The sequence below is a fragment of the Polypterus senegalus genome, chromosome 1 (assembly GCF_016835505.1).
Source record: "Polypterus senegalus isolate Bchr_013 chromosome 1, ASM1683550v1, whole genome shotgun sequence".
In the NCBI taxonomy this organism is placed as follows: domain Eukaryota; kingdom Metazoa; phylum Chordata; class Cladistia; order Polypteriformes; family Polypteridae; genus Polypterus; species Polypterus senegalus.
The window spans coordinates 292992646-293064734 of NC_053154.1; positions in this window are offsets into that span (position 1 = coordinate 292992646).

Below are 72089 nucleotides of genomic sequence, written 5' to 3' on the forward strand. Positions count from 1 at the left end.
GTTTGTTCAAGTCGTGTTACCAGACGACAAACAAATTTTTGGATGACGTCATTAGATGGTACTGAGAACATGTCTGTAGTAGCCGTCTTTCATGCAGAAGCTGTATGCAGATACTGGAGAACAGCTGCATGTAATCCTTGTCTTTATTCTAGACTCAAGAACATCTACCAGAGTCTTTGCAAGTTCTGAGCTCTGCTTCTGTAGCTGGACAATGCAGAACTTCAGAACTTCAGAGCCGCTTCTGCACTGATCAGATTTGTTTCACGCCTGCACAGTGCATTAACTACAAGCTTCAACGGTTCCAAACAGGACACCATTTCACTGATAACTGTGAAGTCTGCGTCAGTTAAGTGTAAGTTTTGCCCCAGATCAATCAGTGCCTTCTGTATTGGACCCTGTAATTGCAGAAATCTGCTCAACATATCAACCACACTGTTTCACCTTGTCCTGAAGTCTAGCAGGAGACCGATTTATTTGCTGAATTCACTCTTCACATACGGCTGAAGTATGCTGTCATTCTTCGTTGGTGATCATCTAAAAATCTTGACGAACCTTGTTAACAACATCGTCATATAATTCATCTGACAATTCCCCAAGAACATTGTACAGTAGCTGTCATCAACAACTTCTAGACCTTGTTCACCATCATGACTCTCAAGTATATCATCCTCATTGTCGTCGCTGTTGTCAGTGTTGCAATGAGACGGCTCGGGCTCAGCTGTAGCAGTAGTAGCAGGCGCAGAACGACCAATGCGGCGATACAGCACATCTAGCACTGCCAGCTGGATACAGTGCGCATAACATAATTGATGCTCAATTTCCAGTAGTCTTCCAACCTTTGTCATGACACTGGCACCGTCTGCACAGATGCCTACTACGTCACTGATAAGACTGAGCTCAAATTCTGCCAGTTTACTCTGCAGTAAGTCAATGCACTTCTCTGCCGGCATCGAGCCATGGACTCTGATTAATCCAAGGTTCCAATACTTCGGACCTTGTTCATGGACATTTACATTCATATATCGTTAATTTCTAGTGGAAGTCCATTCATCATAAGTTATACTAAAGCGCTGACCCTGATTCTTCTTGTTAGCCATCTCTTCTGATACCAGCAATCGGATCGTTTGACCGTGATCCATTACCAGACGCTTCACAGTTTCAGCAGAATTCGGCAAATTTCTGAAACCAAGTTCAGACAGTGCTTTGCGTAAATCAGCTGATAAAACGAATATTCGAAACGGAAGTACATCTCGAACCGTCATTCATGCTAATACTGCCTGCAATGTACTTTTGTTCTTGTTCTGCAGATATTTCGTCATTGGCCCCACTGCTATGCGCTTGGACGTTGTTGATGTATCGTCATCGTCATCTGGTTTTCGTTTCATAACAGTTATTTGAACTCTTCTCAGATGCTCATGTAATCCCTTTGTCGAGCCACCAGCTGTTTTCAAAATAGTTTTGCACAGTTTACACTCAGCCGACTGGCCTAGCTTTTCGCGCAAAAAATGCTGCCAAACTCCGTTGTTTTTAAACTTGACAAACTTGGTAATTTCTATGAGGCTTTTCAACTACTGACTGGACCTGAGTTCTGCTCCAGTTGGAAAGTTGACTCCAGCCTGTACAGTCAACAGCACGTGCCACAGACGTCGATGAAGTCTGCCCCGTAACGGCATTCGTGAGCTGCAGAGTGTGGAGCGGACTCCTCCCAGTCCACCATGCTCAGTCAGCCGGGAGACTGACTGCTGCTGGTCTGTTGTTGAATGAATTAATGAGCAATACACTGCACCGTGGGCCAAAAATCCGTGCCACTTAATTATTTTCAACTATAACTCTGTTATTTCTTGATCGATTTTTACACTTTTACACGCTATATATGCGAGCTTGGCCATCCCCATTTTCCCAGGAATCACAGCAGTTTCACAAAAATGTCCGGGAATTGGATTTCCTAGTTAGAAGCATCAATTTTGTCACAATACGTCAAAAGGGTGACACTATAAATTAGCAGTGGTCACAGCATGTTATCCCTCAATGAATACACAATCAGCAAAAGTTCTGTTAGTGCAGTTAGCTTCTTTTTAAAGTATGGACTGCATTGACTTTTATTTTTTTGATTATTGATTAACATCATGTTCTTTTGGTCCTGATTGGAGGAGAAAGCTCCACATGAAGTGAGGTCATCTGTGGATTCTCTCAGGGGTTTTCCATAGACTGTTACTTTTTCTGGATTATATTAATTACATAGATTAGTGTAGTTAGTAAACTTGTGAAATTTACAAATGACACTCAGATTGAAGGAATGGCAGACACTGAGGAGGCAGCAAAAATAATTAAAAAGGTCTGGACAAGTTTCTGAACTAGGTGAACACCTGGAAAATGCAGTTTAATATAGAAAAGTGAAAAGTGCTACACATGGACAACAGTAGCATCAGTTATATATACAAGAGGAGAGACACTGCCATACAAGAAGAAACCTTTGCCTAACCTAACCAAAACTCTGAAAAGAACTTAGTAGTTTATGTTGACACAGTGTATTCATTGTCTGAGCAATGTGCAGGAGTAACTAAAAAGGCAAATACAATGTTAGGTTACATTAAAAACTGTTATATATAAATCAATAGACATTCTGCTTAGACTATATTATGCACAAGTGAAACTGCATCTGGAGCATCATGTACAGTTTTCATCACCACACTACAAAAAGTACATGAAGCTGTAAAGAGCAGAGCAACCAAGTACCAGGACTTAAGGACAAGCATTGGAGACCGTGTGATGATCTAATCCAGGACTTTAAAATCCTCAACGGCCTGTTTGTAAAGCAGATCCAGCAGAATTCTTTCATTTTCAGGGTGATTCACATATATGAGGACATCAGTGAAAACTAAGTGGAAGTGCATTTACGACTGAAGGCAGGAAGCACTTCTTTACACAAAGAGTTGTGAGAATCTGGAACAAACTACTGAGACATGTAGTTGAAGCAAACCCTTGACAACCTTAAAGAAAAATTATGGATATGATATTGTAACAGCTTAGATATTTATTAAACAAACAAGCTCAATGGACTGAATGGTCTTCTCTTGTTTGTCAGATTTCTTATGTTCTATGCTCTATCCTATGTTTTAATTTCTTGGTTTTGACATTTTGCTTTGCATGACTAAACCACCATATTTATTAACCATCTCATGGTTAAGGTTTATTTCTCTCAATAATCCTCATGAACATACTGTGCCTTGATATGAAATCACAATCAATCATTTAAAATAATTTAAAAATGTATTTTATATATCCGTGAGGTACTAAACTTAGCAAGAAACAGACAGGATTGATAAACTACATTCATCCGGAGTTATGTAAGCCAAAACCAGAAACCCTGATGGGTAAACTCCACTTTTATTTTCTCTCCGTCTAGTACTTACCTGCCTCATACCAGTTATAGACAAATAACAAAATAAGATAGGATAAATAATATCAGAGTCAGGCAGGGCATGAAAAGAGAGGTCAGGTGTGGAGATCAGAGAAAAAATTGACATGTCAGAAAACAGAGAGTTTCATGAAATACTGCTTTCGCTCTACCAAAGACACTAGAGCTAGCAGGAGGCAAAGCGAGCATTCTATTGTGGTCGAGTATGTATATGTTTGTTCTTTCCATGAAGATTTAATGATAAACATATACATAAACTCAAAAGATAATATATTGGATATAATATAGTATTCAAATTAGACATTAATGTAAGGCAACTTGGACCCTACAAATTGGCGTATGTGCAAGTGCGTGTGGCCAACAATGGATTGGCAGCTCATTTAGAGTCAGTTCACATTTTCTGCCAACTATTGTTTTGTTAGTGCTTGTAAAACTGAACTGGAGAAAGCAGGTTTGATTATGGGTGGAATTAGAATTTAATAGATTAAAATAAAACAAAACATTCTAAAATCCACTTGACTAAATTCAAGGTCACATGAGACTGATGTCCATGCCCTCAGATATTAGAACATGGCAATTCTGAACCATACACTTCTCTATTACACACTTTACACACAGAGCCAATTGATGATCACAGCTTAACCTAACCCACATGCAAGGCACTTAGAATGTGGAAAGAAAACAGGAGTTCATGACAAAAGACTCAGGCCAAAATGGTGAGAAGATGCAAACTCCACACAGTAAGCAACAGAGTACAAGATTTCAACTTAGGGCAATTACTTCATGAGGCAGTAGCTTAAGCTAAATTACAGATTTAAATAAAAAACATTGTATTTTAAAATAATTTCATCAAAACACTACTAAGGACAAACCAAACTTCTACACTTGGATAACCGATTTCAGAGAGGTTTGGGTGAGGGGCATATGTGTAGTAAAGGGAGCATTTGGCCATGCACAGTGGCATTTCTAGGAGTTGCTGGTATGAGTATCCTGGTTCTCCTTTGGGTTTTCTAGTCCAATGGCCCCCCTTTGCAGGGGGACCTTTTGGAGTTTACAGTTCAATTTGGAGTTTTAAGCTGGGTAGTAGAGGGAGTTCAGGTAGATTGACAATTGCTTGTGGGATTTGGGGAGCAGATGATGATTTCCAGGAGACTCTGCGAGACTTGGGATGTCTCTCATAGTATTAGTTTTGCTCATATGTACCATTTTTAACTTGTTTATTATAACAGTGAGATAAATGTGTTGGTAAAGTCATGCCTTAAAGTGTTAAGCAAACCACTGCATACACAGACAACTTATAAAATCTGCTACAAATGTCTTTTTTCCATCTATTATTTATGTTTTTGATTTGAAATGACCCCAGGAAAGTAAACCAGATTTGTTTCATTACTCTAGGTAGACACTGACCACTGAGTAGCAAATTTCATAAAAGATTTCCTTTCACTTTACTAAAATTGGAGGACAGTATGGTGAGCCTTCAGAAAATATTGGAAGAGAATTTAAACTTCACATGAATGTATTTCTATCTTAAGTGCTTATTTTCCCAGGTTTTGAAATTCATTAGAAATTTCTATTTGTATTTTCTCATTTCATGATATCTTCCATCATTTCCTTCTTAGAAAATGCTTCAATTACTAAAATATAGTAGAGTAGGCGAACTCAATTATAATAAAAGGTTTTAGCTTGCCTCCAGTAACTTTTTATAAGAGAGCTGACAATAGGCTGTTTTATAGTTTGAAGTGTTTGAAATGCATCCTTGATTACAAAATATTTCTGATGTAACTGATATTCTTACCAAGGACAAAGCTTCTTTTCTGAGTGCAGACAAAATTGGGACTCGTCACTGAAAATGACAGCCTTGCAGAAGTGAATCTAGCAATCATCTCAGTAGTGTACTGGAAATGTCACTTAGTGCTGTGTGCTATGAAGAGGATCTTGCTTTGAGAAGCTTTAGTACTATGTCCTATGTTGTAAAGATAATGTATTACTGTTGAGCTTACACCCGAGTAATTCTCTTCAGTGACAGCATGTGTTAGTTTAGTCATTTTAGCAGAGTGTTGATTGTGACTTTGCCCATCCCTGAGAGACAACAGATTTTCCCTTCCTGCCGGTTTTGTACTTGGTTATAATTCAGTCCACAGAAAACAGGGGAATCTTTCCTTTGCTGAAAACCACAATCCATTTTTTTCAGTTTTCTAATATTTCAAATACTCCCAGTCAATCAAAGCCTTTTTTGGCAGCATGATTTCCCACAATCCCAAGATCGCATTTGACCTCACACAGCATCTCCTTTTAAGAAGCAGCACTATGCTGCTTCTGTTTTTGATTTTCTACTTACTGATATTGTCAAGTTTTTTTGTAGACATCCATCTTGCACAAAAAACGTTTATTGACTAAAACTGTTAGGATATGGTGGCATAGCCAATTATTTATGCCTCTTAATTGCTCCCCGTTCAAAACTGGCATGCCTTCCAGAGTCAATTTCCTTGAACTTTAATTGGCAGTTGTGCAGAAATCTTATCAGTTCATTTGCCTTGCAGACTTTTATTCCTTTACCTGCATTGCTTACAAGATTTTCATTTAAATATAATTTACATCTTACAAATAAACTCTGAAAGCAGTAATTTGATGAGAGAGGGGGGCTTGTGATATTTCATTGGCATCATGTCAACATAATTTGAGTCCCAATTTTCATATAATGCGAACCAATTAGCTTTGAGAAAGAGGGAGATAGAAAAGAAAATATCTCACATTGTGCAAAGGCTAACATGTTTACTGTGGTTCATGCAGTGCCTAAAATAAAGCAAAAATAGGCATTACTCTAAAGGTGTTATTCTCAAAGAAGTGACGTTGACAGCGGGCAGCAATTTATTTTATTGAAATCCCCAACGGTATTCTTGTATCATAATGTGACAGACATAATGCACCTACCATAGGTCACTCACCTCCTGGACTTGAACTGGTCAGAAAAATGAGCAAACTACACTGCTAAACTAGAGAGGTGTTCATCCACCCCATGAAGCTACAGTGTGATGAATTGTTCTATCGCTGCGCCACATGGGAAACAAACTTCACTCTTGACTCTATTAGAATACAGTATAGTACAGTCAGTATTGAAATTTATAGTGTATTACAACCATTTAATGGTATAATCGAGTGGCTTAGGCACTCCAAGGCTGCTGGTTGAATTCATCTGTATGACTCACTGTGCATATCCAAGGTACAATTTTACATTTTCATAATTCAGCTTACAGTCACGTGTAGCCTGGAATTCACCCTGGCAACGCTGGGTATAACGTAGAAACCTACCTTGGATGGAACAACTTTTGAGTGGACAACTTCATTCACTCACCCCAAGCTATTTAATAAATTTACATTAAAGTGACATGATTACATTAAAGTAATATGTGCATCATATATACACATTAGGAAATAGATATTTAAGTGTGAACTGCCTAGTTTTCTGAATTTTGTTTTATAGTAAATAAAAATTGGTAATTGTTATATCCATTTATATCTGTTTACAAAATGAATCAACCTTTTAAGGTAAATGTAGTAGCGAATGGCACAAGTACATAGTCAAATGGGAGCAAAGATCAATACAATAATTCCCTAAAGGTTAAGCGAGCAAAATCATGAAAGTTAAATTCCACTGAATGATTGAATGGTCAAATTATAAAAATCTATTTTTAAATAATAATATTCTGTAAATTTTATTTATGAAGAAACCTAACCTTTACTTTTTAATTAAAGTTCTACTGACATTAGGCTCACCCTTAAATAAAATGCTTGCTATGATGTCACTTATTGATGGTGCCATGAGTATGTTTTGTTCCTAATTTTTATCCCCTTTTGCAAATAAAATGATACTTATTTTAGTTTTTGGTATAGCTAAATCCACTCCACGTGTTATTTTTCGATTTGGTTTCATTTTCAAGGAGTTTAAATTTGCATCTTTTTAGAACAATACCTTGGCATGTCGTGGTGTGGTTGCCACCACGGTACTAAAGGATTTAGTATGGTAACTAGCTAACTAAACTAAATGATGTGTGAGTTCAAATTAAAAGAAGTGGGAGTTCAGGGTGACATTTTTAAATGGGTGCAGAATTGGCTCAGACATAGGAAGCAGAGGATGATGGTGCGAGGAACCTCATCAGAACTGGCCAATGTTAAGAGTGGTGTTCCACAGGGGTCAGTGCTGGGGCTGCTGCTGTTTTTAATATATAGAAATGATTTAGATAGGAATATAAATAACAAGCTGGTTAACTTTGCAGATGATACCAAGATAGGTGGATTAGCAGATAATTTGGAATCCATTATATCATTACAGAAGGACTTGGATAGCATACAGAATTGGGCAGATTTGTGGCAGATGAAATTTAATGTCAGTCAATGTAAAGTATTACACATAGGAAGTAAAAATATTAGGTTTGAATTCACAATGGGCGGTCGGAAAATCGAGAGTACACCTTAAGAGAAGGATTTAGGAGTCATAATGGACTCTAAGCTATCAACTTCCCAACAATGTTCAGAAGGCATTAAGAAGACTAACAGAATGTTAGGTTATATAGCAGGATCTGTGGAGTACAAGTCCAAGGAGGTTATGCTCAACCTTTATAATGCACTGGTGAGGCCTCATCTTGAGTACTGTGTGCAGTTTTGGTCTTCAGGCTACAAAAAGGACATAGCAGCAATAGAAAATGTCCAGAGAAGAGCGACTAGGCTGATTCCAGGGCTACAGGGGTTGAATTATGAGGAAAGATTAAAAGTGCTGAGCCTTTACAGTTTAAGCAAAAGAAGATTAAGAAGTGACATGATTGAAGTGTTTAAAATTATGAAAGGAATTAGTACAGTGGATCGAGACTTGTATTTTAAAATGAGTTCATCAAGAACACGGGGACACAGTTGGAAACTTGTTAAGGGTAAATTTCGCACAAACATTAGGAAGTTTTTCTTTACACAAAGAACGATAGACACTTGGAATAAGCTACCAAGTAGTGTGGTAGACAGTAAGATGTTAGGGACTTTCAAAATTCGACTTGATGTTTTCTTGGAGGAAACAAGTGGATAGGACTGGCAAGCTTTTTTGGGCTGAATGGCCTGTTCTCGTCTCGAGTGTTCTAATGTTCTAATGAGAAGGATTTAGGAATCATAGTGGACTCTAAGCTATCGGCTTAGTGTTCAGAAGCCATTAAGAAGGCAAACAGAATATCAGATTATATAGCACGATGTGTGGAGTACAAGTCCAAGGAGGTTCTGCTCAAGCATTATAATGCACTGGTGAGGCATCATCTTGAGTATTGTGTGTAGTTTTGGTCTCCAGGCTACAAGAAGAACATAGCAGCAGTAAAAAAGGTCCAGAGAAGAGCGACTAGGCTGATTCCAAGGCTACAGAGGTTGAGTTATGAGGAAAGATTAAAAGAGCTGAGCCTTTACAGTTTAAGCAAAAGAAGATTAAGAGACATGATGAAGTGTCAAAAATGATAAAGGAAATTAATATAGTGGATCGAGACTGTCATTTTTAAATGAGTTCATCAAAAACATGTGGACACAGTTGTAAACTTGTTAAGGGTAAATTTCACACAAACATTAGGAAGTTTTTATTTACACAAAGAATGATAGACACTTGGAATAAACGTTTAATCACCTCTGCAGCGTGACCATCTAACAGAAATTCACTTTGAAGTTGTCTGAGATGGCTTCACTAAGACACATTTCTCTTCATATTACATATTTAGTATAAGACCTGTGAATCCTTCTTGTTAACAAGTAATGTTACTATCATGTCAATGATACACTGCACAGAGATGAATAACCAATCTCCTGATGTTTAAAAAGTGTTTTGTTACATAAGAATAAATGAGTAAGAGATGCTTTTTGCAGTACCAAAACTAAGTGTTAATGCCTTTCTGGTCCATTTATCATTCCAACTGCTCCACAGAAGGGATGGGTGGACACAAAAAAAAGAAATTTGACAAATGAAAGAACACCATTAAATCCATTTTGTTGTTAGGTCAATTCATAGCTCAGTTGCTCCAATAGTTCATCCAGAAAGTTTTATTATAGTCAAAGAGTGGAAAATGGACAAAAATATTGCAAGGACAGGGAGAGAAAGAGCCAAAGAATTAGACAAAGGAATGGTCAAAATGAACTAGTTAGGGTCTAAACCAAAAAGACTAAAAGAGCAAGCTAATGAAATCAAAGCATACAGCAAAAATCAAAGGTCAAAAAATGGGAAAGCGGAGATGCTGAACTAACTAAGGATCCTTTCCCTAGCCATAGCTGATGAGTGTACTGCCATGGATTGGTTTAAGCTGTCCAAAACGTTTGGATGCCATGTGTTGCACATAATATTTTTTAAAATGGTTGTAATACCATATTTATGTAAAGAACATCATAATCGTGAATTTTCTACATCTTTCTAAATAAATGGAGTGTGCCATTGACATGTTAACACAAGAACATTTCATTTTACTGAATTTGTTTGGAAAAGTGTTTGTCAGTGCTTACATGCTGAATCTTAGTCAGTTTTATTCAAACTTAATGTCAAAAGTCAAAGTCACAGAGTAATTCTGAAATTATATATGTTTTAAAACAATAAAAATAACCAGAGATTTTAACTAAAAAAGACATGAAAGAGCTTAGTGGCATGCTACAGTACAAAAAGATTCAATAAGAGACATTATGTAGGACCCTGACAACTGCCCATTCTGTAGATTTTCAATTATGATTCAATGATCAGATGTCCTTCTTTTTGACTACTTTGTTGCTTTTATGGTGTCACAGAAAAGTATATTACCTCTCAGTGCAATTTCAGTAGAAAGGAGAAGTTACAGAAAAAAAAAATTAAATTGAGCCTTGAAAAGCAACATAAAAATTGCTGTAAAGAGTAGGAAAAGGAAAAGTTTTCTTTTTCATTAGTGGATCTTCTTATTCTAACATAAAATTCAGTTTTTAAATTATATATTGATAGTATTTATTCAGCTAATTTTAATGAAGTCTTATCATGGGCGAAGTGCTCTCTCTGAGGTAACGGATCTGTTAAAAATCCCATAAACACCAGAAGTGATGCCTCTCCACTGGGCCCTTGAGCAAGGCCCTTAACCTGCAATTGATCTGTCTTAGGTATGACATCCAGCCCTGCAAGCAGGTCCTCCAACTTGCGGGGAAAATTTGGGGCATTGGCCCTCCTGCCACTGTAAAAAACCTCACATTGTTCAGCGTCGTGCTGAGATGTCAGCCATTACACGGCTGTACTCGGATCCCAATCCAGGTGGTTCGTCGTGTGGTGAGTGTGGCAATGTGCTGTAACCAGCGCATGCTCCCAACCCTTATAAAGTACAATTTCAATTCTAAGCCTGCCCAACACATTATACCTTCTTATATAAACAGTTTAACTAAGAAAAAAAAAAACAAAATTACATGTAAATTTACTGGACCTAAGCTGGATCCTAAGAGTAATAACAACAAGTCTATGGTCAAAATTCACAAACTGGTCACTTCTGTAGACCCTGCAGTTTTGCAAGAGCCTCCAGCGTCTGAATCACGAGGATGTGATTGATCTCCTTCACCGCACCACCAGTATTGGAGTATCAAGTCCAATGATGTGGTTCAGGGCGCTGGAACCAGGATCCAGCGATTTGCAGCCCCTGACCTTTTGCAAAGTCAAGGAACATGAAGCCTCTTTCATCACAGTCACCAGACCCATGGGGACCAAGACAATCCTCATAGCCAGTCCTGTCAATTCCAGTGGCTGCATTGAAGTCGCCCATGACCAGAGGAGTGTCACCTTGTGGGCGCCCATCAACCACCGAGCAAAGCTGCGAATAAAATGTCTCCCTCACCGAGACAACACTCACCGCGGTCGGAGCATACACTGAGACAACAGATAAGGCACCCAGGGAGTGCCGTAATCTGAGTACCATAATACGCTAGTTGCAAGGAGTGACATCGGATACCATTAGAAGAAGCCAATCCGCTACAGCAACAGCTACTCCCTGAGTATGACAGCCATCAGACCGACCAGACCAATAAAAGGTGTATCCACCTACAGAGATCTGGCCAGTCCCCAGTCTGTGCACCTTAGAGAGTGCCACCACTGAAATGCGGAGTTTACGCAGCTCCTCCAACAGCAGAGGAAGATGATCATCTTGTCGGAGAGACAAGACGTTCCATGCGCCCATCTGTATGGGCCGCCTCAAATTGGGACCCGAGTGCTGCCATGGAGCAGGCAACGCCTCACCACCACACCAGTTCTGAACCCCAACAGACCTGACCCTATTGGCTCCCCAACGGTTTCGACTCTTCTGAGGATGGGGCTCCCAAGGGCTTTCTCCCATCCCCTTCATGATGCGAGCAGCCTTTCTATGGGCGGCTGCAGCAGAGCTACTCCCACGGAGAGCAAAAAGGAGTCCTTTCTGTAATCTCGGAGCTTTGTAAATTTTTTTTTACAGTGGCCGGAGTGCTAATCATGCCAACAACCCCCATGATTTCTGCCGGATGCAGTTTAATGTCATACCCAAGACCAGGATGTATATCTCCTGTATTATTGGAGATAGAGGAACAATGGAGCTAAAAAAATTAATTTGGGACATAATATTCATTTTGATAATGGCAAAAAGAGTATGGAATGTTATATTCCTTATAGTGCAGTTGGTTATTGATTCTTTTGCTCTATTGTCCATAAGGGGGCATACAGTACATGCCTTAAAGAAACCATTCAAACTAAACATGAGTATGTTATCAAGTAATTTGTCATCCATATTGTACTGCCCTGCAGTAAGACAGTAAAAGTTTTACAATAAGGACAGGGAGAAACGCAAAGTCAAAAAGCAAGCCACGAGCAAAAACAAAAGTCAGTCCTACCTATGAAACAAATTGGGAACACATTCAAAAAATAAGGATCAATAGCAAGAGACCAGAAACCAGGAAAACAAAACACAATCAAAAGTTCAAAGTCAAAAAAGCAATAAAAGCATGCATTAACCTGGAAAAAAACAAAAACAACAGTCTTTAACAAAGTGATTCAGAGTTAATCTGCAAACTCAGATAAAACATGGACACACAAACCAACCTTAAAATGCTTGGTCTAATTCAGGCAGGGTCACTACTTCTGAGAAAACACCCCCAAAAACTGGAGGTTGCATCACAGCAACAGGATAAAAAATGGTGTCACCCAAGATGATGGCCTTGCAGTAAAATAAAATACACTTTATGATTTGTTAAAAACATAAAAAATAACCTTAGATTGTGACTATCTGAGTCAGTTGTAGTGTGCTGTGAATAACCCCATGCTGATACTGTCTAAGATATTGAAGACAGGGGTTACTAATACATTAGATTGAGTTGCAGCGATATAATGTATGAGTAACCACATACATATGTTGTGTAGCACTTACCTTAAGAAAGATAAAATTAAAACTTTTGGCTTGGGTGATATGAGTACGCAGAAATGTGAGAGATGATTTTGTATGGAGAAATTAATTTATATTACTTTTCTTCTTGCATAAGCTAGGGCGTGCACACAGGTCACACTGATGGTAGATCTACCCCTGAGTTACAAAGAGACAATTACGCTTCAGATATGATTCTACTTACTTTCCATGGGTTTCTTGGCCTTTTCAGACACTCAAAGTAAATAACATTTACAATAACAACAGCGGCATTTGTTTTGATCTGATGTAGCTTAACAATTGAAAATTATTTTTATTAAGTTTACATGAGGACGGGCTTTTTCCATGTGCTCTGTCCATTTTAAATGGCAGAGATGTGTAGCTGCAAGCCATTAATTTAGAAAGTTTCAGACATTAATTACTGGTGTGCTACCATTACTGGCAGTTTGATGGCCAGCTGTGGAAACCAAAGAGAAACCCAAAATAAACTTGGTATTGATCTTGTTCTGCTATTCACTGCAACAGCACTTAGACCTGAAAATCGTCTCCTCTTAGTACTGTACTACATAGTCTGGTCTTGATCCACAGTTAGTACGGTAAGATATACTGCAACTGACCCTCTGTGTGGTATTACCCTACAATCAATATGTAATTAGCTGCAAAATCTGGTATAATTTGCACAATAAACTTTTGTAAGTCAAATATCATAACACATATTTTGATGCTAAAGGGTGCTTATTTAATTTAGGCAACAGTAAAAGCAAAGCCATGTTGATGTTGGGTTTTAAAACACCAGTTAATACTGATGTTTTCAATACTTGAAAAAGGGAAAAAAAGTATCAGATTCCAAAAACTTTGGTATAAAATTCCAGTGGAAGTCCACCCAAGCCCGGACTTTTACCAGGACTCATACTTGAAAATGTCACTTTTATGTTAAGCAAAGTTAAGGCAATCTAATAATGCCACTTCTTCTGAAGTAATTTTGGAAAGTTGTACTTTGCATGAAAACTCTTCAGTTTCATTAATTGGAGTTTTCAGTTGGTTACCAAACAGATTAACATTAAAATGTCAAAATTTGGTATTAATTATTTTGTGATTATTACACTTGATTTCCTCCTTGTTTATGAAGATGCCACACATGTAGCTGGCATTGATTATAGTTCTTTCTCTTGAACCTGCCATAAAAAGATCTCTTAAAGGGTTTCAACAACTGCTTCAAATTTTAGGTGGGAGAGCATGACATTCCAAGTCCATGCTTGTGAAACAGATGGATCATGGAAACCTGTCACTAGCACATTAAGTTTTATAATTAACCAATCAGAAAAATGTCATAGAAATGTTAAATTTGAGTTGCTTTGTTTACTAAGTTACATACTGAGGCCCCTTTTTTCAGTTAACACAGCTAGTTATTTAAATATATATCATTTTTATAAGAGGTACCAGATGTAGAGTTAAAATCTCTGTTGAAGTCTCAAGGTGAAAATGTTGAATGCTTTAAACCATGATAGAGAGCATATTGTGTCACAGAAATGCTGAATGATTATAGTGTGCAGGTAATGCTGCTGTGAGGTTCTTCTTCACGCACCATCAACATTGAATGAATTTTTCCCACTCTTTTCTGGAAGAGTAACGCTTATATAATTTTTTCCTCTTATATTAATTTCTAGCTAAGTGACTTGAAACAATACACTAATTCATAATTGAAGTCACACAAATGTTGCTCAAATTTCCTAATGCTTTTCAACAGGAGATTTATGACAAATGTATTCTTTTTTTATTTAATTTCATTTTTTTATTACGATTTTGATATACTTTATTTATCCCTGAATGAAAATGATCTTTTTGCATAACCTTTGGTGGGTCAGAGTGCAAGGTCAGCCATTATATAGGGCCCTGGAGCAATTTTCAAGTTAAGGGCCATGCTTAAGAGCCCAATGGAGTAGAATCCCTTCTGGCAGTAACGAGATTTGAACCGGCAACCTTCCAAATATCAGCTCAGATCCTTAGCCTCAGAAACACCATTCAAGGTATCTTAACAAAAATGTAACTTTCCTGACAAATGTTCTTGAATAATAAGTGTGACAAACCTCAACAAACTTGGTCCACTGGGATCAGAGTTGTTTCATGTGAAAACACAGAAAGACAAATAGACATGATGATTGTAGTTGGTGCTTTTCACATTACATGCAAATACACCTAAAAAATGAGTTAGTGTCTCTGCTTCCACTTCAGACTTGATATTAACATTATTTGATCCAGTAATATAGGATTGTATGAATGTTTGGAATATCCAAGAGGGATCTGAGTAACGAAATGCTGCCTGTTTTTACACAATGTTGTTGATTAATCCTGACTTTGTCCTAAAGTCTTATCCAAATTATTAATTATTAATTGAGACGAAGATTGTACAGTTCCTACATGTTTATATTGTTTAGCTTAATTAAAAGGCACACATATCCATAATATTCAAGAGTCTACCCTTTTATCTTGTAATTTTCCAAAAAAAAAAAAATTATACTGCATTCTATCCATTGTTGGTGCCACATGTCAGATTACAACTTTTTCCCAATATGTGCTGACAAACGGTAGACATAATTTCTCTGTAAAATTGAACTGAGCATTATTATTCATAGCAATCATAGTAATTATTGGAGTCTTAGAAAATGTCGTCCTATGGTACAAGGCTGTCAACAGCTGCTCCAGTTTTCCCTTAGGTTTTCACAGTTCTAAATTGCCATTTATTAATGGTACTTAGACTATAGAATGCAGCAGACTGACTTAGTGCTCAGGTCAAACTGCACATTCTAACAATGGAATTTTATAGTCTATTGCTGGAGTCAACTATTATCTGTCCTGCACTTGTGCATCTGGGTTACATCCATTCAATTGCTCACTGAGTAGCTGGAAAGGCAAATGAGGTCTCAGCTTGACTGAAAGAGGTGTAATAACTATACTAAGCCCCCAAATGGATAATTAAGCCCCCTGAGCACAGCTATTCACTCATGATATTTGTAACATAAAGATAATATGCAGGCGTATTTTCATGAGAATAGGTATATTTCATTCCTTTAAAAAATGTGCAGAGAAAGCATACTTCATGTGGTCAGTCTAAAACTGAATGCTAATATCAGCATTCGCTTCTTAATTTTCTGGCTGGCAGAAATTACTGGCTTCAGCATTCTATCATGCATACTTCATGAACACATGAGTCAGTATCACTCATGCACCTGCTGATGCTGCAATCTGTATTATGTACTTATAAACACCCAAGAATCTGGTGTTAATTATTTCATAAAGCAGACAGTAAAAACTAGTTATATTTGAAAATCTTTGAATGTGCTCTGAGCATGTCTTCTGAAAATGGTTTATGTGCGCTGAAAGAGAAGAAGAAAGAAAGAGATGCGTGAACTTTAGCTGCTGTAATAATGCACTACATTTATTGTTTTTTTATGCAGCCAAACATTACCAAAGCTAAGCATTTACTGTTTTTATTTTATCTGTACATCTTTTATAATGCTGCTCCTATCTATCTATCTATCTATCTATCTATCTATCTATCTATCTATCTATCTATCTATCTATCTATCTATCTGTTCTATAACGTCTATAAAAAAACATTCACCCACTTGGAAGTTTTCACATTTTATTAATATACAACACATAATTACAGGGGATTTAGTCTGGCTCTAAATTAATTACAAATCTAAACCACATAATAGCTGATCACATAAATGTTCATCCCCTTTAATACAACAAACCTCAGTCATCACTGCTACAGTCAGTCGATTTTAGAAGTCATACAGTTAGCTCAATGGAGATTATCTGTCTGTCTGGAAGGTTCAACTTGTACTGAGTCAGTATGATGGCCTAAATTATGCAGTGAGGACAAAAGAACACACTAACTAACTCTGTGAAAAGTCATATGAGTACAAATGAGGACAAGAAAATATTCCAGTGACTTGATATTCCTTAGAATCCAGTTAATTTTAACATTAAGAAATGGAAAGGGTATGGCACAGCTGTATATCTGCTTAGACCAGACACTCCACAAAAACTGAGTAATTATGCAAGAAGAAGACCTAGTGAGGGAGGCCACCATGAGACCTATGATAACTCTGGAGGAGCTACAAGCTGACATTGGAGAGATTGTGCATTTAACAATTTTTGTCTATGTACTTCACCAGACACAGCTTTATGGGACAGTGGCAATGAGGAGAAAAAACTCGCTTGACATCTCAGAGTTTGCCTGAAGGCAGATGAGAGACGTTGAAGTCAGCTGCAAGAACAATCTATGGTATGATGAGGCCAAAATCAAGTTTTTTGACCATCAGACTAAGCAGCCTGTTTGGCATGGGCCAAACACTACACATTATCAAAAACACACCATCCATACCGTGAAGTGTGGTGGAGGCAGCTGATGCCTCCTTGCTGCAGGCCGTGGAAGGCTTGTGAAGGTAGAGGGTAATATGAATACAACAAAGTTTAGAAAAACCCTGGATGAAGATTTAATTCTTAAATCCTTGGGAGAAGGTTTGTGTTCCAGTAAGAAAATAACCCCAAGTATAAAGTCAAATCTACACAGGAGTGGCTTCAAAACCACAATGTTAATAATGTGGAGTGACAGAGTCCAGATCTCACTCACTCAACTGATCATTGGTGGTTGTTCTCTTGTGATCCATATGCAACAGTTTTGTAAAGAAGAATGGGGGAAAGAGTGCAGTGTCCAAATGTGTGCAGCTGATAGAGAAAAGACCTGTGCACACAGATTTATGACTGTTGTGGCTGGCAAAGGTGCATATCCTAAATAATTTCTTGAATACTTATGCAATCAATTATTTTGTGTTTTATGTATGTAATTAATTTAGACCACTAAAATGTTGGAACTTACCAAAAAGATTACATTTTATTTAACACCAAAAGTCTACATGGCATAGGAAGAGTGAGAAAGATACTTTTATTATGAGAAAATGAGAGTTTTCAAAAATAACCAAAAAGCTAAACTGTGCTGAAGAAATGTCTTAATTTAAGCATTGATATTTGGAGATAATAAGTTAATCAATAATGAGTCATTTCAGAGGGTTAATTTCTGATCCTGCTAAAAACAAAACTGTTAACTTTACTGGCCATACGTTGGTGTCTTTTCTAAGGATTTATTAATAAGGATGTGTTGGTTTGTTCTTTTGGAGTGTCAAGTTAAACAAAGTAAATACACGCTGTAGTGTTCCATTTTAGGCCTGCATCAGCAGTTTTCATTTGTTTTGTGACTAATTGCAATTGAGTAGTTAATTAGTTACTACTTACTTTTATCTTGTATTTTCTTGCCTGAATGCAGTTCTTAAGTTACAAATTAACATTAATTTGTCAGGAGACTTGGGATATATATAAACTCGAAACAAAGTTATAATCATACATTTTATGTAGCCTCTGCTTTAGCTTTACTAATCAGATAAAATGAATGATTCATAGTGCCTTGCGTGTTGTGTTAAATGGTACAATGGCAATGCAGAGCCCTTGGAATGGATGAGGTACAAGGTCAGCTTTTTCTGTTACAATTGAGTTTATCATTGCAGCTGATCTATAGAAATACCGAACTAACTAGTTTTCCATTTAATAGGCAGGCTAACTCAGGAAATTCAATGCATTTGACCCTGAATTGCTAGTGGTATTTATTCGATTATTGTGTACTACTTTGCTTCCTTCTGTAATTACCTAATCATCTGTGTTTATTTTGTTAATAAATACACTTATTTATCTGTGCATTGTTATTATTTTTTCTGTTTGGGCCCAGCTCTTAATTGCTAAATTCTGGTTTCAATGTCTAGTATAGTACTTGATTTGGCAACGTCACTGCCAACGCTTTTCTGATTAAACAAAAAGATCCATTTTACATTTATTTTTGCTAATATTTTATTTTGTATTTTCTATAACTAAACTAATAAAGTCACAATATAACACATAATTGTGTAAGCATCACAGAGATGATAAACAGCAATTTGCTCAAACTTAACAAGGGAAAACAAATTCTCCTCATTTTCTATAGTGAAATAACAAGTATCTCCTGAGATACCGCAGTCACGTAGCTTTACAGATAAAGCCAGAAGTAAAGAATGAAGGTGTCATCATTGATTCCTAACCATCCTTCAAATCTAACATTTCTTATGTTACAGTAATACTCGTTTTAAGAAACATAACATGAATTAGACTTTTTCTCTTGATACAGAATGCTAATGTTTATGCTAGTAAACAATAACAAAAAGGGTTTGAGAAACGACTGGAAGAGGAGACAAAGTCAGAAAACCAGAAAAGGTCAACACCAGAAAGACAACCAAACAGTTATCAAAACCAGAACACAAGGTAAATATTGAAGTCAAAATATTAGGCAAGAATCAAAAACCTGGAGAGTCAAAGAAATTAGTTTTGAAAAGCAAGAAGGCTGCTTGGAATCCATCATCTCAGATGAGGAAGAAAGCCCTTGGGTGACCTTTTAGCCTATCACATCATTTCTTGTGGGTCACGACTTTGGAGGGCATGCCAATGAGGGACCCTATGTTAATGCCAGAAGCACAATTTAGCACTACCCATGAAAAAGAAACAAAATGCTGGCCAAATTGGACCCAAAAATCTTAACAACAGTAAAAGTACACCAAATAATTCAAAAACTGACTTTGGAAGCAAAATTAGTGACTAGAAAACTCCCAAAATGAGTATCTGATCTCCTAAAACATTGACGAAAAATCACAAAAAAGTCTAATTATAACACCCTTGACTCTCATAATCTTGTTTACAGCTGTCGAGATTACTGTAGTGAACTTTTAACAGGATTGCCAAAGAAAAATGTAAATATACTAGGATTTTCTTTGCACTTCATTGGTTTTCAGAATCTATTAAGTTTAAAATGATCTCATTTTTATACAAGTTTCTTAACAGATTTGTTCCTTTTTATACTGTATTTCAGAAAGCCTATGTTTCTATGCCCAAAACTGTTCTCTTCAATCTTCAAGTGCTGTCTTTCTTAACACACTTAGAATAAACCAAAGGAGTTTGGTAACTGGAGAGATGTTTTTTGCTTTGTGCATCAGAAATTTTGAATTTTTTACAATAACAAGAATAACGTTTATTTGCACGGCACATTTTCATACAAACAATGTAGCTCAAAGTGCTTTACAAGCTGTTGAAGATGCATCTTTTCATGCATTAGTTCTTCTTTGCATTATGTTAATGATAATACTTGTAATAAGGACGCCATATAGCGCCCGACCCGGCACTTTTATTGTTCTTCAGCTGCGGGACACATCTTCCCCGTGTGACACAGCCCAACACAGTCCCAAAGCAAAACAACACCAAACCACACTGTTCTTTCTCCTTTACCAACATTCCTTCTCAAGCTTAGTCCTCCTCCTCCCAACTCTGGCTGTTGAGTGGTAGTGGCTGGCCCTTTTATAGCCCACCCGGAAGTGTTCCAGGTGCTTGACCACCTGGTCTTAATTGCACTTCTGGGAGGGGCTGACTCCATGCAGCACCCCATAGCGGCCATCCCAGCTCCCAACCAGGTTGTGGAAGAATCCATCTCCCACGGAGCCAGGCAGGAGGCAGGGGAATCACCGTCGGCCCGGGAGGCTGCCACCAAGTGTCCATCACAACTTATATACTGAAATGATTTTATTTTAGAGTTTGCTTAGCACAGCTAGGTTGGAGGTTCATATTATGTATATAGTAACCATTCAAAAATATAAAAATATGTGTTATAATTAGCTTTACCATTTGTTACTAACCCATTTCTCTTTCTGATTTCCTTCTGTGATCCTGCTGTTGCACAGTGCACCATTGTCAGGGTTTACCAACAGTCTTATAGAACTTACCATAGCCTTATAGGGCAGCACTTCTGCGATGACTTGGGCTCTTCTGGGGCCTCATGTATAAACGGTACGTACGCACAGAAATGTTGCGTAAGAACTTTTCCACGTTCAAATCGCGATGTATAAAACCTACACTTGGCGTAAAGCCACGCACTTTTCCACGGTACCTCATGCCTTGTCGTACGCAAGTTCTCCGCTCGGTTTTGCAAACTGGCGGCACCCAGCGTCAAAGCAATGGTACTGTTCTTGTGTGATTACTCATTATTTTCATGACGCGGCTTTATAAATACACAGAAACTAACCGCATATTGTTTATTAGTGTAATGCATCTGATTGTAATTAACTCGTAACAATATAATGGTTCAGGGAACAGCCATAGTATTCCAAATACCATAACTGCTTTAGCGTTGTTACTCTCACTTCTCCTTCTTCTTCTTCTTCTTCTTCTTCTTCTTTCAGCTCCTCCCGTTAGGAGTTGCCACAGCGGATCATCTTTTTCCATATTACTCTCACTGCACGACTCGGAGTATTTATATCACTGTATCTGAGTGTGAATCACAGCAGCAGCTGATCGGAAAGAGAATTATCGGTATACAGCTTTAAGGACACGCTGTCTCAGCCACTGCAAAACGTTTTAAAGCCTTTCCTGTACGGACCTCGCGGTTCAGAAACAGTTTAATCCCAAGAACTTTAAATGCACTCAATCAATTGCTCCTTGTAGAACGGTTTGTACTTATAAGTACAATCACCCCACTGTAAACTTGCACTACAGTTATAATATCTCACAACCTGAGCCACTTTATAAAGCGCGTATTTACATATGATGACAATATCATTTTTAAGGTGAAATGCAGCAAAATATGTTTGTTAAATTATACACATAAAACTTTAACTTCATTTAAATAATCTATATTCTTCACTGGGAGTGTCGTAAGGATAGAATAATTAAACATGTACTACGAAGATATTTCAATGTTCTTTAAACGTTTTGAAGAATCGGCGCTAAGCTTACAGATGGCTTAACTTCTATTACAGAGCTGATTGTATGGTGATCGGTTACTTGGGGAAAGAAAAGCACTGACTGCAGTGACGGCTACGCCAATATATATTGAATATAAAACAGAAAGAGAAAATAACAACACAGCTAAAACGCAGCGACAAATTTCGACAATAAATTATTTCATCAAGTGAAACACATGTCTAATAACGTGCTTTAACTCCTATCATCATGAAAATGACATCACGTATACATCTCAGTATTTTAGTTATTCAGAGAGCTGTAATATCACAAATGTAATGGACTCTGTGTCCAGTTGGAGGAAGAGAGCCAGTTTAAGAAGCAAGTAGTGATTCACACACATAGAGCACATACGAGTAGAAGATCAAATACAAAACAAAGCATTTAACGTGCTACTTTAATTACAATGTGATTTGAGAAACTGGTTAATTAAACGATTTTAAGATGAAGTTTATAATGTTCTACTAAATGACAAAATAAACTACGTGATTAAAGTGGAAATGTCGAGATTGAAGTTGACATTTCGTGCTTTTTCCCCACCGTGTGCCTTTTTTCTCTGTACCCTAATAAACTTTCATATGACACTCAGACAGTGGGCTTACAACTCTTCTTTTCACGGCAACTTTGATATGTGACTTCTTTTTTATTTCCGGCACTGTGCGATTTTGTGAATGTGAGCTTTCAAGTTTCTCCAACACGCTATGTCACTCGATCAACTTCATTTTGTTGATTATACCACGGTTTATTTGAACAAATAGTATGTTTTTCCTTTGCCTCCACTTGGTATTCGCTGAAATTCTTATATTTTCCCCGTGCTTTTCCCATTGTCTTTTCACAGAAGGCTGCGCTTAAGGGCGATTTATATTGATTTGCATATTCAAATAGGCGTAATTCTGGGAGGATTTGGGGCGTTACATAATCTGGCGTGCACGGCGTTAGTTTTCACGCTGATCGGAATTTATGTAACGGAAGAACGTGGAAGTTGGAGTACGCACAGATTCCTGCATCTAGATTTTTCTGTGCGTAAGCACATTTCAGCTTTTGTGCTTACGCCATGTTATAGTGCGAGTTCTACGCACGGCGTTATACATGAGGCCCCTGGTCTCTATGACCTCACGACAGATGGTGATTTAAATAATGTAAATGTACATAGAATAACCTGGATGGGTTGGGCTGGATAAGTCAACTAAAAGTTGTATTTTTCAATTATTGCAGATGATGGGCCTGCAGAGGTTTTTTTTTGTTTTTCTTAGATTTGGTTTCTTGACATTTTTATTTTTCTGTTGTCCATTGCCATCTGGTTATAGCTATTGTTAAAGAAGTAAACTAATAACTCTATAACATTATAGCATGTGAGTGTAAGTAATAGTCTAATACACTGTAAAGTTACTGTACAGGCTTTATTAATTTATTATTTAGTGTTTTTTTATCTTTTTTTATTATTTCAGTTGCATCTTACTCTGGACTTCACTCCAGAGTAAACATTAGTTTACTGATATGGCTCGCTATTTTTAAAGAAAGTTGGTGTTTGAGTTTAGTCTTTTACCTCAGAACTGCCTGATATCAATCTCCACTCGTGTTGTGCTTTTAGATTTTCCTGTCTGAAAATGTGTTTTCTGTATTATTTGAACCATTAGCATTCTATTTTTAACACTATGACATCATTTTGAAGCCATTTTGACAGATGCTGGCATCACCATTTTGATGTTCAATATCTTAGTCATGGCAATGTTGGTACAATTGCGGAGAACAGGCCATTCAGCCCAACAAACTCGCCAGTCCTATCCACGTAATGCATCAAGTCTAGTTTTGAAAGACTCTAAAGTTCTGCTGTCTGCCGCACTACTTGGTAACTTATTCCAAGTGTCTATGGTTCTCTATGTAAAGAAAAACCTCCTACTGTTTGTGTGAAATTTACACTGAACAATTTTCCAAATATGTCATTGAACTCATTTTAAAATAACAGTCTCGATTCACTGTACTAATTCCTTTCATAATTTTAAGCACTTCAATCATAAATTTACCACTGTGACCGCAGATACACCATGTTTCCATATGTGCACAGGGAAAGTTGTACAGCCATCCCAAACAAAATTAGCACAGAAGTATGAATAATTATGTACTTACAAATATATATAAATATATATTTATGTTATATTATGACAACTATGTACTAGATCAGTGGTGGCGAACCTATGGCACGCGTGCCAAAGGGGGCACTCAGAGCCCTCTCAGTCGCCCGAGCACAGAGTTCGTTACTATAAAGCCAGAGGAATGCGGGGCCGGGCTACTCCCCTCACCGCTCCCCCTCTTCACGCGCCGAAGGACATTTCTCACATCACCCACCCCTCTGCCCAGCAGCCCAATGGGAGCGCTTCCTTCCTCTCCTGTCTGGGGTAAGGTGGGCGGCACACATGCTGCTTGAGGGTGCGGCACGGACTGCAGCCTTTTGAGCCTGTGATTCTCGTGGTGGGGTTGGAGGGGATGTGGTATAGCGGGTCCACAGCTCAAAATTGAAAAGGCCAGTTTTAACAGATAATTGCCGCACTCGCGGCTTAAAGGGGTTATGGTAGAGTGGCCGGAGCGGTTTCCGGGAGCTTTGTGATGCGGGCAGTCCTCGCTTAAGCGCACATTATTATTGCCGGGAGTTGCTAATCGCCACACCTGATCCATGACCCCGTAATATATAATGGAAGCTTTGGGGGCGGAGCTTAATAGGGAAGACCTGCGTGTAACACTTGAGAGGATCGAAGGGATGACAAAGGACAGCACAGCACAGTTAGTTATGAAAATGAAATCCTTAAAGTGTGGAATTCTCTGCCAAATAATCTTAAGTCAATGGAGGCACTTGAGATTGCTTTCCTTACTTTGTTTGGAACATCTTATGCTTGTGCGCAGCTGTTTTCAGCTTTGAATTAAATCAAATCTGACACCAGAAACAGACTAACAGATGACCTGAGTGCTGCATGTGTTGCTCTCAAACTTACAAAGTATGAGCCAAGGTTAGACAAATTATCAGCATGTATACAACAGCAAAAAGCACATTAATTGTTCAAAAGCAAACCGAATGCAAACTTTTACCTTTCAACAAAAAGTTGTTTGTATCATTGAAAGCTCTGTTATTATGTTTTTCTTTTAAGACAAAAGATGTTAATGTATGAGTTGCTTTTCTAAACTAAAAGCTCAGTAGATAGATAGACAGACAGAGCATCAGTATTGGCAGTTCAGTCCAATTTATCATCCAGCTGCACTCCCAGGTATTTATAGGTCTGTACCCTCTGCACACACTCACCTCTGATGATCACGGGGTCCATGAGGGGCCTGGGCCTCCTAAAATCCACCACCAGCTCCTTGGTTATGCTGGTGTTCAGGTTTAGGTGGTATTCAGGTTAAATTGCCATGTTGGCACTTTGCGATAAATAAGTGGGTTTTGGATTGTAGTTTGGGCACTTGGTTTCTAAATGGTTCGCCATCACTGTACTAGATCATATGTTATGTTTAAGTAATGTTATCTGGTGTACCAAATCCATTTTTATTCCAATAGGATTGCTCCGAATGTCAAGCTTTATGAGTAGATTAAGTGACCATACTCTTCAAGTCCTGCCTCAGTTTAATTTACCGGGAAGCTTACTGTGTGTACACCATTCTGTCCAAGAGTTTCAACACCTGTGTGCTACTCAGGATGTTCTTCCTAATTTTGAATATACTAGGATGTATATCTTAATTCACTTCATATATGGTTCTTAGCTGTTCGCTTCCAGAGACACTTTGATTTGAGGTTTTTAAAGTTTGCTATGTGCTACTTAAAATCACCCTAAATATCTGGTTCCATATACTTTTCATATATATGTGTCTAATTTACAAACTTTCTGATATGCTTCTATGCCCTTGAAGAAAGATTATTATGAAGTATCAGGTGGCCTTAGCTTTATAAACTCCTGTAGTAATTTTAATTTCTATCAATCTTTCTCTTACTCCCCAGGCAGCAATTTATAATCAGGTTAATAGAATCCACAAACAGTACAGTAAAAAAAATTTAATATTTTTTTATAATAATAGTAAATTCAGATAGAGGCAAATATGTATTTGACATTAAATATTTATTCAAGGGCATCTGATACTCAAGTGTTCCACCTTCTTAGCATTTTATTCACAGCCGTCTGCAAACAGGAAATAAGTTGTGTTTAAAAGGAATCATATTAGTCAACTTGTGTTATTAGGGCTGCAGAATTTAGGGAAGTGACTTATACTTCAGAGCACAGTCAACTGCTCACTCACTCGCCCACCAACGTCTTACCCGGCTAATTACTCCAATACTTACAGTAAACAGTCATCATCATTGTAAGATTCTGCTTGGGTTTAAATGGCTTTTGATACATTTCCTAACTATTTTTGTATATTTTACATAAAGGTTAGTTTTATTTTTTTCTCTCTACTCTCTCATTTTTTTTACTTTCAGGAGATTATGCCACAAGTGGAACACAAGAGCATAAAGACAGAATGAAACTCTGTGTGTGATACATACTGTATGCCAAAAACAAAACTGGAAAGTTAGGGATTTAAGACGGGGGTCACTGTGACATATTTACCACATTCATTTTCTGTAAACATTCACTCTGTTGATAAGCTGTCCTACTCCAGTCCGGATTAAGACCCCTTCATATCCTTGGATGAGTTTGCTTCTTAACGGATAGTTGATTATGCTGTACTTTGAGCAATGCAGTACATGGGCACTGGGTCATTTAATGCTGCACAGTATTTATCACTCTTGATTTTGGTGGAAGACTCAATCGTACCTTCGCCCACCCAACCCAGGGGTCATTTCAACAAGCAGTGAGAGGGGGGATTTTGAAGAAAAGGCCCTTTGCCAAAACAGGCCCCTGAACACACACCTAGAATGCACCCGGTCCTTGTAGTATCTGTCATATTTTATACATTTTGTCATACTGAATTTTATACCCAATATAGAGAAGTAGTTATTTGTTCTAACTCATGGAAATTTACACAGCTCATCTTGCCAAAAGAAAACCGCATGACTAAAGACACTAATGCACCTTCTTATTATTTAGACAAGTTACTTGCATAGTTGTTATTTCATTTTCTCTTGATCTAGAGTGGGAATAGCTGATACAGTGTAATATAGAATGAGACAGGACTGCATTTAAATAAATCAGTTCAGGAGTAGTCTATTGCTTATTGCTTCTGCAGACAATGTTGACTTCTGTCCACCTCTGTTCTTTTATACAATTGGGCCTGGAAGAGGTTGCACTAATGGAGCAATTCAGAAGTGAGGTCATTGGTATTCTGCAGGATCCTTCTTCTCTCTAGAATAAGAAAATGAAGAGAGGTTAGTGACTGCATCTTGCCCAAACATGTCCCCCATTTTAACCCTTGTGCAGAGCCTCCAACACACTCCTGTAATTCGCATGCATGACAACAGCTAGAGCAGACTTACTTTATGCAATGGAAAATTATGGGTTGAACTAACAAATATCCTAATGACTACATTAAAAAAAATCAACTTGGACCTCCTCCAGGTCATTTTTGCCTGGATTTTGAATTGAACTGATCACTCCATCAAGATGTTAGACAGCAGTGTTATAGTGAGACATTTTTCGAGGTGGAATACAACCATCACCTGATGATTCCCCAACTCTCAAAACCCCATGTATCTGCTTTCTGTGACCCATAGACTGAACATGACACAATGCCCCTCATAGACGGAGTTTGGTCCGCTTTTTTTAAAGAAAACAGGAGTACTCTGGTATAGTGTTAGTTTATACTAGAGATGGCACAAAAATGCAAATGCATGCACTTCTCATTCCAACAGACATAAACAAACATTTATATTAATAAAATGCATTTTTACAAACATTTCTGATGTGTCATTTGTTGAAATGAAAATTGCACTGCATATGTCTCTGCTATATGCCATTTGGTATGGGATTTGTACCAGCTGTTTGAATGTTTGTGATGCTCCACCTATTGGAATGACACATCCAATGCATTATTTTACTACACATGTTTGTGATGTGCAATCTGTTACAATGTCAGAGGCAGAGCAACCAGGCGGACACACAGATACACAGACACTTTTCCTTTTATTAAGCTGGATCAAGGTGCAAGGAAACATAATTCAGTGGACTTGTACACTTGGTTTATAAAAAATCAAATATGTGTGGCATAAGACTTTCCAAAAATAATAAAGTGTGCAGAAAGTGAAGAGGTCTGAATATTTTCTAAATCCCCTGTAAGTAAATTGTTTAATTTTAAATTGTACTGTTTTTCTCTAAAAGGATTACTTACATATCTGATAAAAATAGACCTTCTTTTGTTGAACTTAGAGTCTCTTTGAAAGAAAAAGGCAGACGTACTGAACCAGAATCAGAATGCAAATATAATCATCCAACCTGCTACAATATAACACATGAAAAGCTAGAACAAGACATTCCCTGAATGCTGAAAGAGAAATGAATACAAAAGATGAAGAGGACTAAAGCAGGAGGAGTGCGTAAGGAGAGAAAAATTACTGACATGCCATATATGAAAGTCACTGGTGGGAAAAAGGCAGGGAGGGGGGCTTGAGAAATTACTCTGTAGCTTTTGTGGAAAAGACAAGCGTAGATAGAAAAAACAGATGGAGAAAAAAAGCCGAATGAGTTTGAAGAAGCAGTAATGAAAAGGTGCTGGCCCAGAATGAGCATATAGAAAAGGATTAGGGTCACTGGTACAAGAGATGGTTATAGCTGTAAGGTGAAATAAAGGAAATGAGAATGACAGTTTAGTTGGCTGCATGCTAGTGCTGAGTTTATGGAATTGATATGTTTGCAGTAATGGTAAAAAGGCAGAATTGGACAAAAGTTTCAAAAGGTGACGGCAGTACCAAATTTTAAAAGAAAGAAAAGTTTTGGCTTGCCTGTCACAGTCCCAGTTAGGCTTTATGCAGGCATATTGCTGTTGGTATAAAGCAGCCCTTGTAAGATTTCTTGAAACACTTCTGCTAAATAATTTGTTAGCTGAAAGTACTCCATGGTAGTGTGTCAGAGGATTAGTAATTAGTAAACTTGCAAAATTTCAAGATGATACTAAAATTGGAGAGACAGCAGATACTGAGGATACAGCAAAATTAATTCACAATGATCTGTACAATGTTCAGAACAGGGCTTTTAAGATTCAGTTTAACTTAGAAAAGTGAAAAGTGCTACACATGAGCAATAGGGATTTCAATTGTAAATACAAGATAGGTGACACGGTCTTATAAGAAATAACCTCAGAAAAGGATTAAAGGGTTTACATTAATACAATATTCTCATTGTTTAAGCAATGTGGAGAAGTGATTAAAAAGGCAAATAAATGTGTTAGATTGCATTGTAAAAACTGTTGAATATAAATTGAGGAACGTTATTGTCAGACTATATGTTGCACTAGAGAGACAGAGTATCTGGAGTACTGCATGCAGGTCTGTTGCTTATGCAAGAAAGGAAGGAAGAAAGTAAATACGCGCATACAGTATGTTATAAAACAGTACATAAGGTTGCATGCCATGGTCTTTTAAAAATCTCAAATCAACTTAAAAGTATGCATGCATGCTACTCCTTGTCCCATCCCACCGATAACCAAGCATGGCTTTAAAATAACCCATCTTTATATATAATATGCTACCATGGCTGTCCGTTTGTCTGTCCAGGATTTAAAATCACCTGTAGCTCGCAAACCGTTTGACCTGTTGAACTGAAATTTGGTACACATATACTACGTTACTTCTACTGTCTGCTTTCGAGGTGATGATTGACCTCCAAGGTTATTCCTCTTTTTTATTTTTTTGATTTATTTTGTTGTAGAATCAACTCTCGGCAGTGGCCAGCAGGGTGGCCGTGCGGCGCATGCGTGTGGGCGCCGTTCTCATTCCCTAGCATCTTCGCCGTCACTTCCCCTTACTCTTCATATCTTAAATCATTCTTGAGGCAGATTGAAGACCTAAGTGCCACATTAAGTGAAAAATTAAGGAAAATGTACTAAGTAATTTCTAGCGATCAAATTCGCTAGAAAAAGCAGTCATGCTAGGGATGGTAAGCGGCAAAAGAAGACCTGGCCGCCAGCGGACTCATTGGCTTAACACCATCAAAGCAGACACAGGCATGAGCATAACACAGCTCAAAGAAGCTGTGCAAGATCGAAAAGCGTGGAGAGAGCTAGCATAGAATCGCCGAAGGTTGGAAATGACTGAACGGATGACACACACACACACACTAAGTAATTGCAACACAAATTTAATCAGTTTTAACGCAAAAAGATGCCAACGAAAGTAAAGAAGAAGCGGGCCTCTAGGAAGCAGCAAGCGCATCAAGCTCTGAGCAAACGAATGATAAATGTACAGAAAAAGAGGATGAAAACTAGGAAACTATGAAGTCAAGTGTATTCACTGCACTTTATCGTTCAGTGTGCCGTTACTGGTTTTGAATATTTGCAAAAGAATTACCATATAAATTTGGCCGTGTTCCTAAGTGACATCTTTACTTTCAAACTTTAGGAGAACAGAGGAAGCAAAAGTTCGGTGAATGTGAACTTGAAGTATTACTGACATTTGTCAGAGTTTAAGGAGTGGTTGGGGGATCTGCTCCGCCATAAATGATGCACTATGTTACTAAAGTACGTCTCAAATAAAGGGTATTTGATTTCCTAAATTTGTGAGGCCACAATTAATGTGAATATGTTAATCAATGAATTAGGTATACAGTGATGCAGTGGTAGCGTTGTTGTCTCGTAGTGAGGAGTCTAAGGGGTCGCATTAAGTTTTGCACAGTGGTCTGTGTGGGTTTGCTCCCACAGTCTAAAACACATGTGGGATAGGTGAATTGGTGATGCTATATTGCCCCCTGATGTGTGTGTGTGTGTGTGTGTTCAACCTGTGATGGGCTGGCACTCTGTCCAGGGATTATTTCTGCCTGCGTCCTTTGCTTGCTGGAATAGAATCTAGCTACCCCCTTCCATGAAAAGCAGGTTTAGAGATGGGTAAATCATCAAATGCTAAAATCTGTCTTTTCCAAAACAACACTTGCATGTCACCAATCCTTACAACAGATAGAGAAACAATTCAATTAGTTTACTTTTTCAGATTCAGCTTGAGAGACATTATTGTAACTTGAATATGTTGTATACAGCATATTCCTCTTTTCACACCTGATAGATCCTCCTGTCGGCAAACATATCATCAGTGAATGAAATGGCTGCACACAACGCTCATGCCGGCCTGTACAAACAGTGGTGTGTCAGTCTAAACAAATCTAGATAGATAGATAGATAGATAGATAGATAGATAGATAGATAGATAGATAGATAGATAGATAGATAGATCTTTATTGTCATTGTCACTTTTACAAAGGAACAACGAAATTGAAGGTGCAGTCGACTCAGTGTGAGGCATAAGAGTTAAAAAGTAATAAAATTATAGAAAATAATAACAAACAGAATAGTAATAAAAGTACTTTACAATATATACAAATTGCACTGGTTGACTTAAGGTCTATATTGCACATTGGGAGAATGATATGGAGCAGTTTTATTCTGAGTTCAGGGCCATGATTGCTTTTGGATAAAAGCTGTTTTTAAGGCGGTTTGTCCTGGTTTTCATTACTCTGTATCTCTTTCCTGATGGCAAAAGATGGAAGAGGCTATGACCAGGATGTGATGAATCCTGTGAAATGTCTATTGCTTTTTTGCGGCATCGGGAGGTGTAGATTTGTTCCAGAGTGGGGAGGGTACAATCAATTGTTCTCTCCACTGTCCTGGTGACCCCGTGGAGCACTTTCCTTTCTGAGGAAGTGCAGCTGCCGTACCACACACACAGTCCGTAAGTGAGCACACTCTTGATGAAACAGCGATAAAAGGCAAGCAGCAGATTTTTGGGGAGATGGTTCTTTCTGAGGGTTCTCAGAAAATACAGTCTCTGCTGTGCCCTCTTCAGCAGCTCCTTGGTGTTGGCGCTCCAGGTCAGGTCATCCTTCAGCTCAATGCCCAGAAACCTAAACACCGGGACCTCTCTACACAGGCCCCGCCAATGATGAGTGGCTGGATGTCAGTTTCATTTTTTCTAAAGTCAATAACAAGCTCCTTCATTTTTGTGGTGTTGAGGAGCAGGTTATTGACTCTGCACCACTCTGACAGCAGTTCCACCACATCCCTGTATGCCAGCTCACCCTCCTTTCCCTTGCTGTGGTGTGTGGGAACACAGTCATACTGTATGTGTAGAGGGTGCTGAGGAGTGGGCTGAGCATACAACTCTGTGGCACTGTGGTGTTGAGGCTGAGAGCAGTGTTGTGTGGGGACCCAGCCTGACCCTCTGGGAGTGACCAGACAGGAAGTCCAGTATCCAACTGCACATGAGTGATTGAAGTCCCAGATCTACCAGTATGGACATCAGTCGTTGTGGGAGGATGGTGTTAAATGCAGAGCTAAAGTCCACAAGCAGCAGTCTGGCGTAACTCCCCTGCTGCTCCAGGTGCATCAGGGCAGCATGAAGGGCTGTGGCCATAGCATCCTCTGCGGATCTCTTTGCTTTGTAAGCAAATTGAAATAGGTTCAGGTCTGCTGGCAGGCAGGCGATGATATGACTTCGCACCAGTTTCTCAAAGCACTTCATGATGACAGATGTGATTGCCACTGGGTGGAAATCATTCAGACTGTTCGTGATGGATGGCAGCGGAACAATGATGGAGGACTTGAGGCAGGAATGGGACAGGGACTGGATGAAAATCCTAGTGAAGATTCTGGCCAGTTGATCCGCACAGTCTTTCAGCACCCATCCAGCCATACTGTCAGGTCCTGCAGCCTTCCTCGGGTTTACCTTACTCATCACCCGCCTCACCTCACACTCTTCCACCGTGAGTATGTTGCTGCTGAACTGTGGCTGTGATGGAGCTGCTGTGGGTGTCGCATCTCCCTCAGTGGCTGAGGAGTTGCTGGATTTGTAGCCGGTGATGTGCTGGACACCGTACCACACCTGCCTGGTGTTGTTGCTCCTCAGATGGTCCCTTTACCCTCCTTCTGTACGCTGCCTTGGCCTCTTGCATGCCTCTCTTGAGGTTCGCTCTGGCTACACTGTAAAGAGGCCCATCTCCAGACCTGAAAGTAGTATTCCTGGCTTTCAGCAGACTCTGGACCTCCCTCGTCATCCAGGGCTTCCTGTTGGGATAAATCCTTATGCATCTGTCCCTGGTGACGTTGTCCGTGCAGAACCTGATGTTCATAGTGTGGTTCTCCAGGTCTTGGTGTGGTAATGAAACAGTTGCAGCAAGCATTCGGGGATGAAACATAGGCGCGAATGACAAAACTAATTTAGGGCGGCCATCCACCATGGTTACAGATGTCAACATTACCAAGGCTAACAAACTGTTGCAAGAAGACAGAACGCCGCTCACTTCATGTGAAGGATGCTACTTTCAAAAAGAAAAATATTTTGAGTGGAGTCATCCAATTCTGAATTTAAAAAAATCAGTCTCATTACTTTTCAATCAGCCCTCATACAAAAAGCAAACAGAAAAACACAAATCCTGCTGTACAGTGTATGGGGCATTTTTGAACCATCACCAATCCCAAATAATGACCAAGAAGAACAAAGGAACAAGACGATAGTACTTTACTAGGCTGTGTGGTTTCTCATAGAACCATTGCTTGACACAACAATGTTTCATTCTGCAAGTGGATCTTTGCATATAAAAAATCTGAATTAGTGTAAATCACCCTAATCTCAAAAGTTCGTAAGAAATGGTTTGCTTCATGAGGTAGAAGTACATAATTAACAAAATAGTTGTATCACAACTTTTTTTGTGATCAAATTCTTATTAAGAACAAGAAAAGAAAATACAGCCAAAGAAAACCAACAAAAATAACAGATTTAAATCTATATAAGAACAAACACAATAAAGTGAAAAAAAGTTGGTGAGTAAATTGACACACACACTATGCAGGAGTGCAAGACGAATTAAGCAGCAAAAAAAAAAAAAAAATTACAAGCAAATCTGTACACAGGAAAAACTGCACCACAGAGCAAACCCCAACCAGTTCTTTACTAATTGAATAGAGTGAAGCCAGTGGCGGATAGTAGAGCCAGAAGAGTTGCTTTTCCGAGACACAGCATTTAGCTGCCATGGTTGCCGTCATTAACAACCTCTGGTGGGAGAGACAGAGAGTGAGGGAAGAGAAGAAAGATCTAGGAGGAGAAGAACTTCAGGGGACAACGGAATGGGGAAAGAAAGAATTGTAGAGAGGGTTTCTGCTACATAGTGCCAGAGAACCGCTGCTGGAGGGCATTCCCAGAACGTGTGGAGAAAAGTGGCAGGGACTTTAATTAAGAGGACCGAGGTGACTTAGGAGATCTAATTCTAGTCCCTTTAGATGGCATCTCCAGGGATTATAATTACAAATTTTTAGAACAATTTTAAAAATTTTGAAATATTGTTTTTCAGCACAGCGCAGAGAATGGTAAAAGGTCTGTTAGCCAATTAGACATGATTGGGAGAGTTTTGAGGGAATCTTTACAGAGAAAGGAATAGAGACCAGATACTGATTTGGAATTCTGAGAAAGGAATAAAATGAGATGCAATGGAAGAGAGGAAGAAAGGGGGACTCCACGTGTCCTGAATACAGACCTCAGTTACAAATAGAAAAAAATAGAAGGTGGAAGAGATAGAGATGCCTGAATCAAAGAGAAAAGGAAAGTATCCAGTCCTAACTAATAAAATATATCTCGTAACACTGATATACCAGACTGACAGCAAGAGGAAGAGGAAATTGGACGGCCTCCAATGTTTAGGGCAGATTTTGTAAATAAAGGAGAGTAGAGGTACCACCTCAGTAGCAGAACCACCAATTTTTGTTAGAAACAACTGGAAATGAAGTTGCAGTATGTTCGGGAGGGTTAATATACTTTGTCTGTATGGACAACCAGGAAGGAAGATGCCTTGGGAGAGCAGTGGTGGTACAGTTTGAAATCAGGGAGGGAGACACCACCATCCAACCTGTCTAAGTGGAGTGATAGATAGATAGATAGATAGATAGATAGATAGATAGATAGATAGATAGATAGATAGATAGATAGATAGATAGAAGACACCAATGACTTAAAAGTTTGCCAGAACTTAGATGAGGGAGACAGGGGAGCATAGAGCTAACAAATTCATTTTAATAAATGCCAGCCTGGACTGTAATAAGAGAGGAAGGTGGGACCAAGAAGAAATGGATTCTCTCACACCCTTCAGAACACGGCAATCCCTGGTATCTAAAAGACACTGTCCAAGGAATTAATGTGGGAAATGTAGAGAATAGATGACAGGAAGAATTTACTGGGAAAAGTATAGATTTAGACCAGTTAATCTTATTTGTCTCAGGTCTTTGAAATGCTGAAATGTTTTCACTATATTTTTCACTCTCTGGTACAGGTGAATAGAAGACTAAATCACTAGTAAAAACAGTACCCCACATGCTTACACAGCCATTTTTTATCTTCTGGGAGTGATGTTTAGAGGACTAGGACTACCATTAAAAAATCAAATATCAAAAATATAATTTGTTATCAGCAACCTCATAACAGCATGAAATCTCTCTCCACATTCCAATAATAGTTTTGTTAAAGGAGTAATTTTGATCACTCATATCCCATTAGGATCCCATTAGGATCCCTTTAGGTGCTTCTGGGATAATTTGATGTGGCATGCACAAGTTCTTCTGATCATTTGCGGTACAGCCATCAATTGGTTTACTCTTTATCGCAAGGGTGTAATTTCCTGCACAAAATATGGTTAAAATAGCTTAAAATTGAGTGTTTTACAGGTCTACAGGACAAAAAGTAGGGGGTAACCCCCACAAAATTGACATCTTACATAACTAGATATCAAGACAAGTTGAATGGTAAGTTGTGTGGGTTTTCTCACACAAGAGAGTCAGGTGTTGTCAGACTAAAAAAAAACTGATTACAAAATGTTTTAAAATAATTTTTATAAACATAAAATGGGTTATTTATCCTTGAAAAGGTTTCTAGTGTGTGAACAAAACAGAAATATTTAATGGATAGTAGCCTACATAGCAGGATACGAATAGATCAAGAAAGCCTTATCTAAGTCTGCATGATTTGAGTCTTTGAGTCAGCAAGAGTCTTTTTAAAATCAGGAAACCAATGGTATTTTACTATTTATTTTTAAGGTTGTAGCTGTTCTGTATAATATCTGTTGAGCAGAAGTGCAGGTAATGGGCCTTTTTTAATCACATCAAACATTAAGTGGATTTCTTTGCTGCTGTTTGCCCTACAAGGAATGTACAATGGCCTGTATACATGCCCAAGTAAAAAAGGGTTGCCTGCTGAAAAGACAATAGCAGAGTATAAGACCATTACGGTAAACAGCTTACAAAAGATCCACCATAACTACACTCTACTGACACACCACAGTGGGAATTTTGATTATTTGAGTTAATGTATACGACCAAGTGTGTAATATGTTATGCTGTACACCACAATGATGGAATTGTATACCCCATCACTGTGACTCTATGAGTCACTTAATATCCATGTGTTTCTATAGCAGAAATATGGAAACAAAATGTACTCTTCACTTTGGTGAATCAAACTGGATAAAGGTGTTATACAAATAGATACATTTAAGTGGAAGAAGGAATACTAAATGAAAAGCCCAGTCACTGAGCAGGTGAGTTGGGCTCTATATAGGACAGTGGTGGCAAACCTATGGCACGCGTGCCAAAGGGGGCACTCAGAGCCCTCTCAGTGGGCACGCGCGCCGTCGCCCGAGCACAGAGTTCGTTACTATAAAGCCAGAGGAATGCGGGGCCGGGCTGCTCCCCTCACCGCTCCCCCTCTTCACGCGCGCCGGAGGACTTTTCTCACATCACCTGCCCCTCTGCCCAACAGCCCAATGGGAGCGTGTCCTTCCTCTCCTGTCTGGGGTAAGGCGGGCGGCACACATGCTGCTTGAGGGTGCGGCACAGACTGCAGCCTTTTGAGTCTGTGATTCCCGTGGTGGGGTTGGAGGGGATGTGGTATAGCGGGTCCACAGCTCAAAATTGAATAGGCCAGTTTTAACAGATAATTGCCGCACTCGCGGCTTAAAGGGGGTTATGGTAGAGTGGCCGGAGCGGTTTCCGGGAGCTTTGTGATGCGGGCAGTCCTCGCTTAAGCGCACAGGTGAGGAGTCGTCCGTATCTGTAATTATTGCCGGGAGTTGCTAATCGCCACACCTGATCCACGACCCCGTAATATATAATGGAAGCTTTGGGGGCGGAGCTTAATAGGGAAGACCTGCGTGAAACACTTGAGAGGATCGAAGGGATGACAAAGGACAGCACAGTTAGTTATGAAAATGAAATCCTTAAAGTGTGGAATTCTCGGCCAAATAATCTTAAGTCAATGAAGGCACTTGAGATTGCTTTCCTTACTTTGTTTGGAACATCTTATGCTTGTGCGCAGCTGTTTTCAGCTTTGAATTATATCAAATCTGACACGAGAAACAGACTAACAGATGACCTGAGTGCTGCATGTGTTGCTCTCAAGCTTACAAAGTATGAGCCAAGGTTAGACAAATTATCAGCATGCATACAACAGCAAAAAGCACATTAATTGTTCAAAAGCATACCGAATGCAAACTTTTACCTTTCAACAAAAAGTTGTTTGTAACATTGAAAGCTCCGCTATTATGTTTTTCTTTTAAGACAAAAGATGTTAATATATGAGTGGCTTTTCTAAACTAAAAGCTCAGTAGATAGACAGACAGGGCATCAGTATTGGCAGTCCAGTCCAATTTACCATCCAGCTGCACTCCCAGGTATTTATAGGTCTGTACCCTCTGCACACACTCACCTCTGATGATCACGGGGTCCATGAGGGGCCTGGGCCTCCTAAAAACCACCACCAGCTCCTTGGTTATGCTGGTGTTCAGTTTTAGGTGGTATTCAAGTTAAATTGCCATGTTGGCACTTTGCGATAAATAAGTGGGTTTTGGATTGCAGTTTGGGCACTTGGTTTATAAATGGTTCGCCATCACTGATATAGGATATTCACAGAAATGGTTCCTTAATTCTTTTCAAGTTTAGCCACATGTCAAAATGTATGTGCTGTTTTGGGGCACATGAGGGATCTCTGTTTCCAGCAGAGGCGCCAGAACTAGTAAGAGATTTGTACTATTTACGAATGAAGTGAAACTCCACATTAAACAGCTTTCACGGTCCCTATTTGTAGTTTGGACATGGTGATGGACTGTTTTTCAATAAATGACCCAAATACTCTTGCTGCAATAAACCCAATAATGTAATTTATTCATAACATAAGTAAAAGAAGATAGATGTATGCAAGTTTATACAGAAGGAGGACAATAACAAACAACATAAAACATAAAACTGTGCTAGCTTAGTTTGATCTTTTTCTTAATATAAATAGAATAGAAAAGTTTTTAAATTAGCTATTGTTATTCTAGTACCTACACTGTGATGGTGGTGTTGATTTGCTCACTGCTAATCTACACTGGTTTCCCTTTCCACACAAAGGTCCTCTTTGTGTTTGTGTGCATGTTTGAGAGATGCTGTTCTGAACTTTCGTAATGAATTTTGGAAGAGAACTTATAACAGCTACAAACTTATCCTTCACAAAGGTTATTACTCCATTAGCTGCCATTCTCCTAATTACTAAGTCAGTAGTTCTTGGAGTCAAAGAAGGTGTACTTATGGTTTAGTTGTTGTTGACAGCATGTGTAGGTGAAGCTTGACTTTCTTCAGCACAAGTGGAAAGATGTGGAGCATGGTTTTTCTTTCTTTGTTCAAGAGAGCTACTTTCCTTCTTCATTTTCGTTGCACCATTCGGTTGCAGGCAGTACTGCAGTTTTCTTTCAACATTTCATATACATCAGTTCTTGTTTGCTAGCATAAAATTGACATCTGTTGGACATCATGATAGGTCAACTATCGACTTTAGCAAGATGAATGTGTGGCTTCACTTCCAATCACTGTTGTTCATGCACCTCGCTTTAGTTCAGGAAGGTTTGGACTTGTGGCACTCTCATCTGTCTCCATTATAGTTGGTCTGTCACTCTTGTAACGGCCGACCACTTACAAAGACCGGCCACTACACTACCAAGATGATTCCTTGGGTCACCTGAGGTTTCTTGCTCTAATAACAAGCTGTACACCTTACAAGTTGTACCTTTTTTCCCATAAGACGAAATAACCAGCAAACAGAAGACAGGAATGTAAAATCAAAATCGGATATATTGTAAATGGAAAAGATAAATAAATATTCAATAACGTAAATATCTCCATGCAAAATACCACAATCCCAATGACACCAGTGACTAAGTACTATATAAAACACGACTATACCAATTGTAAAATAAGATGACTTAACTCAAGACAAAGGTTTGGGGCAGCCACTTGTACTTGACATTGGCTGCAAAATAAGCAAATTATTCAACACAATAGTGTACAGAACGGAGTCCAAAACATAACTGATCAACAGAGGAAGGGAGTGGGTTTTAATGGGAAGGTTGGCAGAAGTGATGTGGTCTTCGGGGCTGGGACAGGAAGTGATGTGGTCCCCTGGGGCCGGGACAGGAAGTGATGTGGTCCTCGGGGCCGTGACCGGAAGTTACGTCTTCAGTGCTGAGGCAGAAGTGACGTCTTCATATTCAGGTGGAATTTCCCGTGTCTGGTCTGCGGGGACAAAATAAGAGGGTTGAATGCACCCTACCACCCTCCGGCTGGGCATGGAAATCCTTTCTTTTGGTCCCTGTGGCTGGCTCCCATGTGCACGTGTGTGACACAATATTTACAAAAAAACTTCTTTTGCTCCTAAACAATTAACAGAAACGCGGAGCAGAAATGCAAACACAGATTAGTTAAACACAGCGATTGAAATGTGGTGAAAAATGAGTGCAAAATAAAGTCTGATGGTATTGATACTGGCTGTAGTGTTATTGTGCTCCTTCCCGAAAACAAAACAACTTCACAGTGAAAAGTCCTTGCAGTGGCTGGTATGAATCCAAACCCCAGGGTTTCTCGGCTCTGGCTGTTGTGATGTTGAATCGGATGTTGAAAAAGAAAGCAGTGGAATGATGCAATAAACGGCAGTGATGAGTTTGTAAACGAAGGGTAAATTGACTCCTGTCTCCTCTCGATTTCTCTCCTATCTCTTTCTCTTCCTTTTCTCTTCACCTTCACTCCTCTTTTTTAAATACAGAATGTCCCTGATGTATCTGGTGAGTTTAACAGGCGATTTCTGTCTCGGGGCTGCGGTCTCTTTCCATCATCCTTCCCCTCTTCACTTACGGGGACATTTATTGACGCACATATAACAGACAGTAAACGGGACAATGAAAACAAAACACACTCAGCACAGACAAAAAACAAATACTTATTATTATGTAGCCTCGCTACTCTCTTACAGTCCAGCACCAGGTTGCTCTTCTGAGTATTGGGGATAAGTGCAGCCTTTGCTGTTGCCACACACTAGGCAACATGGGTCTTACTATGGAGCAGAGTTGTGGCTAGGCTGACAACACTGAGCATATATAGAGCATGGATTTAGTGCTTCCAATAGATTATAAAGGATGAAGCGGACGTTTTGCCAATGGTTTCTTGGGTTTAAAAAAGCTCAACATTTTACAGTATTTGACAATTAGTGCAAAGTTTTGTCCATCAACATTGAGAATTATTGAGTTATAGCTCTTTGTTCACTGAACAAGTGTTTAAATGATAACACCAGCAAAATGGGTGATACCAGTCTGTACTACAGCTATGAGGATATGTAATGAAACCTAAATAGTCCAATGTGTTAATACAAAAACTATTGCTAAACATTTTTTTTCAGAGGCTGTGGTTATAAATAAAAGATTTAAATTAATTAACTAACAATTCTGGGCACATTGAAGGAATTATACCTCTCAACTGGCCTATGAATTCTCCAGCAAGGGCTGGACACTGTTACTGGGCACAGGGAAGTCTAATTGTGAAGCCTATGTGAAATGAGAGAGAAAGAGAAAAGATTATTGGGAAGTTTAATGATAGTATATGCACTCTTAAATTAGAATGACAAAAACCCAGAGCGTAGATGGAGAGTAACTAGATCTGACATCATAAAGTATTGACTGCATGCATGAAGGCACACGTTTTTACATGTTTTAATAATGTTTTAAAAATCTGCTTTCCTTAGGAATTTAAATGATGACAGATTTTTCTTCTAAACTAAGAGTATTTTGTATGCATTCCAATAAATGATTAGTTCTTTTTTTCCTGGTTAAAAGTAAATGACTAGAATGTCCAGAATGACAATTTGTGAGCACCAGAAAGCTAATGATATTAGATCCACCATAACCAGAATACCCGATTTCCGAAGAGCAATTACTTGTAGTGTTAAAAATATTTTAAAAAGCTGTTTTCCTCATCTGCTCTAAATAGGATTCAAGATTAAGAGAGGAAAATTGTAATAACCCTTGTGTGTGGTTTAGAACAGTTGCTAATTTGTCAAATAGAAATTCTAAACTGCCAAGAAAAATCCCAACAAACATTAGCAGCACAGATGTTATAAACTTCTTCATAAAAGATAATATAAGATTTCCGATTTCAAAGTCATCTCAGAAACTAACTATTACATTTTCAAACCTTGGATCTCCTAGTGCACACTTTTAGAGTAATTTCAAGTTAATAACAGCATAATCTTTGAAAAAGAAACCTATTACATTACCAAGAGATCTCTATAAACTGCCTAATGCTCTAAAAGTGTTTATTATCAGATCATTATTGAAAAATTAGAGTTACATTGAATTTTTTACTTTTCTTTTTAAAGTACTTGAAAAAGTAGTAGTACAGTGCCACCACATTTATTACAACTTACTTAAAAAGTTTTACCCTGGCTTTCACACTGATCACAGTACAGAAACTGCAATAACTCATGTTGTCAATGTCATTTTATTGTCTTCTGATGAAGGGACCACTACAGTTATCAGACTATAATATCATATGACCCTGCTTGCTCTCTCGCAGCAACAAATGCTTTATTATGGTGAAGACTTTTGGGGATACCTCGGCTTAAAACTAAATCATCTTTTGTCAAATGCACATATTCTTTCCCTGTAGACTTACTGTATAGTTTAGTGTCACACCTCTGTCCCTACTCTTGTTTGCCCTTTCTTACCAGCTTTAGGGAATATGCGGTTGACAGTTGCAATTCATTTGCACCCAAGAGTGTAGTCCACTACTCTAAAATTTCAATCACGTATCGTTATCTCTCTATCTTCTCTTTTGTGAGCGTTCACTGTCTCTCTCCACTGATTGTCCTATCTGAAAAAACAACTCAGCACAGAGAGGTAAAATAAGAGCAAAATGTACACGCAGGAAAGCAGCTTTAGTAAGTTTTCATTTATAAATATTATAGTTGTATAACCACAAACAAAATCAAATGGACTGTGGCTATCCAAACCATACAACCTGCTAGTTTCAGATGTTCAGTCTCTTGCGCAGAATTTAATCTTGTAGTTACCCAGGCTTTTGACATCATCGATAAGAGTACCAAAGCATGCGTAAAACGGGTATCTCTAAAACCACGTCAGAATCAGCGGCTTTGCATTTACAGTAAAAGCAGCACGTCAGTAAAGTATGTGCACAGCCTCACACATTAGGGGTCTTGTAACAAATCATTATTGTGAAACCACTCAGAAGCAGACGTACCACTCGGCAGGGTTGAGATTATAGCGAAGCATGCTTGTAAAACCATAAAATGTAGCAGCAGGTCTTATCAGTAAAAACAAACAATCCTAAAAACTTAGAGGTTACAATGCCTCATCCTGTTTACACTTCCCACTTCCTACATACTGTATATATACTATCAGAGGACTCTATATAAATAAAATGTATTATTATTATTTTTTTTAAGCAACCAGTTTATACTTGTATTGCAAAGACATTGTTACAGGCGATTATCACAAAATGTTACACATCAACAAAGTGAAACAACAATAAAAGAACATTAACAATGCAAGTTTAAAAAAAAAATGCTTTTTGTGCAGTCCTTAACTCAGTTCATTCTTCTTCATTCCTAATTTTTAGTCACCATTAGAGTCATCAGTCATGTCATTCAGTCAGTCAGTCGTTTTCCAACCCGCTATATAAAAATGTAGGGCAGTATGGTGGCACAGTGGTAGCGCTGCTGCCTCGCAGTAAGGAGACCTGGGTTCGCTTCCTGGGCCCTCCCTGCGTGGAGTTTGCATGTTCTCCCTGTGTCTGCATGGGTTTCCTTCAGGTGTTGCGATTTCCTCCCACAGTCCAAAGACATGCAGGTTAGGTACATTGGCGATCCTGAATTGTCCCTAGTGTGGGCTGGGTGTGTGTGTGCCCTACGGTGGGGTGGTGCCCTGCCTGGGATTTGTTCCTGCCTTGCACCCTGTGCTGGCTGGGATTGGCTCCAGCAGACCCCCGTGACCCTGTTTTAGGATATAATGGGTTGAAAGATGACTGAGATATTACACATTGTAAGAAAAATATAAACCTATGAGGCATTTTCATTAACTTTCATACATAAAGAATGAAAAGAAAGTTCAATTTCCACTGTTTTAATCAGGACAATTTTGTTTGGTTAATTTGTATTAAAGTATTTTTAATTAATTAATTAAATATGTAAAATTAAATAACAAAATCATTTTGTCTCACTCACCAGATAATAATAAAGTAAATGTTTGACTTCAGTGTGGACTTCTTTATTCAAAGGGTGTTTCAATACAACTGAATCTCCTTAGCGTAGTCTAAGCGACTGCAGCCATCAGTAGAGTCAATGATGCGCGACTCAATCTCACAGGCTTGACACTTTAATTATGATAGATTATTGTCACCATTGCCAACTGTGGTTTGTTAATGAAAGTGGCTAAATCAACAGTATAAGCACTTTTCTGAAATGCCTTCATTTTTTTTAGTCAGCCATCCATTCTACAGTATAACCATAATGCACACCTTTGTCTTTTTTCTTTCTCTTTTTTTGCAATAGCTGTCCTCCAATTATGCAACTGAATGTTTAAGGAATCAGCAGGTAAAATGTTTTAATATTGTCAACATAAAAATGTCTATTTTTAACTACTTTTTACTTAACATAATTAAAATAATTTGAAATCCATCTTAGACCTGTAACTTGCAATATAAAATTGGTTACACAGAGCTTTTTGTAAATGTACATTAGAAACACTGAAATGTGTTAGGAACCAGTTTAAAAGTAGCACATTAATTTGATTTACTTCTGAGTGAAAAAATGGAAATACGAGACCATGTGTCATTGTCAATAAACAATATGGTGCAGAACACTTTGTTCCCATTAAATTACGTCAGTCTAGTATTGGCATGCTATTCTAAATTAGGCTGTATTTTCCCTTTCAAGGTAATCTGCAGCTTTTATTTCACCTCCAACTACAACATGCATTTATGGTTTATGGCTGCCATCTCTGTTTTTTAGAGAGTGTGAAATGATGTATGCCACCACTCAAAAATTGTTATAACATTTGAGAAGTTACACATTTAATCAGCATTGCCTTATTTTACATTTTTTAGCTTTGCAGTGGTTATTATATATTAAAGTAAACATATTTTAATATTTATCAGAAAAACATCCTTTGTAGCACTGAATAGCAAAAATATGACATACAGTAACTCATCATACTTACAGTATTTTTTGTCATTTTTCTTATCCAAATAGAGAAACCACCCTTCACTTCTGCAAAATCTGTTAATATCTCTGAAATGACTCTGTGCTCATGTCTTTGTAAATATACTAAAAGACTACTCAAGGGAAAACACTGGTGGTGCCACGATCAGCTTTTAAAGGTTGTGACAGAAGCCATCCACGAGGGGTTAATTGGACTGAATTGTCCTTCTAAACAGGCCATTAAAGCTGGTGATCAGCCAAAACTCACAGGAGAAAGGTCTGCATTAATCTTGGCCTCTGCAATGGACTGGTAGCTGAAGGTGGACCCAGAGAAACAGTTGAAGTTCCCTTAAGGCGCTTTTCCACTGCATAGTACGGCACGACACGGTTCAGTTCAGCTCACTTTTGGGGGATTTTCCACTGGGAACAGTACCTGGTACCTGGTCCTTTTTTTAGTACCACCTCAGCCGAGGTTCCAAGCGCACCGAACCGTTACCAAAACATGACGTATAAACTCTGCTGGTCACTGATTGGCCAGAGAAAATCGTCATTACTGCGTCACTGAACTTGCGACACGAGACACAACAGACCCGCTAGATTTTTAGCACAGCCAGCGAAGGTTCGGACGCACCATTTTGTTTTAACCAAAAATGGCTGTTTCGTGGTCTATTGAGGAAGTACAGACATTCCTCTCGTTGGTAGCCGAGGAGCGGATCCAGCGAGAGCTGGATGGGGCGACGTGGAATGAAAAAGTTTTTCAGGAGGTCGCTAAGCTCTTGGGCGCACATGGCTACCATCGGACTTACAAACAGTGTAGGGACAAGTTAAAAAAAATAAAGAGTGAGCAGTAGAGGCGGCGCAACTATAACGACACGTGAATAATCCCGCCCACTCTAAAGCGGTACTAAACTGCAGTCGAAATGCAAACCGAGCCGAACTGAGCCGAACCAAGGTGAGCTGTACTGAACCGTGCTGTGCCGTACTATGCAGTGGAAAAGCGCCATTAGTACAGTCCTGATTAAAAGTTTAAGACCACTTGAAAAATGGCAAAAAATCATATTTTGCATGGTTGGATCTTAACGAGGTTCCAAGTAGAGCTTCAACATGCAACAAGAAGAAATGGAAGTGTAGACAAAACATTTTTTGAGCATGCAATTTAATGAAAACATCGATTAAACTGAAACAGGCTGTTTTACAGCTGATCAAAAGTGTAGGACCACACCTCCAAAAAAACCCATAAACCCCCCTAAAACAGAAATCAAACTTCCAAACATGAACTCAGTACTGAGTAGCTCCACCATTATTGTTGACCACTTCAGAAATTCGTTGCGGCATGCTTGATGCAAGCGTTTCCATGAGGTGAGTGGGAACATTTCTCCAAGTGGTGAAGACGGCCGCACGAAGGGCATCTACTGTCTGGAACTGTTGTCCATTTTTGTAAACTTCCCTTGCCATCCATCCCCAAAGGTTCTCAGTTGGATTTAGATCAGGGGAACAAGCAGGATGGGCAAAAAGAGAGATGTTATTCTCCTGGAAGAAGTCCCTGGTCCTGCGGGCATTGGGTACTGTAGCGTTGTCCTGTTAAAAAACCCAGTCGTTACCCACACAGATGAGGGCCCTCAGTCATGAGGAATGCTCTCTGCAACATCTGGACATAGCTAGCGGCCGTTTGACGCCCCTGCACTTCCTGAAGCTCCATTGTTCCACTGAAGGAAAAAGCACCCCAGACCATTATGGCGCCCCCTCCACTGTGGAGCGTAGAAAACATCTCAGGTGGGATCTGCTTGTCATGCCAGTAACGTTGGAAACCATCAGGACCATCAAGGTTACATTTTTTCTCATCAGAGAATAAAACTTTCTACCACCTTTGAATGTCCCATGTTTGGCGCTCTCTTGCAAAGTCCAAACGAGCAGTTCTGTGGCGTTCAAGGAGACGAGGTCTTTGAAGACGTTTTTTGTTTTTGAAGCCCTTCAGTCTCAGATGCCGTCTGATGGTTATGGGGCTGCAGTCAGCACCAGTAACGGCCTTAATTTGGGTCGAGGATCGTCCAGTGTCTTGACGGACAGCCAATTGGATCCTCCGGCTCAGTGCTGGTGAAATTGTTTTGGGTCTTCCACTTGACTTTTTTGTTCCATAACCCTCAGGATCATTTAAGAAATTTCAAATGACTGTCTTACTGCGTCCCACCTCAGCAGCGATGGCGCACTGTGAGAGACCCTGCTTATGCAGTTCCACAACCCGACCACGTTCAAAAAGGGAGAGATTTTTTGCCTTTGCCATCAGAACGTGTGACTACATGACAGAAATTGACAGTGAATCCACAGCTTTGCACAGATTTGGCCTTTGAAAGGCATGTGGTCCTAAAATCTTGATCAGTTGTAAAACAGCCTGTTTCAATTTAATCGTTATTTTCAATTAATTGAATGCTCAAAAAATGTTTAGTCTCACTCCCCTTTCTTCTTGTTGCAAGTTGAAGCTCTACTTGGAACCTTGTTAAGATCCAACCATGCAAAATATGATTTTTTGCCATTTTTCAAGTGGTCTTAAACTTTTGATCGGGACTGTATATTGCAGTCATTATTTTGAGGCCAGGTATATGCTACTGGAGCTGACAGTCCCATGGCCTTTCAAGAGGAAACTCACCAATATATTGCAGACAAGGTAGTTGAAGAGCAAGTCGCAAACCAGTAAAGGTAGGATGCAAGAGTTTTGAAGGCTGATTCTAGGCAAAAGCCCTTGGGATATTGGGTATTGAGGAGGAGACGAACCATCAGCAACACCCTGAAGAAGGCTCTAGACCAATGTGGCTAAAAAGAGGAGAGCCAAGGCAATGAAGTAATCTATTTGCTAACTGTTCAAAATCTGAGGCCTGATCAACCTCAGCTGGGTCACCTGGAGGAGACGTTATAATGATGTAAATAAACACTTGAGGAGTCCAGGAGATTCACTGAAGATGTGGCCAGAAGCATCACAAAACATATCTACTCAGTCAAAGTGCTGTGTGGTGATGGGTATACTTTAATATGACATTTTTTTTTACAAGAAAGACTCAAATGCTCAAGCAATTAAAAGAATTATTAAGGGAATACAAATTCTGGCTTTGACTTTGACCTGGTTAAACTTTGTTCTGGTTTTGTTTCTTTGTTTTGGTAAAACCTAATAACCTTCTGTGCTGCTGACCATCATTACTTACTTGACATTCTTTTTACCTGGCCCTTAAAGCATCCTCCACCTCTAAAAATTGTTAAGATATACCACTCAATTCAATTTGAAGATAACAGAGGTCCTATCACATTTAACTCCACATTTGTATGTGAACCAAGCTAGGAGCACAGGGCCTACCACTGAAAAGGGAGGTAAGGAGTCTGGGTGCCTTAAGGTATCTTCTGCTTTACTTTTCAGGAAAGAGTAGATGTACTTCAATCTGGACACACCCAGAAGGTTATTGGATTTGGAAATAAACCAACCCACCCCATGAAATTCCAAAAGGGGAATTCCGCTTGACATCTACAGACTTAAAAGGGAATGGGAACCACAGAAGAGCACTTTACCTTAAAACAGCCAAAGAGAGCAGAGCTCTGTTTTTGGAGTTATTATATTAGTAACAAAATGACTGCCTTCTCTGTTAACCGGGGACTGACTTCTATTATTCGCTTACCTCATGGCCCTTTTCCTTGCAGTTTTATGCCTTTGAGTGTTTTTTCACTCCAGGGACTTCCTCAATCTGCTAGTTGGTAGATTGAAAAACCACACTGACATATTGCTAAGCCACAAATAAAAGCATGCAGCCAGTCTGGGTTAAAGCTATCTGTAGGTGGTTATGTCTCTTGGTGTGGTGATTGCCCCCTAACAGCCACAGTATAAATAAGATGTAAGTATTTCGAGGGCACAATGCAAAAGAGCAAAAGCCATGAAAAGTAACAATTTTTAAAACGCAGGTGGTCATAATGAATAAAATCCTACAATACATGGGAAAAGCAAAAATTAAAGTGATGAGGTACACAACAGGGGCACTTCCTCCTTGGAAATGTGTTCCGTTACAATTGCAGCTCATTCTTTGAACTTACCCCAAATCAACCCCTTGAACTCTTTGTCATGTTCCTCAAACTATTCTTGGACAATTTTTTCAGTGTTTCAGGTGTGCAATCTTGCTGAAAGAGGCCACCAGCATCAAAGAATGCTGTTACTGTGAAGGGGTATACATGGTTTGCAATAATCTTTAGGTTAGTGGTACTTGTCAAAGTTACATCCACATGAATGTCAAGACCCAGGTTTTCCAAGCAGAACACTGCCCAGAGTGCCACACTATAGCAAGTCCTGTTATAAAAATGAGCACCTAAGTAAGAAGTTCCTTAGATATGAATATAATTTCATAAGATATGTATGGCTTTGAGTGATATGAATTTATGGCCATTAACTGTCTAAAAGTACATATCTCTCTCTTAGACGTTAGTACTGTAGGATCATTTAGATAGATAGATAGATAGATAGATAGATAGATAGATAGATAGATAGATAGATAGTGTCGCAGGCGGCTGGGGGTGGAGCCATGCCGGGACGTCCAGGAGGACCGGAGGAGGGCTTGTATCTCCTCCAGACCGCGAGGGGGCGACCACCCTGGTTGTACTGGGGGCCATGGGTAGAGGGCTTGGAAGCCCAACCCTGTATGGGCCTGTGGCCACCGCCAGGTGTCGCCCCGGTGCCAGAAGAAACCTGGAGTCCAGCACTTCCGCCACACCAGGAAGTGCTGGGGGGAAGAAGACAGGGGACACCCGGAGGGCTTCTGGGTGCGCAGTCGGCACTTCCACCACACTGGGGCGTGTCTGTGGAGGAATGCCAGGAATCAGCTGGAGCCCATCCGGGTTCCTATATAAGGGGCTGCCTCCCTTCTTTCAGAAGCGGAAGTTGGGTGGAAGAAGGACGGAGCTGGCCAGAAAGGCATCTAGACTGTGAGGCCTGGACTTTGGGGATCGGTGCTGGAGGCACTGGGACGTGCACTAACTGAACTGTAAATAGAAATTGTAAATAAACGAGTGTGTTGGGTACAACAAACGATGTCCATCTGTCTGTGTCCGAGTCAAGGTTCACAATACATCCAGTAGCTCAAACGCATCAGTAGAAATTATTATAAAAGCCAGGAGAACAAAAATGAATCCATAAAAAAAGTACAAATGGTTTAGTTGTTAGTTTTGGAAGGTAGAATGGTGACCAGGTCATGTATCATTTATATTGACAACAGCATTATAAAAAGGAACAAATTATCTTTTAAAGTGTTCCATTCTACAGCACAGTGAGAGAAGACAAGCTATGCTTACTTCTTTTTTCCTCCAAAATGTTTGGAGAGGGTGACTGCTAGTGTTAAGGATGGACTATAACTTCTTTCCCATACACCTTTCCACCACAATCCCCAGTGAGGCAACTGTCCTGCCCAGCACTGAGCCAGCCTTCTTCACTAGCTTATCCAGCATCTTAGTGTTCTTATCCATCATATTGTTTCCCCAACAAACAGCAGCAAAAAACAGAACACTGGCAACAACAGTCTGATAGAACACAGACAGCATTTTGCTACGCATGTTGAATCAATCAATCAATCAACATTTATTTATATAGCACATTTTTATACAAAAAAAAGTAGCTCAAAGTGCTTTACAAAATGAAGAATAGAAAAATGGAAGACACAATAAAAAATAAACATAAGTCAACATTAATTAACATAGAATAAGTAAGGTCCGATGGCCAGGGTGGACAGAAAAAACAAAAAAAACTCCAAAGGCTGGAGAAAAAAAATAAAATCTGTAGGGATTCCAGACCAAGAGACTGCCCAGTCCCCTCAGGGCAATCTACCTAACATAAATCAAACAGTCCCTTTTGTATTTAGGGTTTTCATTGAAGGACTTGATGATGATGGTCACGTAGACTTCTGGCTTTCAGTCCATCAATGTTGGTGCATCATGATGCTTTGAGTAGGTGGAGGTGGCGCAGGCCGCCACCACAAAGAAACCGGAAAAAGAAACAGAAGAGAGAGTGGGGGTCAGTACGGATTTTAGAGCCACTGTGAATAGTTATTATGAAGAATTAAACATACAGAGTATCAGTATTATGTTAAAGTGAAGTTATAAAAAGGCCATGTTAAAGTAATGTGTTTTCAGCAGTGTTTTAAACTGCTCCACTGTATCAGCCTGGCGAATTCCTATTGTCAGGCTATTCCAGATTTTAGGTGCATAACAGCAAAAGACCGCCTCACCACTTCTTTTAAGTTTAGCTTTTGGAATTCTAAGGAGACACTCTTTTGAAGATCTAAGGTTACGATTTGGAATATAAGGTGTCAGACATTCCGATATATAAGATGGAGTGAGATTATTTAAGACTTTATAAACCATAAGCAGTATTTTAAAGTCAATCCTGAATGACACAGGCAACCAGTGTAGTGACATCAAAACTGGAGAAATGTGTTCGGATTTTCTTTTCCTAGTTAGGATTCTAGCAGCTGCATTCTGCACTAGTTGCAAACGATTTATGTCTTTATTGCGTAGTCCTGAGAGGAGTGCGTTACAGTAATCTAGACGACTGAAAACAAAAGCGTGAATTAATTTCTCAGCATCTTTCAATGATATAAGAGGTCTAACTTTTGCTATGTTTCTTAAGTGAAAAAATGCTGTCCTAGTGGTCTGATGAATATGCGATTTAAAATTCAGATTACAGTCAACAGTTACCCCTAAGTTTTTTACTTCCGTCTTAACTTTTAATCCTAATGCATCAAGTTTATTTCTGATAACCTCATTGAATCCATTATTGCCAATTACTAAAATTTCAGTTTTCTCTTTATTTAGTTTGAGAAAATTACTATTCATCCATTCAGAAATACCAGTAAGACATTGTGTTAGTGTATCAAAAGAGTCGGAGTCATCAGGTGCTATTGATAAGTACAGCTGTGTGTCATCAGCATAGCTGTGGTAACTCATGTTGTAACCTGAGATAATCTGACCTAACGGAAGCATGTAGATTGAGAAGAGCAGCGGACCCAGGATAGAGCCTTGTGGAACACCATATCGGATATCATGTGTCTTTGAGATGTGATTACCACAACTCACAAAGAATTTTCTACCTGCCAGGTAGGATTCAAACCAATTTAAGACACTGCCAGAGAGACCCACCCATTGACTAAGGCGATTTCTAAGAATATTATGATCAATGGTGTCAAATGCAGCACTCAGATCTAAGAGGATGAGAACAGATAAATGGCCTCTGTCTGCATTTACTCGCAAGTCAAAGTGAATGATCTGAGTCTTCTAAGAAAAAAGAACTTGCTCTGTCCCTTCCTGTAGAGGACCTCTGTGTTCACAGAACAGTCCAGTCTGTCATTAAGGTGGACACTTAACTATTTTAAAGTCTGCACCACCTCATTTTCTTTTCCTTGGATGTTAAAAGGAAGGGACAAGTTAAAAGGAGTTTAGGTAGTGAGTTTAGACCTGCAGAAATCCACAATCATCTCCTTGGTCTTGTTGTGTTCAGAATCATGCATTTCTTATAGCTCCAGTCACTGAAAGCTCCAATCAGATCCCTGTATTCCCCTTCCTGCCCATTCCTTACACACACCTCAATAGCTGTGTCATCAGAGTTTTTCTGGATTTGGCAAAAGACTGACTTATATTTAAAGTCTGCTGTGTATAATGTGAACAAGAATGGGGCCAGAGCAGTTCCTTGAAAGTTGCTCACTACTGTTCCAGAGACACAGTTCCCTAGTTTGACAAACTGCAATCGTCCAGTCCAGGTAGTTATGAATTCAGGACGTAAAGGATTGAAATCATCCTCAATCCTCTCTAGTTTATCTTCAAGAATGGAGGGTTGGATGGTGTTAAACGCACTTGAAAAATCAAAAAACATAATCCTCACATAACCACCTGAGTCATCTAAAAAGTACTGGGTCTGGTGTAGCATGTAGAGGACTAATGTGCTCCTGGTATTCAAATGTATGTAGAGGATCCAGTGTATGCTGGACTTGTGGTCTGAGGCGATGCACAAGCAGCCACTCCAGTGTCTTTATGACGTCTGATGTGCGGGCCACCGGACTGGAATCATTCATCTCAGTCGGCCACCCAACTCTGGTAACCGGCACAAGATTAGATGTTTTTCACACAGCTGTGAACATCCCACCTCAGGTTGAATAATGTCTGTAGAGGCCAGCAAGTTGATCTGCACGCTCCTTAAGTAGTCTAGGACACACACCATCTGGACCAACTGCCCTTCCAGGGTGTAGCCCCTTCAACTCTGCCCTCACCTCATCTGCTGTGACGAGCAGGGGAGCAGGATCTGGTATAGCAGATGTTGCAGCAATAGAATAGCAATGTGGAGGAGCAAAGTCTACTTCTGTGAGATTGGAAAAGGTGACCCATTTGGTGACACTGAGCCTGGATGCTATGTTAAACCAGTTGTAAAACAGGTTAAACTCATTGGCCTTGTCTTCATCACCTGTTGTTGCTTGGCTTCTCTTCTCTTTATATCCAGTAATGGTCTTCATTCCCCTCCACACCTCTTTGATGTTCTTGTGTTGAAGCCTCATCTCCAATTATCCTTTATAGTCCATTGACTCATTGTTGCCTCTTTTAAGCTCCTTTTCAGATTATGCATTTAGGATAATGCTTGTCACAGAAGACATATAAAATAAAGATTTCAATTGCATTGAAATATCAAATTGAAAAAAAAATAGACAATAAAGAAGCATCTAATGGTTACAACTTCATATTTTAAAAATGGCAGGAAAAAACTAACAAACAACCAAGTTACACATATGGTTTAATTATGACTTCAGTGCTAAAAGCGATGTTCCACTTGTTCTTAAGTTTGAAATGCTTTAATTCTCAATTCTGTGCTCCTTGTGCTTATTGGCACTGTGTGACATTTGGAACTATACATTGCTATGGTAACACTCATTGTGCAAGGAGGAGCTCTGCTAGGGCAATTAAGCAATATCACAGAAAAAAATCCTAACCTCAAACAGTGCAGTGTTGTTATATCCTTATAAGGGAATTTATTACATACGCTTTAAACATGACAGCAACCTACTAAAAGAATCAGCCCTATTTTACAATAATAAAAAGAATGTTACAGCATGTGTCTAAAAATTTTATACTGTGCCCACTGGAAGAGCATATGTGACGTCATTGGATAGATACTTGTAAATGTAGCATTTGGGCATGCAGTACAGTATGTGGGGTTGTCTGGAATATTTCAAAGAGGAGTGGAAAGACCCGGCGACAGGGACTGATTTGTAGGGGTAACAACAGAGCTCAGTTTGGGGGTGACCAATTCAGGAGAATATCCTATTACATTTTGTTATTAAAACCTCAAAGTAAATAATTATGAATATGATTTTTTTCTGATTTATTATGAGTACAAAAACTACATATGTACCTTGCACATTCCAGTTTAAATGAATGATTATGAATGTAAAGGTGAAAGTGTCATGCAATGGATTCTCACATAATGCTGCTGAAATAGGCTATGGCCCCAGTGATCCATAATACATATATAAGTTAGGAAAAGCAAGAATACATAAAATACATCTTATTAAAACATATTTATCACAGTTATTCATATTTAACCATATGTATTTTTCCATGTAATAAAAGTGCAAAGAATGTAAACCATTTCTATTCCATTTGCCTCAATGGTTGTCAACATTTATTCCTCTAAGGTCCACCATTATATTACTGTTATGTATCAGTTTGAATTTATGTGTACTTTGTTATTGTTATTTCTGAGTTAATTTGTTATGTTCTTATGTTATATCTGTTATTTTTGCGTATTATTTATGTTCTGTCCCCATAAATGTTTTTCTATTCCCTATGTTTTGTGGCTGAAGCCCCAGGAGGCAGGGCCACCCTGATATCACAATCCAGTCAGAAGTGAGACCCAGCAATCAGTTATCAAAGGTGTTTAAAGTTCTGTTTGTATTTGTTTTTTTGTTTAGATTTTCTCATTTTTCAATTGTTTCTGATTTTCCCCTAGGTTTGTTTCTTTGGATAAGTGTTTGGGGATTTGTTTGCTTTGGATTGACTTTTAGGAATATATTTTTTGGAATTTGAAAACATTTTTGTTATTTTATCTACATTTTAAAAATACTCTTAAATTATAAAGATTTCAATTTAGGATTTTCTTTATATGTCTGAGTTTTCATTGTTTTTTCTTCCTTGTCGGGCATTTTTGTACATTTTTGGGACTCTCATAGTCATTTAGAATTTTTAAGCCAGCTACCCATTTTTTAGTCCTGCTAGACTGCCAGCCAGCAGTTAGCAGTTGGTAAGCTGGATTGAAGTGGGCCTCTTCTGGGCAGACTGGAGAATGTCCCGGCCTTGCCTTTTGGGGGTCTCACACTCTTTTTGCCATTTCTGGAACTTCCAATCGCAACAACCATAACAAAATATTTACTTTCTTGCACTTCTTCTGCATTTTTGACATGGATACTTGTTTTTGAACATTTATTACAAAAAGCATATTTTCTTCTAGTGCCGTTACACTTCCTGTGTTTTACTAAAGCATAATTTAATTGCTGGTTTAAATTTTAGTTAAGTGGCTGTTACAAAAACAGATTGTATGATCATAAAAGTTATTTTTACTAGTGGACTTATTAGTGAATTTCTTAGTCATAACATAAAATAAGTAGGCAGTTTTAGGTAGAAATGATAACCTATAATTACCAAAATACAGAATGTTACTGGAGATATATTTAAGAACAAAAAGAAGCTATTCACTACTCACTTGGTGTAACTGTAAAATTTTTAAATTAGCTCAAAATTATAAAATGCAGCATAAGTTGCTCTAGACATCCATCTTAATAAAAGGACTGGTGTCTGTGTGTGTGTCTAAGGTTAGGAAGAAAAATTTCATAAATGAACAAAACATGTGAAAGAAGGCTCAAAAAATCAAAAATGTAATAAAAATACCAAATTAAGGTCTAAAAATAAGAAAATTGGTCTTATCAGCCTATTTTGTTGTCCGACATTACACACACCAGCAACAGTAACATGTTAGTGTCTTCCTTACACCCGCACAGTCCATGAGAACAAGGTCTGGAGCTGTATTACTAATGACTCTGCAGGCAAGTCAGTTTGATGAGCCACACTGAGAGAAAACAGCAAAAACAGGCAGCTCTATTCCAAAATGAAGAGATTGCCACGAGGAAAGGGGATTGGGTGAGTATTGTTATACCAGACCAAATGGACAACCCATGTATCAAGTAAAAAACATGAGGTTTACAACTGATTATTTAGACTTCAACCATCCTATAACTTAATTAAAGAAACTATTTTGTTGTCCTCTAGATTCCGCATTGGAGTGTTTCCATCAATGATAAATTGAGTTGAAATGCAAATGTGACTTCACTCCACATATAACAATCAAATCTGAAGAAAAGACAAAAGAATCATGGAGGTGGTAGCAGTAAGGTAAGCCACGGGAGGACTGGTAGGCAGCCCTAAAATAGTTCAGCTTTAAAAAGCAAGTGGAGTGCAGCACTATGTGTCATGTTGACTTACCATCTCCTTCATAAGACATTGTTAAATCTTTGACATTATGCTAAAACACTAAAGTTAATTATGGCATTGAGACATGTTACCTTCTATTCACGTTTTTGGTTGAATTATTATGAGCAGCCCATTCCTATTGTAACTCCAGGTACATATCTGTAACCTGTGGTGCACTGTGCTGCACAGATAAATGAGAATGACCAGTAAACCCCAAATTATTCTGTCTGGATATGATGTGGACACTGGAGACACATTTTAATATCAGGTGTAAATGTAATTCAAATGAACTATATACATTATGGATAAAATTTGTATTTGAAATTGATGTTAACATTTTTTTTACTGGCAACCATTCTGTTGAGAACACTGCTTTAGAGCATAAGAAAAAGCTTTGATGAGGACAAGTCATTGTCTTTAACATAGCTCATAACTTCCTGCATATTTATTTACTGAGCAGTTCCAAAACACAGAGTTGACATTTGAAGGATTCCAAAGTGCTACTTTTAAGTACACCATTATGTATTACACCATTCGAAGCCAATTCTCTTTCTGAAGAAATATTTTGTAACATTTGCCTGCAATCTACCAGACGTTACCCAAGCACCATTGCCCTTTATAAAAAAACACTTATATAAAGTGACAGCTAGCATCAGCTTTATTTGTTTCAATTTTTTATTCATCATGGTTTCCATTTGCTTGCTGAAAAGAGTCAACTTCAGTTTCGCCTGATACTTTAATACCTTTAGACCTAGGTAATACCTACCATCTCTTCTCTGGATTTTCTTTAGCACTTTAATGTCGTTTTTATAACACTCTAGTCAAAAACGTTGCCCAAAAGTGCCCTGCACTCTACAGCAATACCTATTTCTGTCTGAATAGAGCACACTATATAATTCAAAATCCTTATTGGCTTGTATCTTGTTATCAGATCACCTATGACATACAAATAACACAAAAGGTACCAACTAACCTCCTAAGTTCTTTTCACTAACTAAGATAGGAAGAGATGTCAAAACAAGCGATACACTGTTACTTTTAGCCTCTTTACCTGTCTCACAGTCCATACTGTACGCCAGGTATTCACCCCTTGGGACCTTGGCGGAGTTTGTGTATGCAGTCAAGAAAAAACATGAGAAGCACGATGATGATGATTAGGTGCTTCACTGGTTTTGTTCACCCTACCGTTGTAGATTGAAGAGCTCCCTGAGCACTTGTTACATATTTCCATTGTTTTGCTTAAAATATTAAGTTTTGTGTTGTGATTATGTCCCACCTTCCCTCTGTGTACGTATGGTCCCACAATTCACAGTGTATGACAGAACAAAAAACAAGCCATGAAGCTGTGGACGACGAATGTTTTCTTTGTTCCCTTGTACTAATTCATTTTCTGAAAAGTCAGTTTCACAACACCTTGTAAAAGCCTGCTTTGTTTTTAGCTAACAGAAAATAATATTTGTGCTAAGGACTCAAGGTCCATGCCTTCCACACATGAGGCTGCCTTATCATTTTTGTTTCTTAGCTTGCATCTGAACGCCATAACAAATGGAGCCATGAAATCAGGTTTTGTAAGAGGCACAAGGATTGTGTATAATAAATTTGTTGACTGTTGTATTTTGTAATTATAGTAGCTCACGCACTCTAGGGGTATAAAACTGGACCCCACCTAACAGAGGGGGTTCAGAAGAGCCCTGACACTTTTATGTATTGATTGTCTGATTTTCTGAAACGGTTCTCACTGTGCACCTAACTAATAAATAATAAAGTGCTTTATTGTTTCACCTGCTGTCAGGTCTGAGATTTCGTCCACAAAGCTGAACTCTGTAGACCTCTGTGATAAAAATGTGGTGATGAATAGATTCTAAATCATTAACTGCACCCAGGAGCACTATGGTCTTAATACTTGTAAAACAGAGGAAGTTTAGAACATCAGGACAGTCAAAAAAAAAACCAAAAACAGGATTGTAACAGCAAAAACGAATGACTTTGAACTTGAACTATTTACAATTGTCTATGAATCCTCTGTTGTTCTGTCCCTGAGAGACACTGCTAATGAATCCCAAAAAAACAACAGAGAAAACACTGACTTTGCATGCAATAACACCTTCCTCCTCGAACCCTCTAGAGTAAAAAAAAAACTCTCCCTAAATCCACTCCCTTTTAGGGTACCAATCCCTTTCCACCCCTTTCAGCGTCAATCATACCCCCACTGTCAGTCATCTGTGCCATACTCTGTTGTCGCTCGATCAACCCAACAGGCTCAATCAATCAGGCTGGGACGCAACAAAACATTTTAAGATTATTAAGTCTTAAATGGTTACTTTAATAATGTGAGAGTTAATTTAACACTGGCAGTTTGTAATGTGAGGGGTTTCATATACAGTCTGCTTAGTCTGCTTGAAGACTCACATGTTGGGTTCAATCCCTCACTGACAAACCTCGATTCTGGGTTTGTAGGAAAGGATTTGCTCCTCTGCGATGGACTGACGCTATGTCCAGGGATTGTTCCTGCCTTTTTGTGTTTCTTTAAATTGTATATATATATTCCTTGTTTAAAAAAAATACAAATTTAATTCACCTTTTTGTTTTATGGCATAATAATTTAAACTGTTGTTTATACAGCGATTATGCACATTCAAACTTTGTTTTTTTAACAAGAAAGTTAGTAATGTTTTTAGTTATTATGCCAGTTGTCTACATTTACCAGACATGTTCCACTCATTTCCATATTAGAACATTAGAACACTCGAGACGAGAACAGGCCACTCAGCCCAACAAAGCTCGCCAGTCCTATTCACTTGTGTTCTCCAAGAAAACATCAAGTCGAATTTTGAAAGTCCCTAACGTCTTACTGTCTACCACACTACTTGGTAGCTTATTCCAAGTGTCTATCGTTCTTTTTGTAAAGAAAAACTTCCTAATGTTTGTGCGAAATTTACCCTTAACAAGTTTCCAACTGTGTCCCCGTGTTCTTGATGAACTCATTTTAAAATACAAGTCTCGATCCACTCTAATAATTCCCTTCATAATTTTAAACACTTCAATCATGTCACCTCTTAATCTTCTTTTGCTTAAACTGTAAAGGCTCAGCTCTTTTAATCTTTCCTCATGATTCAACCCCTGTAGTTCTGGAATCAGCCTAGTCGCTCTTCTCTGGACATTTTCTAGCGCTGCTATGTCCTTTTTGTAGCCTGGAGACCAAATCTGCACACAGTAATCAAGATGAGGCCTCACCAGTGCATTATAAAGGTTGAGCAGAACCTCCTTGGACTTGTACTCCACACATCATGCTATATAACCTAACATTCTGTTAGTCTCCTTAATGGCTTCTGAACACTGTTGGGAAGTTGATGACTCCTAAATCCTTCTCATAAGGTGTACTCTCGATTTTCTGACCACCCATTGTTTATTCAAACCTATTATTTTTACTTCCTATATGTAATACTTTACATTTACTGACATTAAATTTCATCTGCCACAAATCTGCCCAAGCCTGTATGCTATCCAAGTCCTTCTATAATGATATAATGGATTCCAAATTATCTGCTACTCCACCTATCTTGGTATCATCTGCAAACTTAACCAGCTTGTTACTTATATTCCTATCTAAATCATTTATATATATTAAAAATAGCATCGGCCCTAGCACTGACCCCTGTGGAACACCACTCTTAACATCGGCCAGTTCTGATGAGGTTCCTCTCACCATCACCCTCTGCTTCCTGTGTCTGAGCCAATTCTGTACCCATCTAAAAACATCACTCTGAACTCCCACTTCTTTTAACTTGATGCCCAACCTCTCATGTGGCACCTTATCAAATGCTTTCTGAAAGTCCAGATAAATAATATCATAAGCTCCACTTTGATCGTATGCTTTTGTTGCAACCTCATAGAATTCCAACATGTTAGTAAAACACGACCTCCCTCTTCAGAACCCATGCTGACTGTTCAGAATAACTCCTGTCCTTGCCATGTGTTGCTCAATCTTATCCTTAATAATTCCTTCCATTAATTTTCCTGTGATGCATGTTTAGCTTACTGGCCTATAGTTGCTTGGATCTGCCCTGTCACCCTTTTTATATATTAGGATATTTTGTAACTTTAAGGCTTTCTTGTCCATTGAACAAATTTAAGGTACTGTTTCCAATTTATTTTTTTAGCATCCATTTATGTATATATCATATTTTTAACCAAAGATTCAATTTTGATTCTGAATGTTTATATTCCTATATTATAGGTTTTGGTCAAGGGACTGTGGCTTCCATGTTAGGGCTCGTTTATACTTCACGCTCAAAATGCGTACGTGCACGCATAATGGCTGCCACACGTTCCCAGCATATATTTGACGTGTCCTCTGAGCAGGTCCTCAGATATTAATGCGACGCGTGCGCAAGTTCAGTACCAGAAAAAAGTCAGGGGGCGCAGTGTAATAAAATTTGGAATGTGACAGTGTCTCTGTTTACTATCTACATGCGACAGAAAGACTCTATGCAGATACTACGGGATCGATGTGTGCGCTTCGATGTTTGATGAATGGTTACGATGTGGTGAAGCAAAATACCAACATACAGATATATTCATGGTGCTTTTATATTCAAGCATCGTATATTCCCAATCGTAATGACATTTTAAAAGTCTTTTGTGCCGTTTTTTTTTTTGCAGCTTCACAACAGTAACATCATGTACAGCACTGTATTTGAGCCACAGAGAAAAAAATATTAAGGTGAAAAGGTGTATTTTGTCATTAAACTAGAAATTTCGGCTTTAATCTCGAAATGTCCACTTTAACCTTGTAGTTTACTTTATCATTAAAGCAGACCGTCATAAATGTCATCCCAGTTTTTAATCACTACGAGCATCTTGGACTTCCTCCTGACCTGACAGCAGCTGCAAACAGCAATAGATCACCACACAGAACACATTAAATGTATGATATTCCAACTCTCTGCAAATTTAGAATCTTTAGATGTATACTTGATATAACATTCAAGATGAAATGCATTAAAGTATATATGTTACATTTTACAGATATATTGTTAATTACATTTAAATAATGAATCCTGTTAATAATTACACACAAGGGGGTTGACACGGTGGTAAATGGGTAGCACTGCTGTCTTACAGGGAGTCATATCGCTGGTATTCCCTGTCTGGAGTTTGCATGTTTTCCTGCTTGGTTTTCACACTCTGCTCCAGTTTCCTTCCAAAGATATGCATATTTGGTGACACTAAAATGATGCCAATGTATGTGAGTGCTTGTATTCACCTTGCAATGAGCTGATGCCCTGTCTAGGGATTGTTTCTGCCTCGTGCCCAATGCTAGCTGGAATGGGCACATCCCTGGATTGAAGGATTTAATCATTAAACATCCTTTTCAGAGATATTGCGGCAAGGTGTCATCGGAATTTAATGGGCGTTCCAGGCAGTTCACAACACAGCGAAGCCGAACCTGTTCTCAACGTGATAATATCTCACACTACCACTTGGTGGATTCTTCCAGATTTATGTAAAGTATGCGCACAAGTATAAACAGTAAAACGATTGCATAGTATAAACCTGGCCTTACTTGGCAGCAGCTTTAGGAACTGGGGGACCAGTGTGAAACTGTTTGTCCTTGTGGAGATGAAGATATATAAGATTGCCTCACATATATGAAACAACAATATACTGTAACCTTCAGACACCACAAGTCTTGGGAGATGTCCTTGATTTACTCCTTAAATTGAAGGAAAAGGCAAATGTTTGATAACTACAATGCAGCAGATTCAGGCTTAAAAACAAGCCAAAAAACGTATAAATTAAAAACACTTAGATAAGTTTTGTTAACTTGTGCAAAAAGTCCATTGACTAAAGAACTTCATTCTGTAAACACCAGCAGTAACAATAGCGTCAAACAGCGTATACTTTAAATGTACAAAATGCTTCAGTTATATTGTCAACCATATTAATAAAATAATCATCCATCCATCCATCCATTATCCAACCCGCTATATCCTAACTACAGGGTCACAGGGGTCTGCTGGAGCCAATCCCAGCCAACACAGGGCGCAAGGCAGGAAACAAACCCCAGGCAGGGCGCCAGCCCACCGCAGATAAAAATAATCAGACAACATCAATACATTTCCTTTCAATTAAACAGCATTTTGCAATTAAACAAAAATAAACCATTGATCAATGAAGCCCAAAACCTGGAGAATTGAAAATTTCAAAGCTAATATGAAATTTAAAACTGTTATATGATGCATGTAGTGGTAAGCATAATGTATTGCTGCAAGTATTGGCAATGGGAAACGAGGAATTGTCATGTAGGAATTGTATTGTTGGCCTTGGCTCAAATCTCATCATTAGTCCTGTTGCAAACATTTCAATATTTTCTGAAGTTGGATCTGTAGAAGGGATGTGACCTTAGGAGGACAAAGTGAACATAACAGAAATGTGAAACATCAAGAGAGGCTAAAGAAATTATAATTACACCAATAATTTGAGTTTTTATGTTTTGATATTGTTTGCTGTTGTTCAGCATTAATCCCCATTGACATCTACAGTATTTTAGCAGTCATTTACTTACCTTCATTATCCATAAAAACATTAGATTAAAATTCTTCTCTGTGATAGCTAAAAATAACACTAAGTTAGAAACAGATTTTTTGAATCACTTTTGATTAAAGTATTTATTCAAACAGAGAATACTAAAAGATCAAACACTATGACTGAATAGTATGCTAGTTCTGATCTTAAGACAATATATTTAATACCTCTTACACAATTTTGTTTCCAAATACTGTATGACAGTAGTTACTTCTGAAACAGTCAAGTATTACAATAATAGATATGATTTTTTTGCAAACATCTAAGACAAGTTTATTTATGTATTTGTCTGCTCTGTAACCTAAATGATAAAAAGTGTAAGGATATCTCAAACTTATATAACTATTGAAAATACTTTAATTGAAATCAATTAATAATTGTCATGGTGTATAATTTACTTCAAATTAAAATCTGCAAAATTTCCGTTATTAAAATTAGATAACTTTAATATGTAGCACAATAAACATATCTTACTGTACCTTTATGTAAGAATAAAAAAAAATCAGTGTTTCTCACCATCAATATCTAGTAGATAATGTGCCTAGTAAAATGCTATCCTTCTTTCTTCGTGTCTTTTGTTGCTAGCCGCCTCACTAAATTCAATTCTGAAAATGCTTTCAACCAGCTTAGAGCTGAGGCTTTGAGTACTGAAGCAAAAATAAGGTTCAAACTCTGATGCATTTTCTATAATTTTCTGAAGCACATTAAGGGTTGACAATCCTTTTTTGTATTTAGATACATCTCTGGATGCGCTGGGACACATCATCAGTGATGTTTCCTGAGATCATCGGGTGTTTCGGGTCTCACAACATCAGACACCCTCTCTCAGGTGACCCAGCCGGGGTTGATCACGCCCCAACTTGTGTCCCAGCAGCACTGGCCCACTTTGCGGACCTCTTGATCCAAATCCACCTCGAGGCTCTTTCTGCGGCTTCTGTGATGGACTTAATGGCTCTCCTCTTTGCAGCTCCTGTGATTCCAAGCCTGGCAAAGATCTTACACAGGGATCGAGCGGCAAATCCTCTGCACCCTACTTCTATGGGCTCACAGCAAGCCTTCCAGCCCTTCCTTCGGCAGTCCTCAATGAGCTCCTGATACTTGAGCCGCTTACGCTCATTTGCCTCTTCCATGTGGTCCTCCCATGGGACTGTCAGTTCCAGCAAAAGGACTTGCTTGGACGATGCAGATGTTAAAACTATATCGGGTCTCAATGAGGTTGATGTTACAAATTCCGGGAACTTGAGCTGCCTGCCCAGGTCAACCCGCAGCTCCCAGTCTGCTGAAGATGAAAGGAGGCTGAATGATTTTTGCTTTGCTTGCGCCTGCTCACCAGCCCTTATGAAGGCAATTCTTCTCTGGCTGCCAACATATTTGTTGTTGGCCACTGCATGTGAAATGGTCTCTGCTATACACTTTAGGACCTGATCGTGTCGCCAACGGTATTGGCCCTCTCCAAGGGCAGATGGGCAGCTACTCAGAATATGCTCCAGGGATCCTCGTCCAGGACAGAGTGGACACGTTGGAACTTCACTCTTACCCCAAACATGCAGGTTCATTGGGCTGGGGAGCACGTCGTACACAGCTTGGACCAGGAACTTAATACGCTGTGGCTCTGCCTTCCAGATGTCGTTCCAGGTGATCTTCCTCTCCAGCGCTCCTTCCCACCTCGTCCATGCCCCTTGCTGCCGCATGCTCACCGCCCTGCTGGTCCTCACCTCCTCAACACCTGCTCGGACTTCTTCTAGGACCAATCCTCGTCTCGCCTTGCCCTGAGCCTTGTTGTACTGTGGCTTTGGGATTGCTCCCAGTCCTGCTCGCCCCGTTGCCACTGTGCCCACAAGTGCCTTGTGTCTAAGCCGAGACTCTGCCACCTCCAGTCCCTCTTGTGCTCTCCACTTCCTTCCTGTTCGCACTTCAATACATGCTGCTGTTACTCTAGAATCTCCAGAGCCTTGGTAGACTAGGGACTCTCTTAAATGAGAAACCCTGAACTCCTCCTCCAGGCTGCATCTATTTGAATCTATTAAAAATATATTTGTTACTGTCGTGGTTACATACAATACACAATAAATATATCTGCTTGTTTTTAAGGAATCTGTTAACTGCTCAGCATATTTCACCCTTTCTTGAAAGGGTGAAAAGAAAGATGTGATGCTCAAAATATTTGATTTGATTCTCAAAAAAATAACCACATACCTGTATATTTGTAGAACGCAGTGTTTTTGCTGCACTTTAATACCACATTTACTCCTACTGAAATCTGAGGTACAAATGTAATCAAGCTTCAAGGAACATAACTATAAAACATACAACATTTACTCAAAGTGTTTTACACCTTACTATGGTCCACTGCAATTTACAAAATGTTACAAAACAGGTATTTTGGGGATCAATTAACTGAATATATGACAGTGTCATGGGGAACCATTTTGAAGGATGAGGAAGGAGAGGAGAGGTTAGGAGCATGTGCTGTTAGCGCATTGCTGCACCCATCACATGATAAACCAACTCAGTATTGGGACCAGAGTGTAGTCATGTGACAGGTGACACCTCAGCACCATACTAGTTTTAGATGGAATGAAACCAGTGTGAGTTTTTCCCCAGGATGGAACAATTGCAGGTTAAGGGCCATATCATTTGTAATTTAGAACAGGTCATCCACTGGAAGCTCGGCATTTCGGGCCCGGACAATACTTGGATGGGAGACCACCAGGAAAAAGTCTGAGTTGCTGCTGGAATAGGTGTTGGTGATGCCAGTAGGAGGCGCTTATAGTGTGGTCTGCATGTGTATCCCAATTCTCCAGTGCAATAATGGGGAAACTGTGCTGTAAAAATGTCACTGTCCTTTAGATGAGACATAAAACTGAGGTCCTGACTCTCTATGGTCATTAAAGATCTTAGGGCATCTTTCGAAAGAGAGTAGGGTCATCCTTGATGTACTGGTTAAATTGACCACCATGATCTGTTTATTCTACTTCCCTAATTATCTCCTGTCTCTAATTGTCTAACTGTCTCTTTCATCATTTAACCACCTAATAGCTAATGTGTGGTGAATGTGCTGGTGCAAAAGTAGCTGCTGTTGCATCAAAAAGGGAGATGTTACACAATGGTGGTGACTGAAGCTGCTCTCCACTAAAATACTATATAAATATAAAATATTACTATTATTATTAGTGCAAAGAGCTATACAAACAATGACAACAACATTTATTTATATAGCACAAAGTGCTTTACCAGATGAAGAAAGAAAAGTTTATATGAAACAAAAATCAGATTAGGCAATAATAAGTAATAAAGAATAAAGTAAGGTCACATGGCTGGGAGGACAGAAAAAGCGAAAAAAAAAAAAAACTCCAGATGGGCCGGAGGAAGAAAGCAAATTCTGCAAGGGTTTCAAGGCCAAAAGACTGCCCAGCCCTGACTACCTAGCATAAATGATCTAAATCATTCGTTATGACTTTCAGGCTTCACGTGAAAGAATTTGATGTTGATGGCACCACCACAGAAAACCGGAAAAAGAACAGCAGAGAATATTAGGGGTTAGTACAGATTGTGAAGCCATGATGAAAATGATAATTCAATGTACATATAGCTTAACAGGGATTCACTAAAATGTAGCTATGAGAAAGCCATGTTAAAATAATGAGTTTTAGCAGTTTTTTAAAGTGCTGCCCTGTATTAGCCTGGTGAATTTCTATCGGTAACTGTTCTAGATTTTTGGTGCATAACAGCAGAAGGCTACTTCACCACTTCTTTCAAGTTTAGTTGTTGGAATTATAAGCAGACACTCGTTTGAAGATCTAAAGTTACGATTTGGAGTATAAGGTGAGAGGCATTCCGAAATAAATGATGGAGCGAGATTATTTAAGGCTTTGTAAACCATTAGCAGTATTGTAAAGTCAATCTTGAATAACCAATGTAATGAAATCAAAACTGGACAGATATGCTTCGATTTTCTTTTCCTAGTTATGATTCTAGCAGCTGGTTGCAACCAATTGATGTCTTCCTTGGGTAGTTCTGAAAGGAGTGCATTACAGTAATCTAGTCAACTAACAACAAAAGCGTGAACTAATTTTTCAGCATCTTGCAACGTTATAAGGGATTTGACTTCAGTTATATTCCTTAAGTGAAAAAATGCTGTCAAGGTCAGAGTCAATAATCACCCCTAAGTTCTTTACCTCTGTCTTGACTTTTAAGCCTAATGGGTCAAGTTTACTTACAATATCCTCATTATATCCATTTTTTCCAATAACTAACATTTCTTTTTTCTCTTTATTTAGTTTGAGAAAATTACTACTCATGCACTCAGAAACACAAGTAAGGCAATGTGTCAGTGAACCTAGAGTGTCGCCGAGGTCATCAGGCGATGTTAATAAATACAGCTGTGTGTTGTCAGCATAGCTGTGGTAGCTCATGTTATGTGTTGAGATAATCTGACCTAACGGAAGCATGGAAATTGAAAAGAGCAGTGCACCCAGGATAGATCCTTGTGGAGCACCATACAGAATATCATGTGTCTTCAAAGTATGATTACCACAACTAAAAAAGAATTTTCGACCTGTTAAGAAAGAGTCAAACAAATTTAACATATTACTAGAGAGGCCCATCCACTGACTAAGGCGATTTATAATATTGTGATCAATGGAGTCAAATGTTGCACTCAGATCTAAGAGGGTGAGAACAGATAAAAGCCCTCTGTCCACATTAACCCACAAGTCATTTACCATTTTAACCAGTGCTATTTCTGTACTGTGATTTGTTCTAAAACCCGACTGAAACTTGTCTAGATAAGCGTGTTTATGAAATCAAATCAAAGTAAAATTTATTTATAAAGCACAATTTTAAAACACCATAAGTGTAAAACCAATGTGCTGTACAATAAAATAAAAAATATATATCAATAATAAATCAGTAAAACAAAGTAAAAAATTACATAAATACTAAAATAAGTTAAAAGAACCGATTTGAAGATAAACAATTTACAGAAAAACAATTTATATGAAATAAAATAATATATTATTGATAAAATTGATACCAGAGTTACTCATACAGTTAAAAGCAATTTGAAAACAAGTGTGTTTCAAGTCTGATTCAATGAAAGGACTAGATCTTACAATCCCTGATATTTGCATCGCTTCTAATGGGGGGGAAATCTTGAGGGATGGCAGCCAGGAAGCTTTACCAGCAGGACACACCGTCAGTTGTGTGCCTCAACTTCACAGGGTGTTTCGGCCATTTATCACAAGACACCCTCTGCTGAGGCAGGCCCACCACAGGTTGATCAAGCCTGGGCGAGTGTCTCGCGTTTAGCTGATCACCTTAGCTGCCCAAGTGATATCGTCCCTCTTCAGCCATAGCCAGTGACTGGTCCTCTTAGCAGTGTTAGCCAATTCTCTGATAGCATGTCGGCGGGCCTTTCCCCTGACTCCAACCTCTCTAAGGAGCTTCGCTGTTGTACTGGCCACAAAGCCCCTACACCCCACCTTCACCGGGCGCACCTTGATCTTCCAGCCTCTGTCCTCCGCCTCAGCTGCTAAGTTGGCATACCGCAGCTTCTTACATTCAAAGGCTTCCTCTATGGCATCCTCCCATGGTACCGTCAGTTCGATGATGTAAGCAAGTTTTTGGTAGTTAGACCAAAGGACGTGGTCTGGTCGCAGAGTAGTTGTTACGATCTCTGTAAGGAAGATGAGCCTCTGATCCAAGTCAGCTTGCATCTGCCAATCCCTGGCTACCTTCAGCGGTCCCAGATCCGGTGTTGAAGGGCTAGTTCTCTGCTTGTCCCCCTCCTGGGACAAATGCTGGTGGGTACTGGTGCACCTCCTCGTTAAACATTTAAATATTTAGATTTAAACATATGAACTGAAGAAGCTGATCTAATTTCAATTGTCAGAGCATTCAATAGCTTAGGTGCTAGAACTGCAAAGGCACGATCACCCCTTGTCTTCATTTTAGACTTTGCCAACAATTGCTGTTGAGAGGAACGTAAAGAACGGACTGGTGTATCTGGAACCAGCAACTCGGAACCAGCAACCATTCAGGTGATTATTTAGATTTTCTAGAATTTTACTTATGAAAGGCAGGATAGAAATCGGTCTAAAACTGTCTAAAACAGAGGAGTCAAGATTATTTTTCTTGAGCAGGGGTTAACAATAGCAGTCTTAAGACACTCTGGGAATACCTCTAACAATGACATCTAATAATGACTAATAAGTTAAACACCTATACAGTGGAACCTCGGTTCATGACCATAATTCGTTCCAGAACTTTGGTCGTAAACCGAGTTGGTCGTGAACCGAAGCAGTTTCACCCATAGGATTGTATGTAAATACAATTAATCCGTTCCAGAACATACAAACTGTATGTAAATATGTAAATATATGTAAAGATTAAGCACAAATATAGTTAATTACACCATAGAATGCACAGTGTAATAGTAAACTAATGTAAAAACATTGAATTACACTTACACAAAACACCCAGGCTCCCTGCTCAGCTACACGAGCTGGCTCGCTCGCGCTCTCTCCCTCTCTCTCTCTGTAGCACACACACCACCAAAGCCCCTCCCTCCCTCCCTCAGCTACAGGAGCAGGCTGGCTTACGTGCTCTCTATCTTTCTCTGTAGCACGTGCACACACACCACCCACCCCCTATCCTCCCCCCCATCCCTTCCCTGTCAGCTGCCCGAGCGCTCTCTCTCTCTGCGCATGCTCGCTCGCGCTCTCTAATCTCTCTGTAGCACGTGCTCGCGCAGCATTTTTTTTAAAATGAGTTTTAAGCACTGCAAAAAAAAAGAAACATTAGAACAAATCCGAAGTGCATGCAAAAACCAACTCACAAGCAACCAAAAATGTACTGTAACAAGATCACTCTATTTTAGCCTTACATTCCAATCGATGTAAACACTTTTTATAAAATGAGTTTTAAGCACAGCGGAAAAAAGGAACATTTGAAAAAAGAGAAAAGTAACATTGCACCTAATCGCGCTATGAAAAACTCCATCTGTAAACACTTTCATGAGTTTTAAGCACAGGGAAAAAAGCAAACATTTGAAAAAAAAGAAAAGTAACATTGCAACAAATCGCGTTATGGACTGAAAAATTAACTTTTGAAAAATCCGTAATACAAAAACCACCAAGAAAACTAACCTTGCATGAGTCGAGTTCTGGCATGAAGTGTTTTCCTTCAGGTGTTTTCTCTTGTGATTTCTTGGGTTTCTGGTGCTTTTAGCTGGTGGGAGTGAAAGCCTCATGCAGCCATTCCAAAAACAAAGTTCTTGTGACCCAACCCTTCGTGTTTGCCCCCCACATTACTGGCAGTCTGGCTTTGTTTACATTGTGCTGCTTGAAAGCAAGAGGGTTCTCAAATTGGTAAATGAGTAAACTGGTTAACAGTTTTTCCACCTCTTGTAATTTCTTTCTTTACTTCGATTTCAATTTTCTTCAAAACTTTCTTCTCACCACTCTTCACTTGCTTAGAAGCCAATGGAAGGAGAACAATGAACAGAGCTCTTGCAGCCACGCGGCTCGCTCGCTCGCTTTCTCTCTCTTTCTTTCTCTCTCAGGCTGCCTGTGGTGGGGGGGATGGTGCGCTAGCGCGCACAGCCTGCAGATAGGCAGGCAAACATGTGCAGCAATCTCCTCCTCCCCCTCCCCAGCAGGCACAGGAACGGGGGGATGGTTTGCCTGCCTATCTGCAGCCATTAAGTGCAAGCCAACACGTGCAGTAATCTCCTCCTCCCCCTCCCCAGCAGGCACATGCTCGCTCGCTCTTGCTCTCTCTCTCTCTCTCTCTCTCTCAGCTCAGCTCAGCTCAGCTCAGGCAGGCAAGGGAAACTGGCTTGTTCGTATACCGAGTGTGTGGTTGCGAACCGAGGCAAAGGTTTGGCAAGCTTTTTGGTCGTGAACCGAGTTGTACGTGAACTGAAACGTTCGTGAACCGAGGTTCCACTGTATTACCTTTTGTTGGTCAGGCTTAGATTCCCCTCTTGGTGAACTATGATATAAAGGCTACAACAGAAAAAATTCTCTCCATGATTTCTATTTAATGATTTGTACAGGCTAAAAATGGGCAGCTTTATGTTTTAGCACCTCATTACCACTTTGCATCTAATGCTACCCACAACCCTGAAATAGATGAACATATTATGTAATGGAGGCAAGAATGGATGGACACACAAGATTAATGAACAAAGAGGATATTATTACAAAATGTATCAAGGTGTCTTCTAAGTTCTCATAGTACTCATGCTCCATCTTGGTTGAATAATAACTTCATTGTCAGTGTCGTCCCTTTGTCTTTCAAAATTAAATAGTTCATAGTCAATGACTAATCAGTAATGTATTAATTACATAAATTGTACGTAAATTGTACAAAGTTTAATTCATTCATATTTTGTGATATTTCAGTTTGATTTCCTCAAATAAATGTACATGTATAAAGTCATTAATATAATCTATTTAACTCTTTTATTGGCACTGCATTGGTTTTTACTTATGGATTGTTTTGTAGCCTTCCTCTTCACAAATGAAAAATATTAGCCTGTTGAAAGTCTTTCCTTTTGCATCTTTGAATGACTGTATAGTAAAACTCTTTTCAGATCCTTAACCACTTCTAATCCATCAATATGATGAATAACGTATGAAATATTAGAAGATAAGGAAATGTCTCAAGTTTTACTTTTGCTGCCTGAAGTAGCTGTTGTGCAGAACTTTCTGAAGAAATCGCCATTTTAAGTAATTTATCTTGGACACTCATAATACCCACACTGACCCAAAAACAGAATATTTTTAGATACCGTATATACTCGTGCATAAGATCTCCCGTGCATATGTCGGGACTTGATTTTACAGTATAATTTCTGGTGTTTTATAATGTTGGTCGTATATGTCGAATGTGGAAAATTCACACTATTGGTCCAAGAGATGATGTGCTAACGCGCACCTGGGAGAATAACCACAGAGCACACTGCCTTTTTTTCTTTGTGGGTGTTGCAATGTGCTGTATCAGCATGTGTTCCTAACCTCTCTCTCTCTCTCTCTATTGTTTCTACGTAACCACACGGTGATACTCGAACTATTCTGAAGCGACGTTTGCACTGTTTTGTGTTTTTTGTATCTCACACCCACATACACCTTTATTGTAAGAGCATCCCTTATCTACGATGGAGTGTTTGATCAGGAGAAAATATGAAGCTGGTTTCAAATTAAACGTTGTTGAAGTAGCGAAAGAAATTGGTAGCTGTGCTGCTAGAACAAAATTCAATGCATCTGAGAAACTGATGCGAGATTGGAGGAGGCAAGAAGATGTAAAAAAAAAAAATTATAATTATAATAGTATCATATTTTTGAACTGGTGTATAAGTCAGATTTTTCGGGTTTCAAGACCTGACTTATACATGAGTATATACAGTATGTGTAATTAAATATAAAAAATATGTAAGATAAAATCTAATACTTAATTTATAATAATGCTTTATCCCCCCACCCATATTTTTAGAATGATGTGCATGTGAGAGCCAATCTCAGAAAGTTAATGTTAAAATTCACATACGTGTTTGCTTAATTTGAACTGAATACACATTTCACATAGTTACATCACACTTTTACCTGAATCGTTCTAT